Source organism: Xyrauchen texanus, chromosome 32 (assembly GCF_025860055.1).
Source record: "Xyrauchen texanus isolate HMW12.3.18 chromosome 32, RBS_HiC_50CHRs, whole genome shotgun sequence".
NCBI lineage: Eukaryota > Metazoa > Chordata > Actinopteri > Cypriniformes > Catostomidae > Xyrauchen > Xyrauchen texanus.
The window spans coordinates 22486923-22559011 of NC_068307.1; the positions used below are offsets into that span (position 1 = coordinate 22486923).

Sequence of the window (72089 nt, forward strand, 5' to 3'; positions counted from 1 at the left end):
TGCAGTATTGTTACAAATAGTTATTTCATGTGATATCACCAAAAGGGATCTGTGTCCATGTTAACACTATCTCAGTTCTCCTTGTGCATGTGCAACTGAGGAACATGCATGTGTGCATTTCTGTGGAGAATTAAGTTTATTTTATGATTCATCTAGAATCAGTCTAAATTTGAGTTGATTCAAATTCGTAAGGAGAAACCACAATATATAAATAGCAAATCTGAGTTTGGTCATCTAGTTACCTTAACTTAAATAGTTATGTTAATTCTATATGAACACAAAGTTAATTTAATTTAATTTCACAAGTTTTGGAGATCTGAAAAATAGGCATTTTTAGGCATCTAGGACTGTTTTTGTAACATTTATATTCTGCGGCCCCGATTAACAACACCTGGTGCACCTCATATTTATTACAACCAGTTTTTTTTAATTAAAGCATCTATTGGCTAAATAGAATCGGCAAATAGCAATTTTATCCAGGCTTGAGACCAGGATCCATTACAGCCATAGGTGAATCCATATAGGCTATAGCTAATCAAAATCTATAGTTGTATATTTGCATTAAGGCTTTATTTTGTAACTAACATCGGTCCTGCTGCACGGACTCCGTCAGGGCAGATCACGGTGGGTGTGTTTTATCAATGGGATTCCTCACTAGTGAACAGTCAATGGACTCCAATGCCCACAACTCTGCCCTTGATTACGCCGCCGCAGCAGCGCACAACGCGTCTCACGCAACGCTCTGTGTTTTGGAGAAGAACGGAAGATGGCGACCTCAAACAATCCGCGAAAATTCAGCGAGAAAATCGCCCTGCACAACCAGAAGCAGGCGGAGGAAACCGCGGCGTTTGAGGAGGTCATGAAAGACCTTAGCATCACGCGAGCTGCACGGGTACGTGTGTCCGCTACGGGTACGTTAGTCACGGCGCTGATGGACTATAACACAGCTGCCATGTAGGATACAGCTTGAAATATGATTTTAAGAGCACCTTTGTTGTCCGAGAACCGTGTTGTCTCGGTAATAATGTCCCAGTCGTTGAATGATCAGATGCGTGTGTGTAGGGATGCTGAGGATGCAGGGCTACAAGCATGCTCGGCCAGTGGCCGGACAGATGTCATGCACATCTGCACCGGGACTCCGCGCATGTTCTGGCCTTTACTGATAATAGGCTGTGATCGCTTTTTAGTTATTTATATATTAGTGTGTGTATCAGGCCAGAGCGCACACGTTATGAAATTTAGGAGCTAGTTGTCACGTGGAGGAATTTGTTACATCTCAGTAGCCTACTGAGTCAAAGGTCCAGTTACACAAATGCTTATTTTCTCAAGCTGTTGTTTTGTATGGTGGTTTCAGACACTTTACATTAAAGTCTTATGATATTTTTGTGTAATTTAATATTTTCGTATTTATGGAATGGTGTTTGGGTAAACTAATGAACATAAGCGGACATACATTCAGGTAGCCTAATTATAGCGCTCAAGGCTGCAGTTGTAACTATACATTAACTATTACACAAATGTTTGTTTCTAATAGTTGGGTTAACATGTGAACTCGATTAAACCACATATTTTGATCAATTTTATTACTGTTTTTTTTTTTTTAACCTTAGATATATAAATAAAGGTATTTGTCTTAGGTTATTGGTAATTTACCCCTATAGTGTGATAGCATAACCCATTATAGGAGTGATGAACTGATCTTTTTACTGCAAGAATAGTGGAAATGTTCAAAAGTTTAAAGTATACGCCTATACTGAATATGCGTTTCAAAAATAAACCTATTCTGAGAAAAATTCACATTCAACATTTTTCTATATTCCCTTTGTATTTAACATAAAGCGATAGTTCACCCAAAAATGATCTCATAATTTACTCACCCTCATGCCGTCCCAGATGTGTACGGACATTTTTTTCTGCAGAACACAAACAAAGATTTTTAGAAGAATATCTCAGCTCTGTTGGTCTTACAAAGAGAGTAAAAAGTGACCAGACCTTTGAAGCTCCAAAAATCACAGAAAGGCCAGCTAATCCATAAGACTCCAGTGGTTAAATCCACATCTTCAGAAGTGAAATTATAGATTTGGTGAGAAACAGATTAATAAACCTTCATTTGTGTTCTGCAGAAGAAAGAAAGTCATACACATCTGGAATGGCATGAGGGTAAATGAGAGAATTTTTATTTTGGGGTTAACTATCCCTTTAAATATTAGGCCTAGACGTGAGAGGCTTATGATGTTTGATACTGTAAATTGATACCAATATTCTGCTACTATTTATTACTTCATACTGGTCTGCTATTCTAAATCCTCACCTGATAAAGTGTTTTAACTCCACGGTATCAGATTTTCGTTTCATTCATGCGTTCATTACATCATTCCCTGCTGCTTTTCTGCATTGTTATTTTGCACAGCTGCAGATACAGAAGACCCAGTATTTGCAACTAGGCCAGAATCGAGCTCAGTGTTATGGAGGGTCACTGCCCAATGTCAATCAGATTGGAAATAGCAACACTGACCACACTTTTCAGGTGAGGCCTTAGACACTCTATACGTTTTCTGTGCTGTCACTTTATGGATGATTTTCCTTTGAACTGATGTAGCCACTGTTATGCAGAACCTTTTGAACTTTGCAACTTTCAAAAAAGTTATTTGCTTGTGTTTCTATTAAAAGAGTAGGCTATAGCAAATGTTCAGAAATATACTCTAGTCACATTCAGGCACTAAACTAAAAAGTTACATAAAGTATATTGTATTATATATATTAAATATAGTTTTAATATATATTAAATACTTTATATACAGTAGTGTGTAAAAGTTGTAATTACTTGTGAAAAATGTAGCATAGTGAGGATGTCTTCAAAAATAATGCCATAAATAGTTTTCATTTATCAATTAATGTCATACAATGTCCAGTAAACATAAAAAAGGTAAATCAATATTTGTTGTGGCCACCTTTGCCTTTAAAAGAGCACTAGTTCTCCTAGGTACACCTGGACACTTGGTTGTTGGCAGATATGATGTTCCAAGCTTCTTGGAGAATTCGCCACAGTTATTCTATCTGTTTAGGCTGTCTCAATTACTTCTGTCTCTTCATGTAATCTCAGACTGACACGATGTTCAGTGGGGGGCTTTGTGGGGGCAATGCTATCTCTTGCAGAGCACCCCGTTCTTCTATTCTTATCTTTTCTGCTAAAGTAATGTTGGGAGTCTAAAATGTATTTTTCCTATTGACACTTTAAAGCTGAAGATATAAAAAAAACATCGACAAATGTTTTTGTGGAACATCTTAAGTGCCTAAAACTTTTGCTCAGTACTGTATATATATATTGATAGATATATTATGGTGTATGCAATATTGACAATGGTGCCTCAGGTTCCTAGAACATCATAAAATGTATAAAATCACTAATATTTACTAATATTATTATTAGTTAAATTATTATTATTATATAACTTCCATGTAGGATTATGTTGTTAAGGAACTGAACTTTAGTTTGTTAAAGGGATATTACAAAAGACCAACAGGATGAAAAGTGATATTTAGGAAAAACTATGAATAAATATTAAAAAAACATTCATTATTTCTTAATAGATTATCATAATAATCAAAATTACTATAATAAAAAATATCAATATCCGCTCAAAAAAACATCACCCTTATGTTCATTTTATTCACCAATAGTGGTATTAAAGAAACCTTATATTATTTATATTTAAAAAATGCAAATTAAATATATTATCCAATATTTAACTAAAAAATATGTAATGGGGACAGTATATTACATAGTTTTTTTTTTGTAAAACAAAGTATTAACCAAAGAAGACTACTTTTTGGAGTGTCAGTTAACTATTAAAAAGCCAATAAAAACATGCATTTGACTTTTCCTTCTTCATTTATGAGACATTAGCATGTGGATGTACAGAATGGTTCTCATTGTTTTAAGCTTTCATACAGCCAGCCCATCTTCTGCATCCAAGCTGTATTACGCTTTTATTTGCCCAGCACTGCAGCTTCTTTTTTTAGCCTTTATCTCAGCAAACCATGTTTTGAGCTAGAAGATCTCTTAAATATATCTTCTTCTTCTTTCAGACGACAGTATTGGACACCAGTCGGACAACTCGACATCATGGCCTGGTGGACCGTGTGTATCGTGACCGGAATCGTATTGCTTCTCCGCATCGCAGACCTCTCTCTGTGGACAAGCACGGCCGGCAGATATCCTGTCTTTACCAGACACAGCTAGGTTTCTAAGATCTAAGTTAATGCTAATGCTTATGTTTCATTCTACATGTGTGACACATGTCCTTAACTCTAAATACATTGACAGCTGCCCCTATGGCTCAGTATATCTGTCACCACCCCCCGACACAAGCTGGAGGAGGTATAACAATCATCATAAACAAATCAAGCAAACATCTCAAAGGTCATTAATTATTTTCTTTAAATGTTGGCTTCTCTTTGGTTTGCTGCAGAACTAACTCTGACTCAGCTCTACATCAAAGCGCTGTGAATCCAGGTCCACAGGATGCTTTTGTTGGTGGATCTCAGGAATTGCAGTCAAAAGGAGTTAAAACATGTAAGATTCTTGGAATTTATTTATTGTTCCTTTATACAATTTGGAAAGACACTTTTATAAGTAGGATCTGCACTTTTTTAAAACTTCTGCATGGGTTGTTGGGGAAAATATGAGGAATTTTACAGAAAGGATTTATGGTAAAAAGAGAGTACTACACACTTGCTGGTAGCTAAAAGCAACATTTATTTAATATATGAATGCATAATGAGAAGACAATTGTGAATGATGGGCCTTGACCGTACAGGCCTTGTTAGTGGTGTTTGCTAAAGCAATACGTGGGGAAACCCTTTGTTTCGAAGTAATGAATGAAACAAATTGAAGTAGTCCTATTACATTAAACTTAAACACATACTGTAATTCAACCTGCACAATGCTACACAATGCTACAGAAATGAATGACAGCTCAAATTGTTATAAATAATATTGTATATGTTTACAATCTTATGATAATAGAATTTCTTTTTTTTAAATCTTTTTTTTCCTATCTTTGTAAGCATGTAATTCTGGTTCTGTTCACCCCAGCTCACACCGAAAAGTCATATTTTCTTCCACTACATGACAGCAAGTACTAGAATTTGTTTTCTCTATCACCTTCCTTCACAAAATGTTGATCTGAAATGTAGGTTGAGCTCTAATGCATTTTAGCCCCCACAGATGTGCTTGTCCATAGACATTCAGTTTAATTTTCAGTTCATGCACCACCCCCATTGTTTCATCGAATATCTCGGCCTCTGAGGGGACTAGAAGCTCAATCTAGGTGTCATTAGAAAGCTGACATCCTCCCCTCTACTATGATTTATAACATTGTATTTCCAATGATTTGTCTAGCAAGAGATTCCTGCTGGGCTGCATATTTTGTTCTGGACATCTAAAATATAACATTGGAGTATTCAAAGACTCTTCAAAGACAAAGATTCAAGCTCAAAGACAAGCAAAAAATAGATATTGTTTTTTTAGAAAACTGCATAGCATATATAAAGCTATTTGAGGCTTTCAGTAGCAGTAATTGTCCCATAAATGAGACTTTTGTATGATGTCTTGCATATATTATATTTCACTTGGTGGTATTTGGAACAAAATAAACTGTACAGTCACATTCCTGAAAACGAGAACTTTCATTTGATAAATGATTTGTCTGTTTAAGTGCTATTTGAGACTAATATTTCTACCACTTGACCTGGTGGGGCTGATTTGCCACACAAATGTTTTCAGGACATATTTTTTGTTATTTTATGTAAGATAAATTCAGAAGTTATGGTTATCTATGAAAATTTCAGATTCTAAGCTTTTAAACTATGCCCCATATGCCTCACTTATACATTCTGAGACTTGAACATTTTAAGTGTAAAGCGCCCCCTTTTTCACACGCCGGTGGGTCCGCAGAGTTGATGAAGTTAAGGCAAGCACCACTTACATTTTCTTCAGAAAATGTATACATCTATTTGTTAGATGTTGTGTGACAAGGTGTTTGTTCTTCTTTAAAGTCACCTGATTCAGAACAGTCTTCATCTTACTATATCTGTCTCTCTCCCTCCAGTGCTCTTGCTCACCCCTCCTGATACAGAGGACACTGAAACAGAGATGGATCAAGACGAGTCTAAAGCATCTCTTAACACAGATTCACAAGACATTCCTGGGATTAAGTGAGTTTAAAGGGATAGTTTTGGGGATAATTTTGTCACTCTTATGTCATTCCAAACCCATTTGACATTCTTTCTTACTCTGAACACAAAAGGAGATGTTTTAATGAATACCACAGATAAGTTTACTTCACAATGCAAGTTCTTGCGTGAACAAAAGAGCCACTTTGAACAAGCTTCTGTCATGTTGCTCATAAACGTGCAATGCACAATACAAATTTTTTTACTGTAAAATTGCTTGAATTTTGTGTTGTTTATATCGGATGCCTTCATAAGACTTTATAAAGCTTTAAAGTGAGTTGCTAACATCTGCCATTGTATTGAAAAGACAGAGGTACGAAATAGAAAATAATGGAACAGAAATAGAGTTTTGTCAGCATCTTTAGAGCCCTCACCAAGCATCAAATATAAAAATTGGCATCAGTGAGTAAATAAAAGTTACTTACCAGTAGGGTTGCATGGTAGACTGGTGCTACGGTTGTATTGTGATACTAAAGCTTCAAAATACTGCCGGTGCCCCAATGTAGATTTAGCAACTTTTCAGACCAAAAAGCACCAAGCTACAAATCTAGCAACTTTTTGGACAAACCTTAGCTACTTTCCATAGAAGAGAGTTGCCAGTACTGCCCCACTAGTGCGAGGTCTTGCTTTCCTGCCACAGGCACATCTCTCTCTCTGTCTACTCTGTTCAGGGAGTGGCAGAGAGGAGCTGCACTTTGAGTTGACCGCCAGCAGCTGGCATAGATGTGAATGAGCTGCAGTGTTGCCAAGGACCAATCACAAATCTGTATTGTTTTCTCCTCTGTTTTAATTTGATAATTTAATTTGATTTTTATCGTCAGGGGTTTAGTTCATTCCCATTTTTAACTATCTGAATTCAGATGATTATTTAGACAAGTCTGTACATTGTACTTTATTAAAACACATAATAATAAACTTGAAATTTTATTAAACTTATATACACATAATACAACACAGCCTTGCTCATTAAACACACATTCAAAAAAATAGCTAACAGGATATCATTTTACATGTAAATATAGCCAAAATCACAGCACGGCCATTGTCTTTAACTTATGTGTATGGTGATTTTGCCAGAATACTTTTTGGTTATAAAATAAAGATTTTAGCAGTCCAGAGCAGCAGCTTGGAAAAGGCTTGGAAGTGACTGCTGGTTAACATGTAGTCTTAATGGGCCGTGTTTCAGTCACTATTTTATACTCGTTCTGTTGTCTGACAACAGAAACAGAAAAATATGTAAATGAGAACAGCTTTATTGGGAATTTGGCTGTATTGAAAGCACAGAGCACAGAGACTAGGAGAGAATCAGATGTAATGGGCTGACACAAGGCAGAATGCAAATATGCCTTTTCGAGCAGGCTTTAGCTACTTTCCATTGAAAGTAGTTGTCAATAGTGGTTGCCAGAGTATTTTTAAATGGTAGTACTGTAAGTTATGTTGTATGAACGGTAGTAAATATAATTTAATTTAGCTAAAACCTTCATTTGAATCAGATTTAAGTCTGCAATAACATTAAAAATGCATCTTTTTGAGTAGTGTCCCCTTCATGCAGTGCCCTTTAATAGCTCAAAATGCTGTTTAGAATTTGCCCCTTATATGTTATTGTTAATTTTTCAATGTGCCGTTTTCCCATGCTTCAAACATACGTCGGAATCCGTGTTAATTTGGCAGTCGCGTCTCCTAATGGATAATATAGATTTAATTATAACTTTGGAGAGTGAGATGCTTTTTAAAAAACACAATTCACGTATTCAGATTTGGAATTATTTGGGGATTTGTCTGATGAGACCGGGAAAACCCATCTGCTGTGATTGTCCAAAGAGATTTCTAGTCAAAGGGGGAAGCACCAGCAACCTAATTAAACACCTTTGTTCCAGTGGGATTATACATCCCACTACTTCTGCAGAATACACATGGTTTATTGCCAATTCATTTAAACTAAATTATTTATCTTAACATTTACAGATTTACAGCTTCTCCGTTTTACCGTGAAATTGTTCTTTGTAAATAGCGACTTTCCTTTTAATATCTATCTGCATTTATAGAAAACACAGCATGTATATGACATTTTATAGGGCTTTAATTTTTAAAATGAGTCAGTCCAACTAAATGTCGAAGTTTACAGAGGATTACAGAGGACTTGCTATGTTTTGAATCATTCATGGCAGTAGCCCGATAAAACATTTATAAACCTATAGGTGTTTGTTTCTGTGTTATTCATTTAATTATTTAACATATTTGCAAATGAAGGTTTTGAGACTTAAGCTGCGTTCACACTGCCAGCGACACACAGCGACAAAACTACCTCATCTCATTCAATTTCATGGTAACGAACTGTGCGAAAGAACCTGTTCATGGAAATTAATTGGACTTCCCATCACTAATGACCAACTGTGTTAAGAATTAACACTCTTAGCCGATAGTATTGTAAGATATGACTCTGGTATTGTGACATCCCTAGTGGTGGCTCAGTGGTTGAGGCTCAGGGTTACTGACCAGAAGGTCAGGGGTTCAAGCCCCAGCACCACCAAGATGCCACTGTTGGGCCCTTGAGCAAGGCACTTAACTCCAGGTTGCTCCAGGGGGATTGTCCCTGTAATAAGTGCACTGTAAGTCGCTTTGGATAAAAGCGTCTGCCAAATGCATAAATGTAAATGTATTTGTTGTTTGGTGCCTTTAATATTTGTATTATAGGATTTTTTTTTTAAAAAGTAATACAGTAAAAAAAATTACTGAATTTTTCTAATGAACATAACCAAATTGTGAACAATGTGAATTACAAAAAACTTTAAAAGTAAAATCTTTGGACACATTACAGTGATGAGAATTTGTGTTAAATTAGGTGTCAATTTCTTAAAGGTGCGGTATTCAAAAATGTTACTACTCCCTGCAAGATATTAATGAAATGAGTGTCCTGAGAAATCTCACCAGTCTCTATAATAGCTCTAGAATCTGTAAGCCACAAAAAAATGTGTCTGCGGACAATGACGCTTTCTGCTTGTCAGTCATTTTGCGTGTTCTCATAGTATTTTAGTTGCAGCAAATCATTGAGGCATAATGCCACTTTTATGCCATGTTGCTCATAACAGTTTTGCTGCTGTTGTTTTTGACAACCGTTTCTGCTTGTGTCGGTCTCAATAAAGTTCATGTGGTATCTTTGGAGTGCGGGTTTTGGAAAAAAGGGGGCGTGGTTAATCAAACTGCTCAGTTTGTGGAAATTCTAGAACAGCTAAAATAATTTAAAGCACCTTTTTAATGCTAAATTTTTGTTTTCCCTTTGTTTTTGGGGTGAAATGTGATCTTGAGCGTTTAGATGTCTCCGCTAGCAGAGTTTTAACATATTTTAGCATTTTTGTAGCATTTGTCACTGTGTGTTCTGTTTAATTTTTCCAGCATATTTCCATCTCCTGATCAAGAAATTAATAGCTCTCTGATGCCAGCACCTCACAGCACAGACGGCTCTTTACCGGATCTGACAAACATCCAGTTCCCTCCTCCTCTTCCCACCCCACTGGATCCAGATGACCCCATTACCTTTCCCACATCAAGCTCCACTAGTACCAGCAACCTGACGCACATGGGCATCAGTACTGCCAGTCACATTCCTCCCTCTTCTCCCACCCAGCACACTGTCCCCGCCCCCTCACCCAATATTAACGCACAGCAGCCCGCCAACACCCTCCCACCTGCGGTCTCAACTCAGATACCCTTTGTACAGGTAAGCCAGCTACCCACTCCCTCCCTAAACAGCATGGCACTTATTTCAATGTAAAATATGTTTATATAAATGGGTGATTTTAACTTTTTTTTAACTTTTTTGGTTTTTATAACCAAATATTTCACTAAATGCTACTGTTTATTACTATTTTCGACTTTTTAAAAAACTTTTTTTTTATGATTATCAAAATGTTATTTTTGATCTATTCAGTCTCATGTTTAGCATTCCACAATTGACAGTTTAAGCACACACATGTGACTGGTATATTAAAGTTGCTACGTTGTTATGTTGCTTGGCAGTTAAGATAATGTTAGGCTAATGAACTACAGTATATTACTTGTTGTTATTGCTTATTCCAATGATTATTAATATGGAGTGACTATTTGCACTAGGTGTAAATAGCACCTGCCACACAGTGCGACTATTTGCAATAGTCTGGTGGAAATGCAGAAATTGAAGTCAAACTGCACCATTATTGTCGCTTCAATGGCATGAGGGGTAACGCTGGTGTGGCTGTTCTGTGGACGACCTGGGTTCGATTCTGTCTTTTCTCTCACTTTTTCCCATCCCCTTTCCTGTGTCCACTATTAATATTTCCTTTAATTCTACTTATAATAATAATAAATACAAATGAATATAAAGGTTTATTTCCTTGCAGTAATTTGGTCGCGGTAATGATTAGGGAGTTGAGAGAAAGATTTGATCCAGGTAAATTAACCATGGTTTTACTATAGTAATTTTGTAGAAATCATGTTTTTTTTTTTTTATTATTGTGGAAGCCATAGTATTAATGCAATTATCCATGGTGTTACTACAGTAATATTATTTAAATATAGTAACCATGTTACATTTTGTGGTGACTGATTTTACCACAAAATACCATGGTGATACTTTTTACTGTTTAATTTTTGTAAGGGTTAGGTGTTAGTGTGGGTAGGGTGTCTGTGGGACTTAATAAACATGCTGACATAGTATCTACCACTATTTTGCACCGGAGTGCAAATTGCATCTAGCACTATTTGCACTCAGTGCAAAGAAGATGCTTTTGGTTGCTATTTACACTTGGGGCAAATAGCCTCTACCTTATTAATAATACATTTAACTGTTTCTTTTTTTTTTTTTTTTTTTTATAAAAATCAATAAGCCACTTGAGTCTGTGCAATATTGTGAGTATTTGGTAAAGAACACCCCTTAACTGTGGTAAAATCACTGTACCTCACAAACTTGAGTACGGTAACTTATTTCTTTATTTATGGGCAGAAATGACCAATCTCTTATTCCAGAGGCCCATGTGTTTTTAAATTTTATTTTATTTGTGATCCTGCTTTAATTGGAATTTTGTCATTCATAACATTAACTTCTGATTTATTGGCGTGTCCTGTTGTCACAGCCGATCTCGTTGGACAGTCTTTCGCTGGAGCAGCAGTTATCGCAGTACTCTCTGCTGAGTTTACTGAATGACCTGCAAAAACAGCCTCACATGCTTCCTCAAAACATTCGGCTCATACCCCTCCCGCCTCTCACAGTAAGCTCCACCTCCAGCACCGCCCAGGCCTCTCTCAAAAGCTTATCACAGACCTCAACAAGCGGAAATGCCAACACAGTAAGTTTTAATTTTGGAGTACGCATACTTTAGGTTGATGTGCTTATCATTGCAATTTTGCACAAAATTAAAACAGTGACTATGGATGCAAGTTTACAGCATGTTCTCTGGAGATTTGTTTAGCATGGAGTTTTAGTTGTGTAGAGAATATGACAGAATCATTCCAACTTGAGTAATCCGTGCAGGAGAAGGCATTGTTAAAGGAATAGTTCACACAAAAATGAAAATTCACAAGGCTGTCAGACTCCAAAAGGAAAAACAGTAGTCCATATGACTTGTGCCCTATATTGCAAATCTTCAGAAGTTGGAGCACGCACAGATATCTCTGAAATTGTATTTGCGATTATGTTCAGATTAAAAAATGGTGCCTCAAAGTGTTGTGCCAGATTTGTTGCCATTGACGCCAACCATCATTTCGCTAGTTCGAATATGCTTAATATTGAGAATGAGATTTAAGAACAGAAGCAGAGGGTAAGATTATCAGATAATAATGGCCTACATACACAAAGCTATCATACAGTATGGCTTCAGAATACTTATCTTAGGATATAGTACACATGGACTACATATGGTGGGTTTTTCATCCTTTTTGGAGCTTGACAGCAGTAGTCACCATAAACTGTAATAACATATTTAAAAGTGTGAACATTCTTCAAAAGTTAGAGGAAAAAAAATACCCACAAAACATTTTGGGATGACATGACACAAATTTTCACATTTTGGTGTTATATTCTTAAAACATGTATTTTTCTCTTTAATATGCTTTCCTAAGAGATTATTCATAGTAAATGATTATTCTTGTAAACGCAGGTTATTTCATTGGTCCTATAACATCTCTGCTTCATAAATGTTCTGCCTGATGATGAGTCTCAATGTTCCTTGATTCCTGGATTTACAATGCTACTCTCAAAATGTGTTGCTCCTCTAACCATCTACCTGTATAATTACATATATGTCCTTACAGAACCCCATTGTCCAGTAATGTCATGTTGCTGCCTTTTGATGTCATTAAATGGGTAAAAAAAAAAACCTGTCAAGAAAATGGCTTAGTCCTTTTTTTACTTAAAAATCAAAAGGAACAAATACGAAATTATATTTTGCGTAAAGAAAACGAAACCTCTTTTTAGGGCCATTAAGATTTTTTACTGTTATGCTGAGCAGGAAGGCAGACGAGGGGTTTGGATCCAAATGCGGTTTTTATTGTTTTAAAAATAACTAGACAAACACTGGAACAAATCAAACTTCCACAATGGGAAAATAAAACAAAAACACGAAAGACATAAAAGAAGAACACAGGCTGGGAAACATCCACGGGTGGCAAAGAACATCTACATACACATACCATCTACAAACCTAAACGAACGACAAGGGATAGAGGAACAAACAGGGTTTAAATACACAGACACACTAATGACTAAACAACATACAGGTGAGAACAATGAAGTGCATGGGCAGTGCTGAAGGCAGGGAACTATGGGAAATGTAGTGCATGACAATAGTCAAGTCAAGTCAAGTGGTTTTTATTGTCGTTTCAACCATATACAGTTAGTACAGTACACAGCAAAATGAGACAACGTTCCTCCAGGACCATGGTGCTACATAAAAACAACAAAGGACCAACATAGGACCACATGAGACTACACAACGAAATAAAATACCTATATAAACTACCTATATATACCTATATAAAGTGCACGTGCAAACATGTGCAAAAAGTACAGGACAGTACAACAAATTACTGACAATGAACAGGACAATAGACAGTGCAGCGCCGACCAGTACTCAGTAGTGCAAAAAGATGACAGTTTCTAAAAATGTAAACATAACATACTATGAGATAATGTTCTATGCACATAGCAGTTATTGAGGTAGCAGACAGTTATAAAGTGACAGTTATTAAAGTGCAACTCAGGACACGTGTGTGTCAAACCAGTCTCTGAGTATTGAGAAGTCTGATGGCTTGGGGAAGAAGCTGTTACACAGTCTGGCCGTGAGGGCCCGAATGCTTCGGTACCTCTTGCCAGACGGGAGGAGGGTAAAGAGTTTGTGTGAGGGGTGTGTGGGGTCAGTCCACAATGCTGGTTGCTTTATGGATACAGTGTTTTTGTAAATGTCTTTGATGGAGGGAAGAGAGACCCCAATGATCTTCTCAGCTGTCCTCACTATCCTCTGCAGGGCTTTGCGGTCCGAAACGGTGCAAGTCCCAAACCAGGCAGTGATGCAGCTGCTCAGGATGCTCTCAATAGTCCCTCTATAGAATGTAGTGAGGATGGGGGTTGGGAGATGTGCTTTCCTCAGCCTTCGAAGAAAGTAGAGACGCTGCTGGGCTTTCTTGGTGATAGAGCTGGTGTTGAGGGACCAGGTGAGGTTCTCCGCCAGGTGAACACCAAGAAATTTGGTGCTCTTGACGATCTCCACAGAGGAGCCGTCGATGTTCAGCGGAGTGTGTTCACCTTGTGCTCTCCTAAAGTCAACAACGATCTCTTTTGTTTTGTCGACATTCAGGGACAGTTTGTTGGCTCTACACCAGTTCGTCAGCCGCTGCACCTCCTCTCTGTATGCTGACTCGTCGTTCTTGCTGATGAGACCCACCACGGTCGTGTCATCGGCGAACTTGATGATGTGATTCGAGCTGTGCATTGCTGCACAGTCGTGAGTCAGCAGAGTGAACAGCAGTGGACTGAGCACACAGCCCTGGGGGCCCCAGTGCTCAGTGTGGTGGTGGTGGAGATGCTGTTCCCGATCCGGACTGACTGAGGTCTCCCAGTCAGGAAGTCCAGGATCCAGTTGCAGAGGGAGGTGTCCAGGCCCAGCAGGTTCAGCTTTCCAATCAGGTGCTGGGGAATGATTGTGTTGAATGCTGAGCTGAAATCTATGAACAGCATTCGAACGTATGAGTCCTTTTTGTCTAGGTGGGTGAGGGCCAGATGGAGGGTTGTGGTGATGGCATCGTCCGTTGAACGGTTTGAACGATACGCAAACTGCAGTGGGTCTAGTGAGGGGGCAGCTGGGTCTTAATCTGCCTCATGACGAGCCTCTCGAAGCACTTCATGATGATGGGTGTAAGTGCGACGGGACGGTAGTCGCTGAGGCAGGACACTGAAGACTTCTTTGGCATGGGGATGATGGTGGTGGCCTTGAAGCACGTTGGAACAACGGCGCTGCTCAGAGAGATGTTGAAGATGTCGGTAAGAACATCTGCTAGCTGGTCTGCACATCCTCTGAGCACTCTGCCAGGAATGTTGTCTGGTCCAGCAGCCTTCCGTGGGTTGACTCTACGTAGAGTTTTCCTCACATCTGCCGTGGTAAGACAGAGCACCTGGTCGTTGGGAGGAGGGGTGGACTTCCTCGCCATCACGCCGTTCTGCACTTCAAACCGAGCGTAGAAGTCGCTCAGCGCATCTGGAAGGGAGGCATCTTTGTCACAGGCAACTGATGTTGTCCTGTAGTTGGTGATGGCCTGGATGCCCTGCCACATGCGCCGCGTGTCACCGCTGTCCTGGAAGTGACTGCGGATTCTCTGGGCGTGTGCGCGCTTTGCCTCTCTGATTGCCCGTGACAGTTTGGCCCTAGCTGTTCTTAGGGCTGCCTTATCGCCTGCTCTGAAGGCGGAGTCTCGGGACCTCAGCAGCGTGCGCACCTTCGCAGTCATCCACGGCTTCTGGTTGGAGCGTGTGGTGATGGACTTGGAGAAAGTGACATCATCAATGCACTTGCTGATGTAGCTGGTCACTGATGCTGTGTATTCCTCCAAGTTGGTAGAATCGCCATATGTTGCAGCCTCCCTGAACATGTGCCAGTCAGTACACTCAAAACAGTCCTGAAGAGCAGAGATGGCTCCTGCTGGCCAGGTTTTCACCTGCTTCTGAAGCGGTTTTGTGCGTCTGACGAGCGGTCTGTATGCTGGAATTAACATAACAGAGATGTGGTCTGAGTAGCCGAGGTGGGGGCGGGCTCCACCTGGCACGCGCCTGGGATGTTTGTGTAAACAAGATCAAGCGCGTCAGCCCTCTCGCTGCAAAGTCCACATACTGATGGAATTTAGGGAGCACTGTCTTGAGATTTGCATGGTTGAAATCTCCGGCGACAATAAACAGTCCGGTCGGGGTGAGCGTTCTGCAGTTCGCTCATAGCCCCATACAGTTCACAGAGCGCTTCCTTAGTGTTAGCGCTGGGGGAATGTAAACCCGGTTATGCAAACAGTGGTGAATTCCCGTGGTAGATAAAAAGGTCTGCATCTAACAGTCACAAGCTCCAACAGCGATGAACAGTAACTAGAGACTAGCATAGAGTTCTTGCACCATTCCGTGTTGATGTAAACACACAAGCCACCACCGCGAGTCTTACCGCGAGAGAGCTGTATTTCTGTCGGCACTAAACGAGGCGAGCCCGCTCTAGCTGAATGGCGGCATCCGAACTCTGTCGCTGAGCCACGCCTCCGTGAAAACAAAGACGCAGCAGTCTCTAAACTCACGCCGCGTAGCCTGCTGGAGTCGGATATAGTCCAGTTTATTGTCCAGGGAGCAAACATTTGAGAGCAGGATAGACGGGAGAGCCGGCCGGCTAGGGTTTGTTTTAGTCTAGCATGGACCCCGCCCTCTTTCCGGCTCGCTCGCGACACCGCTACGACGTCTTCTCCCCGCCACCGGCATCAGGCGACGCCGAGGGCTGGAGGCCTGGTCTCCGCGAGCAAGCCGAAGTACGCGTAGCGCCTCCTGCAGGTCATCATGCAGCTTGGTTTTTGCATGAGTCTTATATTTGAGTAGTGTCTGGCGATGGTAGACACGAACACTGGTTGCTCCGATGTCCATGTGTTGCAAAAGTCGGGCTTTTTTAACAAAAATAGCACCATTGTGGATCCGGAGTGGCCGCTGCGTGCTACCGCGCCGCCATCTTGGATAAAAAAAAATAAAAATAAAAAAAAAAATAGACAAGTGAAACACGGGGCGGACAACAAGGAAAACGTGACATAGAACATGATCAGTGAAACAGAAAACACGGGACAGACATCAAGGGATCGTGACATAACCCCCCCTCAAAAGGACCGGATTCCAGACGGTCCTAAAGAAAACCACAAGAACAACAAAAACAAATAAATGTCCAAGGAGTGAGGGGCTGGAACAGGGGGAAAACAGACAGTCCAAGGAGGCACAAGGGGCAATTAGGCAGTCCATGGGGGCACAAGGAGTAATTAGGCAGTCCACGGGGGCAAAAGGGGCAGACAGGCAGACCAGGGAGGCCGAGAGGGCAGACAGGCAGTCTATGGGGGTGTGAGACGGGGCCTGGGGGGCGTCCACCAGGTAGGGACAGGTTTAGGAGGCCAGGGAGGTGGCCACAAGGCAAGGACCGGTTCAGGAGGTCTGGGAGGTGGCCACAGGACAGGGACAGGTTTAGGTGGCCTAGGAGGTGGCCATAGGGCAAGGGCCGGTTCAGGGGGCCTGGGAGGAGGAGTGGCCACTGGGGGAGCTGGTGGAGCCAAGGAGGACTTGGGTGGTGGCGCCAAAGGAGGCGTAGGCAAGGCTGCAGGAGACCCTGGGGGCAGAGCAGAGGCAGGCAGAGCTGTGGGAGACACTGTGGGTGGAGCAGAGGCAGGCAGAGCCGTGGGAGACTCTGAGGGCAGAGCAGAGGCAGGCTGAGCCGTGGCAGACTCAGGTGGTAAGGCCTTGGGTGGGTCAGGAGGCGGAACCGTGGTGGGCGGAGCCAAGGAGGACTTCGGAGGCGGAGCCGTGAAAGGCGTAGGCTGTGCCGAGGGAGGCTCGGGAGGCGGAGCCGAGGGAGGTGATGGCGTAGAAGGCTCAGAAGGCGGAGCCAAAGGAGGCTCTGGAGGCAGAGCCAAGGGAGGTTCAGGAGGTGGAGCCGAAGGAGGCGAGGCTGAAGAAAGCTCTGAAGGCAGAGCCGAGGGAGGCTCGGGAGATTCCGGAGGCGGAGCCATGGTTGGCGGAGCCGTGGGAGGCTCAGGGGAATGAGCTGGGGGAGGCTCTGGAGGCAGAGCTGAGGGGGGCTCCGGAGGCTCAGGAGGCGGAGCCGAGGAAGGCTCGGGAGGCTCAGGAGGCTGAGCCAAGGGAGACTCAGGAGGAGGAGGTGGAACCATGGAAAGCTCTGGAGGCTCAGGGGGTGGAGCCGTGGGAGGCTCAGGAGGCAGAGCAGAGGGAGGCTCGGGAGGCGGAGCAGAGGGAGGCTCGGGAGGCGGAGCAGAGGGAGGCTCGGGATGCTCGGGAGGCGGAGCCATAGGAGGCTCGGGAGGCTCAGGATGCTCGGGAGGTGGAGCCCTAGGAGACTCGGGAGGCGGAGCCGTAGGAGGCTCGGGGGGCGGAGCCATAAGTGGCTCGAGAGGCTCGAGAGGTGGAGCCCTGGAAGGCTCGAGAGGCAGAGCCTTGTGTGGCTCGAGAGACGGAGCCCTGGGTGGCTCGAGAGACTGAGCCCTGAGTGGCTGGAGAGACTGAGCCCTAGGAGGATCGGGAGGCTGGAGAGGCGGAGCCCTGGAAGGCTGGAGAGGCAGGGCCCTGGAAGGCTGGAGAGGCGGGGCCCTGGGAGGCTCGAGAGGCAGGGCCCTGGGAGGCTCGAGAGACTTGAGGTGGAGCCCTGGGAGGCTCGAGAGACTTGAGGTGGAGCCCTGGGAGGCTCGGGAGGTGGAGCCCTGGGAGGCTCGAGAGACTTGAGAGGTGGAGCCCTGGGAGGCTCGAGAGGCGGATTCCTGGAAGGCTCGGGAGGCTTGAGAGGAGGAGCCCTGGGAGGCTCGAGAGACTGGAGAGGCGGAGCCCTGGGAGGCTCGGGAGGAGGAGCCCTGGAAGACTCAAGAGACTTGAGAGGCGGAGCCCTGAAAGGCTCAGGAGGAGGAGCACTGGAAGACTCGGGGGGGCGCTGGCTCTTGGACGGTCATGGCTACTGGTGCTGGCTCTTGGATGATCATGGCCACTGGCGCTGGCTCTTGGACGGTCAAGGCTACAGGCGCTGGCTCTTGGACGGTCGGGCTACAGGCGCTGGCTCAGGGACGGTCGAGGCTACAGGCGCTGGCTGGTTAACAGTGGTATGCATGAGCTTGGGTCCACTGGACACTGAGGGCAGAGCCACGGGGGGTTCTGGGGACGGAGCTGCGGGAGGCGGAGGCTGGAGGGCAGAGGACTTTCCCCTTCTCCTCTTCCTCCGGGCGGATGAGACTGGCGACGCTGGAACGCTGTGCGTGGTTGGCGTGGCATCAGGCTCGCTGACCGTGGCTGACCTGGGCTCAGGCTCGCTGACCGTGGCTGACGAGGGCTCAGGCTCGCAGGCCGGGGCAGGCGTGGGCTCAGGCTCGCAGGCCGGGGCAGGCGTTGGATGGGAGGTGGAAGCCCGTCTTCTCTTCCTCCTCCGGGCGGACGAAGTTGACCGCGCTGGCTCATGGACAACGACAGGCGTGGGAGTTAGCTCGCTGACATTTGGGACTGGCGTGACAGGAAGCGCCATGGACGACTGGAGAGTCACCACTATGGGAGGAGTGGCAGGGTCCTCCTCAACGACGGCCACAGTGAACGGCGAGCCGCAGATCCGTAAAGTCGCCTCCATGAAGTCACGGAGAGTCCAGTCGCGCGTTGCCGGTGGCAACCGCTCCTGCAGCGAACTACGTAAGTTGCCCCTGAAGAAGACCACCAGGGATGAGTCCGGGAAGTCAGAGATATTCGCCAGGTTGAGGAAGTCGCGGATGTGGTCTTCCACTGGACGGTCCTCTTGCTTTAGGCAGAGAAGTTGGTAGTTTGCCTGTTGAACCGCTAGATCCATTTGTGTTCGTTCGTTCTGTTATGCTGAGCAGGAAGGCAGACGAGGTCAGACGAGGGGTTTGGATCTAAGTGTGGTTTTTATTGTTTTAAAAATAACTAGACAAACACTGGAACAAATCAAACGTCCACAGTGGGAAAATAAAACAAAAACACGAAAGACATAAAAGAAGAACACAGGCTGGGAAACATCCACGGGTGGCAAAGAACATCTACATACACATACCATCTATAAACCTAAACGAACAACAAGGGATAGAGGAACAAACAGGGTTTAAATACACAGACACACTAATGACTAAACGACATACAGGTGAGAACAATGAAGTGCATGGGCAGTGATGAAGGCAGGGAACTATGGGAAATGTAGTGCATGACAATAAACAAGTGAAACACGTGGCGGACAACAAGGAAAACATGACGTGGAACGTGATCAGTGAAACAGAAAACACGGGACAGACAACAAGGGATCGTGACATTTACATTGTGTCATTTGTTTTTAATGACAGTTATGTGCATTTTAGACCGTAATTTTCTTTACCATAATGTGAAAATAATTCTACATTATTTAATTGTTTTTAATATCATTTTACTGCTCTCTTGGTATTGATTTTCATTTTGACAGATTTTCATTTAAAAAAAAAATAATCGAAGAAGATAATTTTTTTTAAGGCTGCGATACACTTAAAGTGAAGTTCTTTTTTGTTCTTCGCTCAGAGCTAGAAAGGTCACCGGCCACGCTGCCAGAAGGGGCATTAAGAGGAGTTTTTAAATATGATACACTGGCTGTTTGTTCTGTCAACATGCTACATGTTAAACTAACCAATGTGACTTTAAAATGTGATAAATTACCACATGCCTCATTCAACGAGTAGAATACACATAATATCAGTAACATAAGCTGTTTGAACCTCTCGATGATGATTTACAGTAATATATTTGGAATAGATAATGTGTAATTTGTCTTGTTTACATTGAGCTAAATGGAGCTAATTGCTAATACCAACTCACAGTTTAGGCAGAAGTGTATATGGTTTATGGCTGCAGAGAAAGACATGAATAAAGTAGCAAAATGTCAAACAACAGAGTGAATGGGCAGTTAAGAGTATTTTAATATATTTGGTTCCTTTTGTGACTAATCTAAAAAAATTGCATGCCATTGTCTTGGAAAATGTGTCTGTAATGTCTCTTACAGATGTAGGTTAGTTTACACAAGCTCCGCAAACCTGCGCCTCAAAGTGTTTGCGTTAACTGTTCTTGACTGAGTGACGAACTCAGTATAAACCTTCGTTTAGGCCAGATTTTATTCAAAATTATGTAACAGCCATTCATTGTTTAATTTAGCTTGAAATTGTAATACAGTAAAAAAAATTCTGTGTTAATGTAATGTAATGAATCATCATTAAATCATTAAACAATAAGAATAGTAAAAGTAAAACTTCGGGAGGCCTTTTGGTAATAAAAATTGAGGAGTAAAATGTGCTTTAAGTGTTCTGAAAATAATGTCACAATGGGAAAAAAAAATCTTAATGGTCCTATATGTAGGTTTCATTTTTTTTTAAATGCAAAATATTATTTTTTAGAGGTGTCAAAATTAACACATATTTTTTTTTTCTTAATCACAATTAACGCATTTACTGATAATACTGCATAAATCAGCATAAACACTTTGCAGAGCCTTTGCTATGTGTCCGCCCAGAGCCATTTCACATCAAACACACACAGCAGTGATTCAGTGTCAGTGATAAAGTGATGGGGAAAGGACCTCTTAACGCAATTTTTTTGTGACAGAAATCAAGTATTTTTCAGCCTAAGTAAGGTGCATTTTAATTATCACAGAAGCACACCAAGTCTTAACTATCACCAGAATGCAGAATGAGAAATTTTTGTCTGCAAGCACTTTTCATGTGGAGTTCAACCCTAACCTAACGCTTGATGCTGGCACTAATGCCCTGTCGCGAATCATGAACGTTGATAGCCACAGTCTGCTGGAAGATTAATATTGTGGTGGAGAGTTTAAGAGATTTAATGAATTTAATGCAATGAATATGCAACCTATGTGGGGACTAGTTCTTTCAATTAGACAAACTCCCACTTAGACTTTGGAAAACATTTAATGTTACTTGACTTGGTGCTATTTTAGTGCATTTCTATCTTTAAACTGTGGAAGGCTATGTTTGCAAAATGTTAATAAAGTATTATATTGTTATATATTGTTTTGTTTTCTTTACTAAGAAGGAAATACATGCATTTTAAAAGGAAATTAAGTACAGGGAGTTAGAAGTTTACTAAACTTTGATTTAACTCATTAAAACTAATTTTTTTAACCACTCCACGGATTTAATATTAGCAAACTATAGATTTGGGAAGTCGTTTAGGACAGCTACTTTGTGCATGCCATGAGTAATTCATCCAACAATTGTTTACAGACAGTTTTAATTGACTATATCACAATTCCAGTGGGTCTGAAGTTTACATATAATAATAAGTTAACTGTGCCTTTTAAGTAGTAGAAAAGTCCAGAAAATGTTGTCAAGCCTTTAGACACTATAGACAATTGGCTTCTGATAGGTGTACCTGTGGATGTATTTTAAGGCATACCTTCAAACTCAGTGCCTCTTTGCTTTACATCATGAGAAAATCAAAATAAATTATCCAAGAACTCAGGAATAAAATTGTGGACCTCCACAAGTCTGGATCATCCTTGAGAGCAATTTCCAAACATCTGAAGGTACCACGTTCATCTGTACAAACAATAGTACGCAAGTATAAACACCATGGGACCACACAGCTATCATATCGCTCTGGAAGGAGACACATTCTGTCTCATAGAGATGAACGTAGTAAAAGGACAACAGCAAAGGACCTTGTGAAGATGCTGGAGGAAACAGGTAGACAAGTATCTATATCCACAGTATAAAAAGTCCTATATCGACATAAACTGAAAGGCTGCTCCGCAAGGAAGAAGCCTCTGCTCTAAATCCACCATAAAAAAGCCAGACTACAGTTTGCATGTGTACATGAGGACAAATATCTTACTTTTTGGAGAAATGTCCTCTGGTCTAATGGAACAAAAATATAACTCTCTGACCATCATTATGTTTGGAGGAAAAAGGGTGATTTTTGCAAGCCGATGAACACCATCCAAACAGTGGGTGGCTGCATCATGTTGTGGAGGTGCTTTGCTGCCGTTGGGACTGGTGCACTTCACAAAATAGATGGCGTCATGAGGAAGGAAAATTATGTGGATAAATTAAAGCAACATCTCAAGACATCAGCCAGGAACTTAAAGCTTGGTCACAAAAGGGTCTTCCAAATGGACAATGGACCCAAACATGGAGTGGCAATCACAAAGCCCTAACTGCAGTCTGATAGAAAATTTGTGGGCAGAACTGAAAAGGCTTGTGCGAGCAAGGAGGCCTACAAACCTGACTCAGTTACACCAGTTCTGTTTGGACGAATTGGACGAAATTCCAGCAACTTGGAATATCCCATTACGAAACTTCCAGCTTCTGGAAGGCTCCCCAAAACATTTGACCCAAGTTGAACAATTTAAAGGCAATTCTACCAAATACTAACAAAGTACATGTAAACGTCTGACCCACAGGGAATGTGATGAAAGAAAAAAAACTTATATAAATCATTCTCTCTACTATTATTCTGATATTTCACATTCTTAAAATAAAGTAAGACAGGGAAAGTTTTCTAAGATTAAATGTAAGTTATTGTGAAAAATAGTATTTTTCAAGTTATTGAGTTTAAATATATATGGTTAAGGTGTATGTAAAATTCTGACTTCAACTGTATATTTTGAGTCAAATTTCAGCACTTTTAAAATCTGTGATTATTCGCAATAAACAATGCAAAATTACTTTTAATCGACTGGCAGCACTCTTTTTTGTATTATTGTTATTAGTAGTAGTAGTAGTGTAGTAGTAGAAGCAGTAGTAGTAGTATGTCAATATGACCAGGACATTTTCTTGACAATTTTCATGAGAATCAACCAAATGCTGAAATAAGAATGTCCCTTTTGGAGGCCAATGTGTCAGAGGTACTGGCCCATGTTTATATCTGTCACTTGATTCTGATAGGCTTCTTTCTCCCAACAGTATCGCAATCAGACTGGCTCTTCAGCCAATCAATCACCGACATCTCCAGTGTCCAATCAAGGCTTCTCACCCGGAGGCTCACCACAAGTAAGCACAACACCTCCACGGTTTCATCTGCAATTTGGGAATTTTATGTTGTTTAGGGTGTTTTTTGCCATTTCACTTTCTACTACTGTCTTTCTCAGTGCACAGACTTTGCTATGGTTTTATACTGTCATGAATAGTCCCTATAGCAAATTTGGGACCTCTAGGACAAATTTCATAGCACCACCACCACCAGTCCAAAATCCACTTTTCTTTTATTTGTCATAGAAACTAAATTATTTTTTGTCTAATTACTCTCCTCTTCATGATTCAAATGCACCCCCATACATTATAACTCTGACCATTCCAGTAGATACAAACTTGTTAATGATGTTTACAGTTTAAACATTTAAAGTCCTTCACTTTTTGTCCGATTTGTCCAAAAAATGGCCTCCAGACTGAGCTGCACAGAAATGTTTGCCTTCGTTTAAATGTTACAGCAGAACAAAGTTAACGAGGTCGATGTAAACTGTGAGGCTGTAGTTTTGCAATGGTTTGTCCCAGATCGGACCGTGATCTGAAGGTACATACAAAGTTTGGAGACAGTGCCACCTATGGGTTAAAAGATGTAAAAACAATGCTATTTTTGGCCATAAATTTTGATCCATATATCTGTATGAAAATCATAGGGTTGTTGTTGGTTTTTCTCCATTTTATTAAAAAGTGTTATTTCTTTTAAAAGTATTGTCAGATTTAACAGAATTGTTTTTATGCATTATTAAATCATGTCCTGAGTATACTTGAGCAGTATTGAGACAGTGCCACCTATAGTTCAAAAGATAATCCACACTTGTGTGCTGACTATAACCTTGTGATGTCTCTTTGCCATCAGCCTGACATGCCAACTGAGTGGCTCAGTGTGTTAAAGCACTGGTTTATAGTTTTAAGGATTGTGGGTTTGAAACCCCACCTAGATTGCAGTGTATAGTTACATGAATGCAAAGTTGATTATGGTGACTATGATGATGATGACTTGATATGTCCCTTTTGGTGACTGTTAATGTTGTGGCTTTGTGGTGCAGTGGACTGTGAATTGACCTGTTGAATGGAGAGTTGAAGGTTCAAATCCGTCCTGAGGCATTGAGTGTGTTTGTGTTTTATGTCATATGTGATCTTTGGGTTGTGGTTAATGCTGTGCAATGCTTGTCATTTTGGTACTTGGCCCCGTAATTTCTGCTTGCATCTCTATTATTATGTAATATTATTGTGCTCTTCATGGATGTTCTGTCTTTATAGCACATTCCAGTGGTTGGCAGTATTTTTGGAGACTCATTCTATGAACAGCAGCTTCCATCCAGGCAGACCAATGCTCTCTCTAACCAGGTACAAACCCTTAAAATAATTACAGTGATTTAAGTTTCAATGCATTTTGAAACATCCTTTCACAGAGTAAACATAACACAGTAACAGATTTCAGTTCATTTTGATTCATATATAATATCTTGCAGTTTATTGACCAAGAGAATCATCTGGGCTGATTCAGTGATGAAGTGAGTTGACTGTACAATTCAGTCCATGATTTAGACCAGTGGCTCCTGTGTTTAATTCAGACTTCTTACGGTTACAATTTATCAGTAAATGTAAATATTTCCCTACATTTACACAGTTACCTTCACAAAATGAAAAGGCTACTTACATATTAATATTATATATTACAGATTAATCAGAGTCTGCAGTAACTGAAAATTATCTGTTTAGTGAGTGAAAAAAATATTGGATTATTCAAATGCTTTTCATCACGTTGTCAGTATAGGGTTTTTGTCTTTATTGAACATTTTTGGTGGCCCCAAAGCAAATTTAATGATATTCAACTTGCGTTCTGAGTTTTATAATTGCTAAGTATGCTTCTCATCTAAACTGTGCATTTGCACAGCACGACTGAAGCCGGGTTTCACGTTAGTGTCACGCAAGCCACATGATGAGGAAAGAGATGAGATTAGGGATTTGAGGAGAGAGATGATATTGAGGAGTGTATTCAAATGTAATAATTTATGGGATATTGTTGATTAAATTGGTTAACAAGATCACAAGATTGCAGTTCTGTTGTGTTATTCGCATCACAGTGGTTTATCATTAGATGACAGTTGCGCAACCTCATTATATAATTGATTACTTAAGTAGTCGTGTCAAGATAACAAAAACATATTTGCATTTACACCTTCTTTGAATGTGGTCAGAATCTGTCCCTGACCACCTCCGAATGTGGTTTCATTGATGTGATCATGATGCATCTTGGGTGCATTTACACCTGGTATTTAATGTGCCTTTTCATAGTGATTCGATCACGAGAAGCCCATTTCAGCAAGGGTTCATTAAAAAACAAGTTGTATTATGCTTTATTAAAATGTGCGTGTCAACAAATCTTCATTCATTGAGTCAAACCAATGATAATGCTTCTACCCAGCCCTCATTTGAATGCTATTGCACAAGATATGGTCTGTCTTGACAGGCAGAAAAAGTCTGTCAAGGCTGACCAGTCTATATATATTTATATATGTATATAAACTGATCAGCCACAACATTAAAACCACTGACAGGTGAAGTAAATAACATTTATTATCTCGGTACAATGGGACCTATCAAGGACTGGGATATATTAGGCAGCAAGTGAACAGTCAGTTCTTGAATTCATGTGTTGAAAGTAGGGAAAATGGGCAAACTTAAGGATCTGAGTGACTTTGACAAGGGCCAAATTGTGATGGCTAGACGACTGGGTCAGAGCATCTCCAAAACGGCAGGTATTGTGGGGTGTTCCCGATATGCAGTGGTTAATACCTACCAAAAGTGGTCCAAGTAAGGACAACTGGTGAACCTGCGACAGGGTCATGGACGGCCAAGGCTCATTGATGCGCGTTGGGAGCAAAGGCTTGCCGTTCTGGTCCGATCCCACAGAAGAGCTTCTGTAGCACAAAGAGTGGCACTATTCAGAGTAAATTCTAGAGACTGGTGTGTGTGAAAATCCCAGGAGATCAGCAGTTACAGAAATAATCAAATCAGCCTGTCTGGCACCAACAATCATCCATGCGATTATCTAATCAGCCAATCGTGTGTCAGCAGTGCAGAGCATAAAATCATGCAGGAGCTTCAGTTAATGTTGACATAAACCAACCATCAGAATGGGGAAAAAATAGGATCTCAGTGATTTGGACTGTGGCATGATTGTTTGTGCCAGATGGGCTGGTATCCAGTTAGTGTCAGTTCTGTGGATTGAAATGCCTTGTTGATGAGAGAGGTCTGCAGAGAATGGCCAGACTGGTTCGAACTGACAAAGTCTACGGTAACTCAGATAAGCACTCTGTACAATTGTGGTGAGAAGAATATCATCTAAGATGCTGGTTGCCGCTGTTTGGTGGCAAGAAGGGGACAATATTAGGCAGGTGGTTTTAATTCTGTGGCTGATCTGTGTGTGTGTGTGTGTGTGTGTGTGTGTGTGTGTGTGTGTGTGTGTGTGTGTGTGTGTGTGAGCGTGTATTTATCACTTTGTGGGGACCAAATGTCCCCATAAGGATAGTAAAACCCGAAATTTTTGACCTTGTGGGGACATTTTGTCGGTCCCCATGAGGAAAACAGCTTATAAATCATACTAAATTATGTTTTTTGAAAATGTAAAAATGCAGAAAGTTTTCTGTGAGGGTTAGGTTTAGGGGTAGGGTTAGGTTTAGGGGATAGAATATAAAGTTTAAAACCATTTAAACAGTATAAAAACCATTATGTCTATGGAAAGTCCCCATAAAACATGGAAACACAACGTGTGTGTGTGTGTGTGTGTGTGTGTGTGTGTGTGTGTGTGTGTGTGTGTGTGTGTGTGTGTGTGTGTGTGTGTGTGTGTGTGTGTGTGTGTGTGTGTGTAAAATTGGTATCGGCCTCAAAAATCCCATTATGGTCGGGCTCTAATATATACTGATTTGACTATGCAAAGGTACTGCTGCTTTCTTAAACAAATATTTTTATCAAAGAATATTTGACATTATTATTATACATTGTCAACAAATTCTATAAATTAACACTGACAAAATAATGAATAAATAGAAATACAATAAATAGCTAAATAAACATCAGTACTGTTTAGTATCAGTCAAATGCTGACCATTAAAATAAAGAATAAATCAAAATAAATTAAATAGCTAAATAAACATCAGTAGTACTGTTTAGTATCAGTCAAATGCTGACTATTTGAATTCTGCCAGTCAGTTAGAGGCAGGTTGTAAAACAAGAAGCATTTACACCTGCCGAGTTAAGAACTAAACAGCGTCAGTGTTGCTACACCGTATTCTTTCAACAGTGGAAAAACCAGACTTTTAAATATTACATTTTATAAATGCAATGACTTGAATTTTTTTTCGATTGAAAGGGGTACCAAACTGTGAATTCTGAACAAAACAGTTTGGTGAATACATGTTAACACATTAGCTTCCACGCTGATGAGCAATGAAAGTAGCTATGTGGTTAGCTAGTTAGCTATAAGCTCGTTGTCACAGAGAGTAAAAGATGGATCGGCATTGCTTCTCACAAACTGGGTAACAGTGTAGTGTGAAATCAACACTCAACAGACACAATCCACGACCACACTGTTGTCTGCTGAGCTGCAAAAAGATGCTCTAATGCTTACCTTTCAATCTGTTACATTACTGACTGCACTGAAAAACTATAGCTGGCTAACACACAAATTGATGTGAAAAACAGGAGTGACATGGTTGTCAGGGACAGGGTTAACATTCTATTAGTTATATTGAAAAGGGAAAATGATGGGGTCATTGTTTATGAACTTTCCAGTATGTATTTCACAAACTAGTTAGCAGCTTACCGAGAAGACACCGCTTAACTCTGCACCGCTTAAATCCGCCCTGTCTGAGTCAGCTCTGTAAACAATGGAGTCGGAGCAAGCTCTGCTGGACAAACTATGTTATGACACCAATTCTAAAGCATTGATTTCTGCATTATATGTTCTGAAAAAAGTTTTCATATCTGTGCATATAGGTAAACATAAACGCTGATACTATATATCGGTGAAAGGCTAATATCGGTCGGGCACTAATATATATACTCTATATCTTACCAGATAAGATTTAATGCATAATAAGCTTTATTATTATTCATAAGATATGAAGTTGGAGACACAGTGTATGTGCTGACAGGGCACGTTTCTATATACACTTGATTATCTAATCAAAATAACAAAATGTGCATTGAAGTGAGGATAAAAAGATGGATGAATATTGTCAATGATGACAGATTGAGATATAGCAAATCCCCATGAGGTGTCAATGACTATGAAAAACAAGCCGTTCTAAATGTAATATCTGCTAGAAACAGAGGAACACGGTGGAATAAAAAAACGTATTGGCATAGATTTTGGCCGATAACCGATAGTTCCAAAAAAAGCAACTATTGGCACCAATTAATCTGTAAAACCAATATATCGGTCTACCTCTACTCACATTAAGGATGAATGGATCAAAAGCAAGACTATCAGCACCTCAAACAAGCCCCAGTCCACCACATATCACTGTCCCTCTGTCAGCATCACAGAGAAGCTGTAGATTCTCGAACACTCAGGCCCGGTGTTGTGCCGAAATCTGACTCCTCGTCATCTGATTGGTCCTTATCCCTAAAGCCCACCCCTAATCCTAACCATAGTAGGGAGTCATTGGTCACTATTTCTAAAGCCCACTCCTAAACAGAAGGAACATCCTGTGACATTGTCCCGATGTTGATCCCTAAATTAACCACTTTCCTCCTAAAATTTTAAGTAATGGAAATTAATATTGTCTTCAGCTATTTGCAACACATACAGTACAAATCTGTTAACATCTCTAAGCTTTTTGTTTGTGTCATCTTGGACTTACACTGACACTTAATGGTGTGGATGCAGCATCGTTTATAATCAAGAGTTATTATAGGTATCATTGTAGAAATTCACAAATTCACATGCTTAATTTAATCCAAATTAAAGTGTCCAATAACAATAATTGACTGGTCATGTGATTCTAACATTGCAGCCCCCATGAGGGGACCCTCTCCAGAATAAACTCTCTAGAATAAAACATCTTTTATAAGGTTACTGATGTGACTGGAGTTTTCATCTCATGTGAGTGCTCATGATTTTAGAAATATTTTTAAAATGTAAATAATTTTATTTAGGGACTAACCTTTTTTAATGAAGGAAAAATGTCTAAGTGCACCTTTATAACATACTCAAGTAAAAGTTAAAGTATGCCTTTTTAAAACTACTTAAAGTACAATTCCAGGAAAGTTATCTATAACACTAAGTATTTGTAATTTGTTACTTCACATACACCCCTGTAAAAGGCTAATTAACATGTAATATACTGTATGTCAACAAAAACTGTTATTGACATACAGTATAAAATGTTGTTGAGTGTTCAGGTGCAGTGATACCTTATGTTAGTGTTTAAATTAATCGTCTAAAACTTTCTAATGTTTATGGTGTAGCTGGAGCAGTTCACTATGAATATGATGGAGAATCCCGACAGCTCCAGTCAATGTTCAACACTGAACTACACACAGGCAGCTATGATGGGTTTAACTGGAAGCCACAGCAACCAGCAGGACTCACAGCAGCTCAGCTACAGTAGTCATGGCAACATTCCCAACATCATTCTCACAGGTATTATGCATTTTCAATAAGAACTTCTTTATGCATGTCCATTTTCAAGAAACAGAGGTACAAAATCATCTGTGTAAATATCATGCCATTAAAGTCAGCATGAATTACCATTTGCAACCTATTTTATTCCTATAATCTGAGGTATTTCCATTGATTGGATCATTAAAAGTGGGCATTGCATACCAGAATGTATCTAGGTGGTTGGAGGGGAGGGGCTGAAAAGAAGGAGGGATTCGAGACATCAGCTGAGAAAGAGTGTCGTTTTAGAAGTCAAGACAAATATTTAATTGGAATAATGTGCACTAAATGGTGAATGCATTAAGGCTACAAACACACATTAAAGGATAGTTCACCCAAAAATTAAAATTATCATCAACTCACCCCTCATGCCATCTTAGATGTGTATGACTTTCTTTCTTTGGCAAAACACAAAGAAGATTTTTAGAACAATATCTCAGCTCTTTTGGTCCTTAAAATGCAAGTGAATGGTGTCCAGACCTTTTGAAGTTCCAAAAATCACTTAAAGGCCACTTAAAGGTAATCCATATGACTTCAGTGGTTTAATCCATATCGTCAGAAGCAATATAATAGGTGTGGGTGAGAAACGGATACATTTTAAGTCCTTTTTTTGCCATAAATCTCTACTTTAACTTTCAAAATATGAAAGAAAGTGAGCCGCATATATGCGAACATGGGGGACAGTCAATATTTTACATTGGAGTATATAGATAGGTTTATTTTATAGTGTATGTGCTTTTCCCACTCTACTATGAGAAATATTGAATTATTTCTGCTTTGTTGGCTTGTTGTAGGCTCTATCCTATGAAGATAGTTATAGCACTGTTATATGTTCACGCACGTGCACGCTCCTCAAAAACCTGTTAGAATGCCGCTTATGTGTCTACATGGCTACTTTAAGCTGTGTTCTCAAGGAGAAACCTGGATTTAACCGCTTTTTCTTAATCCTTTAAAGGGCGCAAGGAATTCAGCGTTCTTGTTTACATGACATTTCAGAACATGAGCTTTCTGAAAAAACCCTTCAATAAACCTTTTTCTTAAGTGCATGCAAACGTGATCTAATGTAGACCACAACAGCTGTGATTGGTCTGCTTTGTAACCAGAGACCAGAGGTAGCATCACATTTTCTCTAAAGCTGTGTCCCAAATAACACACTATGTGCACTTACACAACACACTATGCATTCAGCTATGAAGTGTATGTATTTTTTCAAAATGTAGTAACGTCCCAAATTTAACACTACATGTTTATTTTTTTAACTACAAGGAAGCATTTGCTGTTGCACAGCTGTCAGAAGTGATGTTTCAAACACATGCCATTTGTTGATGCTACCTTTAGCACTTTAGCCAACCTCAGTTCATTACTTGTATCTCAAACAACGTACATATTAACACAGTGTGGGGTGATGGTAAAACATTTAACTTACATTTGTATGGTGCTGTCTTCACTAAAGTTTAACTAGTTGCTACATTCTTTACAATTGTTTTGTCAGATCAGCAGCAAATCAGCCAACTGCCCCTTCCGCTTCATACAGCAAACTGTGAGCGCTGAGTGCATGAAGTGTCCAACATTCCATACTCCGTTTTGGCAGTTGCAGAAGTTTATCATCTGGATACTCATAGCACACTTCATTTTGTTGTTTTTTCAGTTTTAACACTACACTACAAAATGATGTAGAATAGTGTGAGTTTTGGGATGCAGCTTATTTATTTGTGGGGGGGTCTACTAGAATAGGTTTACATGCTTTAATGTTCAAAAAACACATAATTCTTCTCATACTGTACATTGCTGCAGCAACACTTTTCACGCTCTGATTTAGCTCCTGTCTTCTTAAAGCCCCCCTTTCCGAAAAGCCCAGTCTGCTCTGATTAGTCAGCTAGCCCAGTCTATTGTGATTGGTCAACCACGTAGAGCGTGTGTCGGAACTGTAACGCCCTTACTATAACCTAGTTACAGGCTTCCTGAGCAGTTGAAAACACTATTGTAACTACGGAAACAGTGGCGTCGGTTTTTGCCGTACCAGTTCGAGCCCCAAGTCCGATAATGAACGTCTGGAGGAACAAGCTGATCAACCCGAACCACCTTCGCAAGCACAACTTGAGCAGGACATTTCACAGTGGTAAGTTTTAATTTTGTAGCTTTCTTACAATTACACTGTTGATTAATATGAACTTAACAAAGCTTCAAGTAAAAGACACATAGTGCAAGGTAGTCATCTTTTGCTGGAATGGGTGTTACCCAATTTTTTTCACCAGAGCTATGAACGGAGGCTTACTCCCGGTTGGACATTGCCAGCAGTATTAGAGAGTTAGTGAGTAAGTTGGCCGTGGACTACCATGGATAGCAGCCATAACATTACAGCTTGTGATATTTATATAATTATATAAGACTCTTGAGATCGACCATTTTGTTACACAGTTTTAGGTAAAAGCCAGCCCATAGCTGAATAGTAAACCCATACCAAAACAATAAATTACATACTGTAGCAGGTTAGCCGAGCACTACTGTGGACTGCAGACGTAGAAATACCGTTTGTAAAAATAAATTCATCTCCACACTTGATCAATATTTATGATAGTAAGAATGACAAACAATCTGCATAATTCTACACAGTTGTAGGTAAAAGTGAACCCGCAGCTGATTAGCAAATCTACTTAAACATGATAACATTAGCTAGAAGGTTAGCAGAATCCTACAGCTGTGCACTGGGTGTACACCGTAGCAACAACACAAAACACTGCATTTTAACTCTTGGTAGCAGATAAAACCACAAATAATCAAGCATACTTGCAGGTTGTGATCGTGAAGAGCCAGATTGTCCCAACAAAGTGGGAACTGCGCCATCTTTCAGGTGTAACTTTCTTGAAAATCTGGCATTGGTTCTGGTTGTACTGCTGTGGAATAGTAGTAAAAATACATTTTAACCACTGATTCTTCAATTCGTCTGCCTTTGGAAGTCCAAGCAAAGAGGTTTTGCTTTCGCAGTGAAGAAAACAGCATCTTCTCGACATGGTGACAACACTAACCCAACTCATACTGGAGTGCGGGCCAAGGTAGCCTCTAGACGGTCATTATGCAAATGTGTTACATAGTGACGTAGATACTTTACGGAAGAAATGACTGGACTACAAACCAGGCGTTATATGTACTTCAGTAGCAGTGTTGTCTGTGGGAGAGAATAACTTCCTTTTGCGTGGACTATGCGCTTTGTAACTTTGCAGACCTTTTACATGCACAAACAGCTATATTACACACTAAAGGAAAGGTAAAATCCCCAAAAGTATAATAGGGCCTCTTTAAGATCTATGCATCCTATCCACTGATCAGTGATCAGTCACATTGTATTTTTGGACATTGGAGTTTTTTGGGAGTATTTGCTGTTTTTATATTCTGTTTATTTTTCATGATGTGAAAATGCACATCGGTTTACAACTTCTAAACTCTGTGCTTTTTTTCTTGGGGGTTTCATTATAAATACTTGGTATGTGTGCGTAATATTTGTTGTATTCTACTCGAGACCTTAACGATCTGTTTGATGTTTTGACCGTATGTTTGACAGTATGGTGCACAGTCAAGAATCATATTTCATAAGTAATGAAAACAGTTTGCAGCAAATTAAAAAAAAACTATTAAGAGTTGGTTATATTGTCTATATGCATTGTAAAGTCCAGCTACTAAGTTTAAAATGACACCCATTTTGTGTTGGTCAAGCGAGTAGTTTTTTAAAATACATTTTAATAGTTATAACGAGGGGAGGAAGAGGGGAGAGGGAAAGAGAGTGGAAGAGAGAAAGAGAGGAGAGAGAGTGAGAGAGAAAAGAAAATGCTTTTCTTTGGCTCCCGCGGGCATGCCGCCCACCCGGACCTCAGCTGCTCTTCTACCCCCTGGCAGATGACAGCGGGCTCCTCCACCTCCCGGCAGACAGCAGCAGCTCCTACGTCTCGCAGACCACACAGAACACAGAGCGGCCACGTGCATCTCTCTCCCTCTCTCTCTCTCTCTGGTGTCCCGTCTCCTCCTTTATCACTCTCCTGCTGATTTGGCAACTCAGGGCCAGACGTGCCCGTGCTCAGCCCGGCCACACCGCCACCTCGTCACAAAGTATTGAATCCACAAACATTACATTGCCTTTGTTTATGTATAGTTATTTCAGAAAGTAAGGCATTTCTTTAAATACACTAGCATTTTGGTTGTGTACTCACAGAACGTTGCAGACTGTGTACTGTATTTGATGAAGGATGCACTTCTCGTCCGGTAAAACAGTAGGTTCTTTAGGTATGCATCCATGTAGTAAGAATATATTCCGGACATATATCATCGAGCGACGTGGGTATTGACCTGTGACCTGAATATACTGTATAACATAATAACAATAACAACAACTTGTTAACCAAGCACTATTTAAGCACAAGAAACACCTTTCCTGGTATATATAGCAGTTGAAAAGAGCCATCAGACTCGCAGTTCACCGGCAATCTTTTCAACACAGCAATTTGAATTAAGGTATTATGGGATTGTAAAGTGTCCATTTGATCCGCACTTCAGAGTCTCACCGAAAATAGTCGGTCATCCAGGTATTTCTCCTTACTGTTTATTAATACTGAGGATTCGGATATACTACTCCATTGAAATACTCTTTTTGCCATTTTATATAGTAGGGAAGTATGGATATTTGGATGCAGCGCAAGTCTTTTGAAGGCATATGATAATTTTATATGATGAACAGACCATAATTAAAGTTAATATTCACTCTCATTTAAAATCAATTCCATAAACCGGGTAGAAATCCAATATGGCAGCATATTGCAAGTACCAGTGAGGTTGCGACATGACATTTGGTCATGAGATATGCAAGAATCAATTTAGGTTTGATGTTGTCAATGTAGACGGCATATTGGATTTTAGCACTGTTGAAATCAGTTTAGCTTTTCATTATTACACTTTTGCATTAAAGTCTCTATGTACAGCCATTGTATGTGTATATCATAATGACTGAATTTCCATTTTTGGGTGAACTAATGCTTTAAATTCTCCATCTTGCCTAAACTCGACTACAGCAGGGGTATTCAACTGCCGGCCCGTGGGCCAAATCCGGCCTGAAATCTTCAGTGGCCCACATGAGGTTGACAGTTGTCTTAGGAGCTGTTCACACTTAATGCATTTTGTGTCTGTTCATGCTGTTTTTCAATTGTGTTCCTATGTATATTTGCACTAGATTGACTTTGTGCCATGTCTCAATGTTTATGCAGTGTCTCGTTCAAGAGCACTGTGTTTTTTAAGAGTCTTCGTGGGTCTCATAGGTTGTGCTACGAATGATCATTATCTGTCATTTCCATTGGACACAGAAAAGTTGTGTTCATTATTTTGGTCAATGAAGCATTCGATTTTAAAACTCAAAACTTTAATTATTACATATACTGAATAACAAACTTAGATTTGTGTAACATCTGATTCAACTTCACCAACAAACAAGGTGCATAGAGAGAGCAATTTTATCCATATATAACAAACTTTACTGTTGTTGTTTTATAAAACATTTATTATCAGTCTTAATTACTCTCTCTCATAAACAGATATTTTATTTACATAGTAAACAAATATTATAGACCTACTATAACATGTTATTCTTGGCACATATGCCCCAAAGATTTTTCTAAATGGCCTACTTATCAACCAAGTTGAATAGCCTTGGACTACAGTATCTCACTGGAGATAGATAACATTTGCTTCAATGTCTTTACGCCTATCAATCATTCTGTTGAGTTGCTGCTGATTTGCCAAAAGTTGAGCTTTCCCAATTTTGTCACATCGCAATGGAACACTGTATCAACAGTATCGACAATGTATCGATAATGCATCACTCACGTCACTGGAAATCACTTGCATTGAAAACAAATTGCTGCAAATCGCCACTTTAATTGTCTTGAGCATTGTTAACATTCATGGCTTTATTTATCTTACATTAGTGACCGGGGAATCTCCGCCCAGTCTCTCCAAGGACCTCACCAGCTCATTGGCAAGTGTCGGTGATGTCAGCTTTGATGCAGACTCTCAATTTCCATTGGACGACTTAAAGATTGACCCCTTGACCCTGGATGGACTGCACATGCTTAACGACCCAGACATGGTTCTCGCTGACTCGGCCACTGAGGACACGTTCCGCATGGACCGACTTTGAACCTGTGAATGCAGTTTTAAGCGAGATGTTCAGCTGCATGGCCTCTCTGTTCACCATCTGGTCATTGACCATCCCCCCACAGCATGCTGCCAAACCGTTCATAGCTGGAGGCCGAGGGGTTGCGGGGGTTTGCGTAGGGTGGAGGTGGAATTGCCAAATCCACACTGGAGAATTTCTAATGCGCAATAACGTCCAACATCGAACATCCACTTTCTTCATGTATTCATGTTTTGTTTTGCATTATGTTGTCGTGGTTGTCGTCCAACATGTCATTTTTGTTTGTCTTGCTACGTGTTTTTTGGCCAGGTTTTTATTCTATTTTTATTTCTATTTTAATGTTGTTTATCCTTTTGTCTCTGGAGGCACATAGCTTTAATTTGATACCATTTGGGTTTTTTGTGATAGTTTATTAATTAATCTTTGCTTCAGTTTGTTTAATTGTTTTTGTCAAATTGAGTGAATGGCTACATTTACATAATTATGCCATATGTCCTTGAAGAATTATCAGTCTGTGTAATTATGTATTTTAAATCTACATATTCATTTAATATTCTGTATTATATATATATATATATATATATATATATATATATATATATATATATATATATATATATATATATATGTGTGTATATAATTATTTCTTATTCATTTATATATATATTTTCATATTTTTCATGTTAAGGAGCACTACTCTCTCATATTGTTTATCAAGGGTTTAAGGAGCGTTGCTTTTACAAAATGGCTTCCATTTCATAAAATCCAAACATCTCAAAATGCCATAATTGGCCTTTTGATATCATTTGAATTTTTTTTAATATTTGCCATTGACGATATGTATTAATTTCCTTGCCAAAAGACAGCAGTCTCAAAATGTAACCCATAGTTTAACGATTGTGGATAGGTGACTTGGACATCCTGTATGTTTTTTGTATGTTACTGATTCTAATTGAAGATTGGCTGTTATTGCTGTTATGTATGCTCCAAAGGTGGTCAGTAAATGTGAGCCAAGAGCTGCTGCAGAAAACTACTGAATACTTCACTGTGAGAGGACCTGATTTTGCCTTATATGAACAAAATGCTGTTTTTAACTGTCAATGTGACAATGTATTTTTCTAGATGTCCCAGTGTCTGGTTCTAGTTTGGCTTCTGTGTTCTTGTTTTAACAATGCCCCTTTGTTCAGTATTAAATGCTGTATATTTTGTACTTGTTCTGCCAAACATAACTCAAGGCTTTGGGAGAGTAATGCTCCTTATTCTTTATGCTGTTCACTGGAGTTTGTGTTTGTCATTCTCATGTGTATGTTCGAGTAAACCCTGTCACACCTTGTTCAAAAGATGTTTTTTTTTCCCCTTGTGTGTGATTAGAAAGGTATTAAGGAATCACTAATTCACTTGAAAAACATAAGGACAAAGCTATGATCTCTGTATAGATTGGGGTCCAAAAGTCTGAGACCACATTGAAAATCTGGGATTTTTTACCTGGAAATGAACAGCAGGTTTTAGTATTTTGAATAAAGTAATAACGAGAGCAGTTTTCTTTCTTGTGTTGGTGTAGTTCTTATTGAAACAGTAAGTTTGAGCAGGACATATCAAATGGTTAATTTACAGCCATGAACAATCATTTGTTACTTGCATAGTCAGTTGCATTCTTATTCTAAAGAGCTTTTGAACAGATACAAACATGTAGTGCAATAGTCGTTCATATTTTTGGTTCGTTAAGACTGTAAATGTAGATGTGTACATCTACCACTAATTCATTTTGTCAGCTTTTAGGTTTACTAGCATACAGTTGAATTTAGAAGATTACATACACCTTAGCCAAATACATTTAAACTCAGTTTTTCACAATTCCTGACATTTAATCGTAGAAAATATTCCCTGTCTTAGGTCAGTTAGGATCACTATTTTATTTTAAGAATGTGAAATGTCAGAATAATAGTAGAGAGAATTATTTATTTCAGCTTTTATTTCTTTTATCACATTCCCGGTGGGTCAGAAGTTTACATACACTTTGTTGGTATTTGGTAGTGTGGCGAGCAGGGCGGGGCAGAGAGGCGTCTAGGCAGAGCAAGGACGGGAAGATAAGTGGTGAATGAGTTCCAGCTGTGTGCTACACCGGTCTCGCATTCCAGTGAGGGGCAGTGGAAGTATTTTAGGACACAGTGGTAGACTGGCTGAAAACCAGTGTGTGTTTTAAATTTGTTATAGCTGTCAACATAAAGATTTAATGACACAAATGAAAACCAACATGACATAAAAGACACACACAAATATAACTCTGTGTGTTGCTCTCTCACTGGCATCTCAGACTCCCCTTTATCTCTCTCTCCTGCTGATTAGATGAAGTGGTGCCAGCCGTGCACCCTCTTATCCCAGCCACGCCCTCCTCCTCACACTCCTCCACCACCCGATTCAGGCTGGGGAAACCTCCGGCTTGAAGTACACCCTTCCTGGAGGGAAGGTGTTGCTCTTCCATCCATCCTTCTGCCGGCAGGTCTTCCCCGCCTCCTTGGACCCTGGGAGAGATGAGGGGAGGAAGAGGAGAGAGGGAAAACGTGGGGGGGTGACTGGCTCATCTGCCCCGAACATGTCGTCCACTGGTCCTCAGCTGTTCCGCCCCCTGGCAACGGCTCCTCCGCTTCCTGATGGACAGCAGGGAGCTCCCCTGCTCCCCTGCATTGGAATGAGAGACTGGTGTGGCACACAGGTGGACCTCATTCGCCACTTATCTTCCCGGTCTCGCTCTGCACAGATGCCGCTCGGCCTGCCCTGCTTGCCACAGGTAGCATTGCCTTTAAATTGTTTAACTTGGGTCAAACATTTTGCGTAGCCTTCCACAAGCTTCTCACAATAAGTTGCTGGAATTTTAGTCCATTCCTCCAGACAAAACTGATCTGCTCACATGCTTTTTCAGTTCTACCCACAAATTTGATATCATATTGAGGTCAGGGCTTTGTGATAGCCACTCCAGTACCTTGAATTTGTTGTCCTTAAGCCATTTTTCTTCACAACTTTGGAGGTATGCTTGGGGTAATTGTCCATTTGGAAGACCCATTTGCGACCAACCTTCCTAGCTGATGTCTTGAGATGTTGCTTCAATATGTCCACATAAATTTTCTTCCTCATGATGCCATCTATTTTGTGAAGTGCATCAGTTACTCCAGCAGCAAAGCACCCCCACAACATGATGCTGCCACCCCATACTTCACGGTTGGGATGGTGTTCTTCAGCATGCAAGCCTCGCCCTTTTTCCTCCATACATAGCAATGGTCATTATGGCCAAACAGTTACATTTTTGTTTCATCAGACCAGAGGACAAGAGTTTTGTCCCCATGTGCATTTGCAAACTGTAGTCTGGCTTTATAATGGCGATTTTGGAGCAGTGGTTTCTTCCTTGCTGAGTAGCCTTTCAGCTTATGTCGATATAGGACTTGTTTTACTGTGGATATAGATACTTGATCACAAGGTCCTTTGCTGTTGTTCTGGGATTGATTTGCACTTTTTGCACCAAACTACATTCATCTCTAGAAGACAGAATGCATCTCCTCCTGAGCGGTATGATGGCTGCATGGTCCCATGGTGTTTATACTTGCGTACTATTGTTTGTAAAGATGAATGTGGTACCTTCAGGCATTTGGAAAATGCTCCCAAGGATGAACCAGTCTTGTGGATTTCCACAATTGATTTTCTGAGGTCTTGGCTGATTTCGTTTGATTTTCTCATGATGTCAAGCAAAGAGACACTGAGTTTGAAGGTAGGCCTTAAAATACATCCACAGATACACCTCCAATTATCAGAAATTAATTGCCTAATTGCCTAAAGGCTTGACATCATGTTCTAGAATTTTCCAAGCTGCTTAAAGGCACAGTTAACTTAGTGTATGTAAACTTCTGACCTACTGGAAATGTGATATAGTCAATTAAAATTGAAATTATCTTAAACTGTTGTTGGAAAACAATACTCATGTCATGCTCAAAGTAGCTGTCCTAAAAGACTTGCCAAATCTATAGTTTTTCTAATATGAAATCTGTGGAGTGGTTAAAAAAATTAGTTTAATGACGTCAACCTAAGTGTATGTAAACTTCTGACTTCAAATGTAGATGAATTCAAAGCTAATTGACATGGACTAAAAGCCACAAAATGTCATTATATTGCATCTTTAAGATTTTACACTACTTCTAGTCCTTATGAAATGTAAGCAAAATTTGTGACATGGACAAGAGCTTCTTTGACAGAAGTTCATGCTCTTTGGAACATTCTCATATCATGCTTGTTGAGTCCATGCCAGCTCGAGTGCATACCAGATAGTAAGAAATTCTGAAATACTATCTAAAGTTTCACACAACATTTTTATTCTAATTGTAATTTGCAATGAAAAAGTTTTGAATTAAATTGGAGAATGCAAAATAGAATGTAAAAATATCATTTTGACTGGCTCTCAGACTCTTGGATCCCATTATATAAGTTGAAAAACATAACATTAAAGGTTTATGCCACTGGAGATAGCCAAGTGAAGTTTAGCACTTTTTAGCATTTTAATCAAATGTTTCTGTTAAAATTTCAGTCAATCTGATTAGGTTCAGGCATCTTGGTCATAGAAGTTCATTTAGGTCCTTTAAAGGAATATCTGCCAAATATAATTTGCAAAACTGATTTGTGATTCCTATGCAAACTAAAAGCATCACTCAACCAACAATCTGGATATTTCTGGTTGAATGATTTGTGTACTTTAAGACATTAGGCATTGGTCAGATTGTGGATCTAGTTAATTAGACATAAACTGCAATACTCATTTAGGGTTTTATTCTTAAAACTATGGCATTTGGAATATTTCTAGTTGTTTTTGTTTTCTTAAACACCTATCCTGAAAATAGTGTACATAAAGCTTATCAAAGAATTAAGATGACTGCATGTCAAAACGATAAAATATCTTTAGAACAAGGTCTTGGCTGATTCCAGTACAAAAACATTCACTGCACATAAAACAATATAGACCCCCCTAGTGCATGTATTAGTTAATGCTAATGGTGTCATTTTACTGGTCTATCACTGATAACCGCGTCTCTAGTCATGTTTAGAAACAGAATGTATATGCAGAGCTCCGTGTTATGATGTGCATTACACCAAATGACCTGCTTGCTGGACCAAAGCACTTTGTTTTATGTTATGTTGCTGTTTATTAGGTTACAGTAGCATTTTTCAATTTTTCACAATTGTAGCATGTTTGATATCTTCAGTTGGGTCATTCCCTTGCCCTGTCGATTTGATCAGGCCTTGCACCTTGAGTTTCCTTATGAAATCCTGTCAGAAATCTCTTAAGATATTGCAGCTTTCATACTGACGCATGCGCATTTCTTCAAAAATCCTCTGGCAGTTGCTTCTCATGGCTTTGCTCATGAAACTACAGACTGTTTAACCTTCTGAGAATGCAGACTGTTCAAGCCTGTACATGCATTACTTTCCCCCAATTTGTTGTAGAGGTATTCTTACTGAACTGTTATCTATATTGCATTGATAATTCAGGGGAAAAAACATTTTGGAAGCGTACATGTGACTTCCCATTGCAAACTGAAAAAAGGGCTTAGCCTGTTTGTTGCTTTAACATGTAAAACATTTGGAGATGTAGACAAACTGCATGTGTTTATTGGTCGAATAATCTGTTATGGATGCTTAGCATCTTGCTAACACATTGCAGCATGCGGCCAAACTGTTTGTCTGGGACTATTTTAGGGCAGTAGCAAGTTATTCTGGGCCCCATGACTGTATTTTGCTCTGGGCCTCTTTCCTATTAAAAAAAAATTGTCCTGGGCCCCCCTGAACCTGTGGGTCCCTAGAATCTTTTCCACATTTCACCATACTAGCTTCGGCCCTGGACATTTTACAGGACTGGTTTTAGCTTACAGCACTTATGTGTATGATGGAATTGTTCATTTATGTCCTGATTGTTTGTGAAAGCAAACCCCCTTTAGTGTAAACTCTCCTTTAAGCCTTAATAGAACTGCTAAGCTGTTAGTTATCATGAATCATCACCATTAAGACTAATAAAGATGTAGTTGTCTAGATTTGTGAGCAGTATTGATTCTTGCTCTTTATTGGAATTAACGACAGATTGGGACATATAATTTGTGGTCATCTATAGCTTTAATTGGGTTGGTTCTATCCAGATGCCCAGTTCTATAGTTGCTGTGCTAGTGTGGTCATCTTTTTCTGTGTCTCCTATTTATGGTAACTGATTGTAGAAGGAAATGATTGCGTCTCTGTTGTCTAGCTGGTCCTGTTCCTTCCTCAGAAAATATGCTAAATATGGATGTGCATGATGTCTCAGATGCATATATCAGAACCTTCTTGTTTTATCATTCATATTTTGTAACCTGTATTTCAGTACGTGTTTTTAAAATACATATATGTTTAAATTGTGGTGTTTGTGACTTCAGTGCTGATGCAATATCATTTTTGTCTGCTTTTCATTTGGGGTAATGAAAAAGTAAATCATGAAGACTTTCCGGCTGTAAAAAAAAAAAGAAAAGAAAAATAATAATGACACATGTCAGAAATATACAACTCATAACACACACACACATGGTGTGGCTATCCTTTAGAGGACTCTCCTGATTTTTATACTGTACAAACTATAGATTCTCTACCCTAACCCTACCATTAAAAACCTAACCCTCACAAAAAACATTCTGCATATTTGATGCTATTTGAATTATGGGGACACTAGAAATATCCTCATAAGCCACATTTATAGCATAATACCCTTTTAATTACCAAAAGATTTCCTCGTAAACCACCCAAAACCCACCCACACACACACACACATTCATTCATTCTGTATAAAAGAAATGTGATGTTTTGCCATCACATAAATGTTGAGTTTGGGTTTAAAAAAGTTGGATCTGCTGGGTAATAAATGTCTCATAGTCTTCAGGGATGGTATCTGCAGAGAAGAAGAAAGACATAAATAGTGACACAATGAGCTGTGTTTGGTAAAGTTTACGCAACAAGAACATAGAGTGAAACCAAACACACCATCTTAATGCAAACAATGGTTACTCGACCCAGCTAAAAAGGCCAGCTTAGCAAGCATGCAATTCTCTAGCTGGTCTAGGCTGGTTATTCTGGTTAACAATGGCTTGGTGCTGGTCTAGTTGGTGCACCAGCATAGCCATGTTTTTCTCCAGTAAAACCTGGTGAAGCTGGTTGACCAGCATTGAGACACCAGCATCACATGCTAGAGGATCAGCACCCAAAAAACAACATAAGCTGGTAATCAGCAATGCTGGTCTTTTCAGCAGGGTCAATTTCCACCTCAGATCCGACTGCACCCTTGTGTTTTATTTATTTACTTTTTCAAACATCTTGCTGTTTCCCATAGTGTTCATCAGTGTATAATAATACAATATGTGGAATCCACTTACACTATATATTGTTTTAATGGTTTTAATGGATTAAAATGATCTTTTCTTAAACCAACTAACCATTGCATCGGTAGCGCAGGTTGGCCCAAATTATGTTCTCCTGAGAGAAGCAGAAAACTCCCAGTCTGCCTCCTCTCATGGTTGTGTCGATGATAATTCCTGTGTCTGCCACCATCTGCGGACCTTCATAGAACCGGACCCTGCATGAATGACACACAGAGCACTAACTCAACATGCACGGGACAAAATTGCTGATGAATGACAGGTTGATTTACTTTGTTATTCCTACCATGCAGTACATTTTCATGACCCATATTGTATATCTTAATATATTAAACTCACATTCCAGATGGAAATCATATTAGTTAACACATTGTTGTCATGTTGTCATTTTAACCATGTCCTGGAGTGTTTTGCACTACCTTCTAAAATAGAAAACTTGTGATTTATTAATATGTTCAAGAAGTATTCCAGGCATTTATTATTATTATTATTATTTTTTATGTTTTGTGGTATTAGTTGGTTTGTCTCACTCTAAAACCTTTCAATCCTGTTTCACTGGAATGATCATTTCAAAATGTCAAAAGATAGCTGTAACAGGGTAAAAGGGAAAGGAGGAGGTGAGAACCAGTCAAAGTAATATTAAATTAAACAAAAAGACACAAAAATAAACACATTCTCTCTCTCTCTCTCCCGAACTGCCACCTCCGGCCGCCTTTATGCCTCTCGTGGGCTTGATTAGCCTGATTAGGGGCCGGGCGTGCATCATCACAGCCCACCCCGCCCTCCATAATAGTTAAAAAGTATCAAATTTAACAAGTTGAAAGGCACCCTCATGTACTGTAGGCTTTACCTCCTGATTTCCATCTTGTTAATTTTAAAAAATGTTGTCATTGAGTACATAATACATTTTAAATAATCTTAAAGGAATATTTCACTCACAAATAAAAATTCTCTCATCATTTATTCATGCATCCCAGATGTGTAGGACTTTCTTTCTTCTGCGGGAAGAAAGCAAGTTCAATGCAAGTGAATGATTACCAAAATCTTGAAACTCCAAAAAGCACATAAAAGAAATCCATGCGACTCCAGTGTATTAATGAATGACTCAGAACCATAAAGCTAGGTGTGTGTCAGAAAACTATAAATCCTCGCTTCTGTTCAGCTGTCGTACGCACATTTACGAGAGGGTTGAGTTCATGCTGCCTCTCGTGTGACGTATAAGCCTGTTGGCATGTCGATATCATCTGGAATGTCGCTGGTCTGAAATCGGCAGGGGAAAAATGTTCACTGCACACCCGACTCAGTGGGTGTTTTGATAAACCAGTGAACAGCGAGCAGCCATAGCTTCAGTCGCTTGGGATCATTGATAGGGAATCTGTGAAAAGTTAGTCTTTCCTCTTGCGATGATGCCCAACCAGTCATATGGATTACTTTTATGATGGCTGTATGAGCTTTTTGGAGCTTCAAGATATTGGTACCCATTCACTTGCATTGTATGGACCTACAGAGCTGAGATATTCATCTAAAAATCTTCATTTGTTTTCTGCAGAAAAAAAGTCACACATCTGAGTATATGACGAGAGAATTTTCATTTTTGGGTGAACTATTCCTTTTAGTGTCTGAGCTTGACCAGAACATATTACTGAAAAAAAAGGTAAACTGTTTTATAGAAATACTTACATAATATGCAACACCAGCAAGTGTATTCAAGTAGTTGAATGGCCCATTTCTGATTTTACCTGATATATCCTTCCTGGGGTCTGTGCTGTAGGAACCAACGGTAGGAGGTCTTGTCTTTCCAGCCAACATTTCTGGCATCTTTCCACAAGAGTTTCACCTGGTTGGTTGAGTCACCTGTGTGCCAGAGTGAGTTGCGCAGGTTCTCTCCAGGACCTGTGTCTGATTTCACTGCCTACCATACAAATAAAGACACCAATAACATATTTAATCTGATCAATAAAAGAAGCTGTCACTCATAAATCATAGAAGCCAGATCACACCTTAAGCTGGATTCCAGGCTCAGCTACGGCTCTGAAAGGATTGGCTTGCCAGTAGATCTGCTCGACCTGCTTCCACATTACCACATAGAAGCTAGAGCTGTCCTGATAGCCAAAAATGAAGCCTGCATAGTCATCATCCGTCTCAGTATTCACATGAAATGTCCCTTCAAAGTCCACACCATTGAATGCTGTGTAGCCTGTGAGAGTTACCAGAAGGGAATGTGATCAGATGTTGGACAGCATCTCCAATACGGTTGATTATCTTTGTCATAGTCACCTTACCTACAGCCAGTCCAGGGTCACTGTTCATGGTTTGAACAATCTCTCTTCCCTGTTCAAAAGAATGTAAAGTTTACACAGCGAGAAAATCAAGTGAAACCATACACACCATCTCAACTCAGAAAAAAGTACACAGACCTGATTGAGCACCACCCAGTTCGGATCGATCTGTGCATCGCCCTCTGGATCCAGAACCACAGTCTGGTAGGTTCTGAAGTCAGTGAGAGTAACCTCAGCATTCTCAGGGCAAACATCAATGATGTCGCTAACCGTGTCATTGTCAAAGTCTTTCTCGCAAACGTTGCCAATGCCATCACCTGCAAATAAATAGTCCAGATTAATAAAAAGTCTGAAGATCCATGGTGTGTAGTAACCCTGCTGAAAAGACCAGCCTAGACAAGCATGAATTGCTATGCTGATCCAGGCCAGTTTATGCTGGTAAGTGTTGGTCAGGCTTTCTAGTGAAGCTGGTTGACCAAGGAAGTCTTGTTGATTAAGCTAGTGAAGAAGCTTAGTGGGCACGGCGACCAGCATCCAAAATTATGTTGGTGACCAGAAATGCCAGTCTTTTCAACAGGGAAATAATGATTTACTCTTTAACTTAAAGCAATGGCATAAGTATTAACAGCCTGATGTAAAGTAAGGCCTCCAAGCCTTAAAGCTTGACCATCAAAGTCCTCCTGGAGTGGGTTTGGGATCAGACGGCAGTTATCTGGTCCAGGTGGAAGGAGATCTGGAATGCCATCGTTGTCATCATCATCATCACATTCATCTCCAATGCCATCCTTGTCTGTGTCCAGCTGGGAGCTGTTAATAACTGCAGGACAGTTGTCTCGAGAATCCTGATGTCCATCTCCATCACTAAGGAGAGAAAACATGTGACTGGACATACTGATGAGGGATGTGACCAAAGGAATCAACAATGGCAGGTTTGTGATACCTGTCTTTGTTGGTGTCACAAGGATCGCCAATCAAGTCATTGTCCACATCCAGCTGTGGCAGAAAGAAGGAAAATTAGGGTGGTTCTTTGTTCTTACTTAATTACTGACTGTTTACTTGTCTTGAATTATTACTTTATAACTTTTAACAATGTTTGCTCAAATTAGTTAGTATTTTGTTGTGGTATCTAAACTGGTAGGAAACTGGAAAACCTGCCCCCACACACACCCAAACACCCACCCCCCCACACACACATCCTTCTTTCAAACTAAGAGAATGTAGAATCAAACCTGATCAGGGTTCCGAATGTAGGGACAGCTGTCACAAGCATCACCTACATTATCACCATCTCGATCTTTCTGATCACGGTTTGGCACCTTTTTGCAGTTATCCTTATCATTTTTTATTCCTGAGAAGCAAAATACAATTCACATTTGCATATTTTCCAAAGCGACTTACAGTGTATTCAAGGTATACATTTTCTCAGTTTGTGTGTTCCCCAAGATTCAAACTAATGACCTAGGCATTGCTAACATCATGCTCTACCAGTTGAGCTTCTGATCATCTCAAGTCTTACCATCCCCATCAATGTCGTCATCACATTCGTCACCCTGACCATCACCATCCGTGTCCTTCTGGTCATTATTTTTGACCAGACGGCAGTTATCACAAGCGTCTCCATACTCATCCTGGTCAATATTCTTCTGATTTAAATTAGGGACGAGCACACAGTTGTCCTATTAGAGAAGAGAGCAGTATAAAAGTCATGTGAAGAAGTAGATGGTTATAATAAGGTGTCTGGTGATATTACACAGCATGTGGTGCAGTGACTTCTAACCTCTGTGTTTAGGATCCCATCTCCATCAGCATCATCATCACATGCATCACCGATGTTATCATAATCTGCATCCTCTTGGCCGGAGTTTGGAACAGTGAGGCAATTGTCCTAACAAATCATTGTTATTGAGATCTCACCATTTTTTGAAATATGATGTTGCATGCAATGCATTTCAATTTTTTAAATTATTTTTTTTTTATTGTTTTACCTTTGCGCAGTTTCTCTCTACGCATTCCAGTTTTTCATCAGGGAAGCCATCAATATCAGTGTCTGGTCCACATAAGTATCCATTCCCAGCCCAGCCAACTCCACACTAAAACAGATCAGATCAGTGGGACTGGTCATGCCCTTATAGCGGTTAGCAGAAAGGTGTTATGAAGTTGTTCCCATTGACTTACCGCACATTCTATTTGTTCATCGCGGTGAATGATGCATTCTGCGCTGGCATGGCATGGATTGGGCTGCCCATTGCCACACGACCGCTCAGGTTTACAGCCTTGCACCTGATCCCCTACAAAACCAGGCTTACAGCGGCCACATCGAAAAGAGCCCTGAACAAGCAATGATTCACAAAAACAGATGTAACCATTTCCCAAACATTTTAGGCTAGTGGTTCTCAACTGGTTTGTTCAGCACACAGATTTTAATTTGGACATCAAGTTGTGATATGAAAACTGTAACCCATATTTAATGTAGTCTGGGTTTTATTTTCTTTCCTTGTACTGTATAGTTATGTAGGGCATGTCACACAACATGCCCTTGTTGACGTCTCCCTAGTTTGGCTAATTTCTACCAAGTGACATAAATTTACACCAAAATGTTGTAGAGTTAAAATCGACACACATATAATACTTGGATGTTGACAGCAATGACATTTTAAAATCCCTTTTAAAAGTTACCCTTATTATGCTCGGTTATATGGTTAGTTACCATTTTTGTTTGCATTTAAAACAGTCTTTTCCCTCCTGTGACAGACAGAACAGACCTGCGACCCATTTTTGGGTTGTGACCCACTAGTTGAGAACCACTGGTTTAGACCATTTATGTGCATAAGATAGGGCTGTGGTACTGTGGTACTGTGATTGACAGATGATAATGCATCACTCACCGGCGTGTTGATACAGTTGGAGTTCTCTATGCAGCCACCGTTTGAGTTCTCACACTCATTGATGTCTGTGCAGACCTGCATATAAGAGTTTCCTTTCCATTTCAATCATTTATCCATTATCTGTCTGCATTTAAATAACTGAAAAAATTCTCATATACAAAAAACAATACCTGTTTATTGGCAGATGCATAGGCAAGTCCGATCCCCTGCACCTGAGGGCCCATGTACCCAGCAGGACAGGGGCCACAGCGGAAACCAGGTGATGTGTTAATGCATCTCACCCCCATGTGACATGGCAATACAGCACACTATATGCAACAAAACAACAGTAGAAAACAAAAAACTGTACGTTCCTATAATGTAGAATTAAACAGGGTTCTTTACAAAAAAAATATTTTGCAGAATTTTTACACAATTTCAACTGAATTAGCCACAACCCAAATCATGTTGTATTGGTATGACAGGAGGAGGAGATTACTGAACGGCAATTCTAAGAAACTGAAAGAAAAGTCAACCAACAGAGGTATATAACTAGTAATAAAGTTTTGCGGCAAAAATGAAATAAATGTATCATCTTTATACAGTAGGTGTATCTGGTCATCCTACATGCTGTCTAGTTAGAAGACTTTGGGTCATGTCCAAGTCTGGACTGGGAAGAGTAATCGGCCCAGGATTTTACATGGCAACTGGCCCAAAACTTGTTGAGGGGGGGGTCACTGTCATTTTTTGGTGTGGTCTGCATTATGCGGCAGCTCATTTGAATTTATCGCGGCCCTTTCAGCACATTTTGCAGCAGACCCACCGGCCCTCTCAGTTCTCCCGATGGACAGTCCGCCCCTGATTGGCCCCAAAGTGCGTCGGCCCACCGGGAAAATGCCCGGTATGCCAGATTACCAGTCCAGCCCTGGTCATGTCTAAAAAGTTACACCCCAGTTTCCCAAAGTCTTGTGAGAGTCGCATGTGATGTTTATTGTGTTTATTTCATATCCCACAGAAACCAAACACCTACCTCTAAACCTAACCTTATCCCTACCACTAAATCTAACCTTAGTAACAGTGAATGTGACTCTTGCGAGACTCTGTCTGTTGGAGGATTACCTTCTAAACACAGCCAAAACTTTGTGGTAAATCAAAGCATTCTGGGAAATGAAGTCTCCTTCAACCACGGTCTATTACATGGTCATTTACAAGCAAGGGTTCCCCCCCCCCAACCCCAATAATCAAAACAAGCAATTAGCCCGCCCAAAGAATTACTATTATAAAGCTTAGCATTTGCTAATGGAACATTGTGACAGGGCAGAGGGCCGGGCCGGGTTGTGATTATACACACCCGGTCCCTTATCAGGCTAATTAAGCCTCCGAGAGGGATAAAGGCCGATTGCGGATGGTGGTGCAGGGGAGAGAGATCGTTTACGGACATGTACGTCATGTGTGTGTGTTTGTCTTTTGTTTAAGTTAATCATTAATATATTGTTTATATCGCCAGGCCAGTGCTCGCCTCCTCCTTTCCATTGAACTGCTTTACAAACATGAAAGGCATTATCAATTCAGTTCTGAATGTTGCACAACCCTGTACTTTACAAAAACCATTTAGAGACCATCCAAGATTGCCACTAAAAACCTGTATGCTAATCAGCAAAATGTTAATCAAACAAGGTCAGGCAGTCTGCCTTGCTTTGGCTTACCTCATCAATATCTGTGCAGTGAGTTCCATTTCCTTTCATGCCCTCAGGGCACCGGCCACACCTTATGCCACCAGTTGTCATAATGCATTCAACACCAGTGTGGCAGGGGTTGGGCACACATGAGGGCTGTGGAGCTGCTGGTCTCATACCTGCAGAGGGACACCGCAAGATAAAGAATTTCAAACAGATCTCTTTGGTTCATGAATCTGATACAGCGATAAGCTTAGAATTCCTCACCACAGGCTTCACACTCCGCAACTGTATTCTTCAGGAAAACCATTTCCTGTATCTAACAACCAAAGAGGAGTTCATTATGAATGTGGCCTTTTGTAAATGCCAGCACAAGTATGTGATTTAAAGCTGATTTAATTTGTAAGTATCATTTTCAATGTTAAAATACAACCAGTGGAAGATGGTTGAGTTTCAGAAAAGCTGTTTGAAAGCACTCCTACTTTTTACAATTTTGTGTGGTGATGTTAGTGGTGCAGAAATTACACACTTAATTTATAAAAGAGAAGTGAGGAGAGGTTGTTTGATTTGAAAATGTCAGCTAATTTACCTGTTGTTTCAGTAGTTCCTTGATCTCGGCGAGCTCCATGTTTGTGCCTTTAATTTGTTTGATAATCTCTCCATCTGTAGTAAAGAATGTGAAATCAGAAGGATTATTTTGCTGCATATGGTTTTATTTAAAGAAAAGTTAATCCCAAAATGTAATTTCTTTCATCATTTAATGAATAAATGAATGTGGAAAGATGTCTAACTCACAAAATAGCAAAAAAGCACCATAAAATGTGTCAATTTGACTCGTGCAACATATTTTTCCACATACTTCAAGCACTAGGAAGTGTAATTGATCTTGAAATCATGATCAATTTGATGTTTGATGTTCTTCTGTTCTCACCCAAAACCAACTGGATAGCTTCACAAAACGTGGATTAAACCACTGAAGTATTATGGGTTACGTTTATGCTACCTTCATGTGCTTTTTGGAGCTTCAAAGTTTTGGTCACCATTCACATGCTCTGTATGGACCTACAGAGTGGAGATATTTTTCAAAAAATTTTCATTTGTGTTCTGAAGAAGAAAGAAAGTCATTCACATCTTCGATGGCATGAGGGTGAGCAAATGATGAGAGTGCTTTTATTCCTTTAAATGTAGAAAAACTTTCAAGACACTCATATGCGGAATATAAAATCATGTGCAGTATATAAAATTAAAAACAATAACTGATGCTAAAAAGTATTCATCATGGTGTTTGTGGCATGGGGGGCGTGGTCATGTGTCGGTCTGCGGGAGAGAGAGAGAGCGGTAAGGCTTGTCACCTGGTTTGTAATTACCTCTAACACCTGTGTCTTGTTATAGTGATACGGAGAGAGACATTTAAGGGACGCCAAATGTCGAGAGGGAGAGAGAGAATTGCCAGAAAGCACGGCAGATGGGAGTGTGCGTCTCGATCGTGCTCTATAAATTTATATACACTCATATATCTGTGTGGGAAAGCACGATCAATAAAAGGTCTAAACTTGAACCTGCCTCGTTGTCTCCTGACTCCTCCATCGCTCCAATCAGACCAGTTCACAGTAGTGCCAAGAACCCGGGTTTGGAGGAGAGCGCCGCAATGGAGCCTTCACCGCTGGCCGAAGTCATCAACGCCCTCACCAGCATCCAGCAGACACAACACCATGCCCTCTTGGAGGTTCGCCGGGAGCAAGAACAACACTTCCAAGCCTTGCTCCAGGCACAAGCCGAGGACCGGCAAGCGATGCGGAGCCTGATCGCCGGAGAGGGGGCTGGTGCTGCGTCCTCCTCGGTTCCCACCTCACCGCTTGCCCTCGCGAAAATGGGGCCAAGCGGTGATCCGGAGGCCTTCCTCAACCTGTTCGAGAAAACGGCAGAGGTATGGAGGTGGCCTCCCAAGCAGTGGGCGGCCCGCCTATTGCCCCTACTTTCCGGGGAGGCGCAGCTGGCGGCACAACAACTTCCCGCCGCCAGCCTCCTGGACTATAGCCACTTGAAGAAAGCCATCCAGCAACGGGTTGGTCGCACCCCGGAGCAGAGTCGACAGTTATTCCACTCGTTAAGCTTCGGGAAGGACGGCCGCCCGTTCGCGTTTGCGCAACAGCTCCGTGACGCCTGCCGGAAATGGCTGCTGGTGGGGGGAGCCCGCGACATCGTGGAAGTGGTCGACATGGTGGTGCTGGAGCAGTTCGTCTCTCAGCTTCCCCGAGGCATGTCGGAGTGGGTCCAGTGCCACCGCCCGGCGTCGTTGGATGGAGCCGTCCAGCTGGCAGAGGACTACATGGCAGCGTTCCCAGGAGTTGGCGAGGCAGTATCCTCTCTCTCTCTCTCTCTCTCTCTCTCTCTCTCTCTCCACCCCCTGTGCCTGCTGTTCCCTCCCCTTCTCCCCGTTCCCCTCACTCCCGCCCAGTTCCGGCTCCTCGTAGGTGGGGAGGCCCGCCCAGACCCCGACCCCGGTCCAGAGGACCCTTCCCCTTTTCTGCCCCTTCAAACCCCCCTGTCTCTCTCCGTTATTCTACCCAGGTTGGCGAGCCCGCCCCACGAGTCGTGGAAGGAAGACCTGGGCCGGTCTGCTGGAGCTGCGGGGAAGCCGGACATAGCCAGGAGCGGTGTCCAGTGATGGAGGTGGGGACACTGGTTCGGAACCCCGACGCTCCACAGGCCGCCCCCGATCGGGCAGGAATGTATTGCATACCGGTAAGGGTGAAGGGGGATACACATCAAGCTTTGGTGGATACAGGTTGTTCTCAAACCTCGATCCACCAACGCTTGGTGCAAGGCGGGGCATTGGATAAAGATAAATTGGTGAGGGTGAGGTGTGTGCATGGGGACATTCACAAATATCCAGTGGTTACCGTTGAGATACGATTCAGGGGGAAAAGGCATAGAGAGTCGAGGCCGCGGTTAATTCCCGCCTCACCCATCCACTAATCTTGGGAACCAATTGGCCCGGCTTTAAAAATTTACTGAGGGTAATGTGTGTGGATGGGTCCTGCAGAGTGGTGGTGCAGGGTGTGGCCTGTGATACTATGGCTGGGGAGGCGGTGCCAGGGCCGTCAACGTCGGCGCCGCGTCAAGATGACGCAGACGAGGGTGTTTCCGCCCTCAGGGGCTTCCCTGAGGGGAATTTCCCTCTGGAGCAGTCGCGTGACGAGTCCCTTAGGCACGCCTTCGACCAAGTGAAAGTAATTGATGGTCAACAGCTCCAGCCCGGTGTTCCGATCACGTCCCTCTGCAGTGGGTCCAACGCATGAAGGATACTAACGCGCGGATCACCCGTTGGTATCTGGCCCTCCAGCCCTTTAAGTTCAAGGTGGTCCACAGGCCGGGGGCGCAGATGGTTGTGGCTGACTTTCTCTCCAGAAATGGGGGGGAGTGGGCAGGCCGGATGTTGCCCCGGCCTGAGTCAGCGGTGGGGGCATGTGGCATGGGGGGCGTGGTCATGTGTCGGTCTGCGGGAGAGAGAGAGAGCGGTAAGGCTTGTCACCTGGTTTGTAATTACCTCTAACACCTGTGTCTTGTTATAGTAATACGGAGAGAGACATTTAAGGGACGCCAAATGTCGAGAGGGAGAGAGAGAATTGCCAGAAAGCACGACAGACGGGAGTGTGCGTCTCGATCGTGCTCTATAAATTTATATACACTCATATATCTGTGTGGGAAAGCACGATCAATAAAAGGTCTAAACTTGAACCTGCCTCGTTGTCTCCTGACTCCTCCATCGCTCCAATCAGACCAGTTCACAGTGTTGAAGTTCCCCCATAGGGAACACACAACTTAAACAGGTATTGTATTAATGTGTTCTATTAATATTACAATTAATATTAATATTCTATTAACAGGTTAACATGTGACATTTTGGCCACACCCTACTGAATATTTTCTCCTCTTGTGTTCCAAGGAAGAAAAAAGTCATAAAGTTTTGGAACGGCAAGTAATTTTTCTCTTTTTGGTGAACTATCCCTTTAAGAATGTGAACAGTAGTAAACTACATAAGTAAAACCAACAGGAGAGTTTCATGATTAATGTGTATAAATCTCAGCTCAAAATATAATGACTTTTCCTGCAGGTACTCTGGACACTGAAGGATTTTCAGCATCTGACAGTCCACAGTTAGATCTGTGTTACAATATATCACCAGACACTTCATGTATCTCCTGCTGGAATCACATGCTACTAGAACATTTATCAGCCAAACTGCTTTTTACCTTTGTCTGATCTTATTAGTATTGCTTACTTTGAGTGCTGAATTATTTATTTTTTTAATTGCAATGCACAGCCCTTGTCTGATGCCCTGACCAGAGCTAATTGTAAATTCTGATTTCTGTTTAAACATGAACATAACATGTAACCTGATGAATGCTTGGTCTTGATTAATCTCATGGGTGGTGTTATGACAACACCTGGGTCAACTGTTGCTGGTGTAATTACCCTCCCCAGGGGGCAGTTCAGGCAGACAGAAGGCAAATGGGAAGTGTGCTCTTTCCATTAGCTGCATCAATGTTTTCCATATGCTGTTTATGACCATAATGTTGTAAATAAGTCTCAGTGAAGGCTGAGGGTTATCTCCTTGTTTTTTCAACTGTACAAATAAACTTGGATTGTATAAATCTGAATTATATATGCAAGTCAACTTGTTAATCCGAATAAATAACTGACTGCATTCTTCTTAAAAACTTTAATGGTAGTATTTGGGAAGGTGATATACAACACTTATAAAAGCTGAAATGTCCTTCAGTTTGACATGCCATACTCCTTAAATATTTTAAACAGTATGTTGCTTATTTTTTCATAATTATTATGCATGCAGCTTTTATGACCCCACATTGAGAGAATACTTGGAATATGTGTTCCTTGAAAAGTTCATTTGTCACACCGCAGGGCCATTTAAAATGAACTAGTGAAGGCAGAAAGGGGATTTCATGGAAAACCTTGAAATAACAGGTGATTTTAGGCCTGGAAACTCGTGGAAATGTATTAAATCTTACAAATGTCATTAAAACATTCCTATAGTAAATTAACATTTTCTAGTTATGCTTCGCTCTAAAATATTATATCGGCTTGAGATTGTTCCTTTTAAATCCTTGTAAATTCTTTCAAATGATTTTAAAATACAAATAACTGGAAAAGTCATAGAAGTTCATTGGTCAAAAGACATTGGAACCCTTTACATATTTATTTGTTAATCTTTCTATAAATCTTCACTGAAATATGAATAAGTCGACTCACCTCTGGATATTCCTTGAGAAGAAACCAGCGTGCTGTGCAGATATAAGCTGCAGCTGAACAAGAGTGTGCACAGCATGTTCAGTGTCTGTGTCCAGAGTGAGGGGAGAAGGGCTCTGTGTGCCTCCAGTCTCCTCTGTTTTATACAGCATCTCTGACATCATGTGCAGTCTGGATGCTCACAGTTCACACATTCCATTCCAAGGTTCCTGTGTAAAATTCTTGGATTTGACTCTCTGTACAAAGTATTAAAATACTTTCTTTCTAAAACATGCATCTTAAATATTTTTTACAAATATCATGAATTTTTGTGTTAAGAATATAGAATAAAATGTACCTTTTATATAAAACAAATTCAAAATATTAATGACAAAACCTTTTTTTTTTTTTTTTTTATCACAAACAGTCTTGAGGGCGTAAAGGGGTCCTCTCTGTTTTATGATTTGTTTTTCTCCCAAAATGGCTTCCTACTTACATCACATGATTTGGTGAACAACAGAGTTTTTTATATATTAATCATATTTTAAAATAAAATTGTTTCACTGCTTTTAAAAAATATATATTTATTATAATAATAAGATAATTCTGAACTACCAATTTTAACAATGTAGTGCCCTAAAATGAAACATAAATACAATAGTGTGTTTAAGTTCATAATTAGGATAAGTTTAATTACTATATCCATGCAGAGTCTTTGTTATTTCACCCAGTATTAAAAACACCTACTGTTTCCCAAAAAGATTTTGTTTTGTTTGATTCCATTGTAACAAGTCACATTAATTTAATCTACAAATTGTTATTTAATCTGGACCAATTTTAAAAGATACATCATCATTAGTTTATTTTAAGGCTTCAGCACTGGTTTGTAGAATTATGTATATTTTAATTATTTAAAATGTCAAAATTTTAACAGTTGCATCTGTGTGAAACAAAGAGGCCATAAACAACCATCAAAGGAGAACCATTGTAACAGTTGAATCTGGGACCTTTCATAGAGGTCTGAACACTAATATTCTTTAGGCCCTGATATACTTCTGGAGAATTTCTTCTTCATTCTTTGTTTGGGGTTAATAAGAAATTTGAAACAGTCGAGCAACAGTACACGGTTTCTGAACATTCAGACACATGCCAGACCGATGTTAAAGTTTATTATATGAGGACGTTCTGTAAAACCTTAACTAATGTGACATTAAGATGTGTTATCAATTACTTTATGTCTCATTATATGAGTAGAATTCACACTACATCAGAAAAAGATGATTTTTTAAACCTCTCGAAGATGATTTAAAGTAACATATGCAATTTGTCTTTGTTTACATTCTGAATTCATGGTGCTAATATGCTTACACACTATACGTGACCATAATATGCACCTATTACTCTCTGTTATTGTAATTTATGATGACACTGATACAAATGCAAGGATTGGTTCCAGACAAGGTCACGGCAATTGCTACAAAACATATATACAAGATCAAAACATATATACGTATGTATATATATATATATATATATATATATATATATATATATATATATATATGGAATCAACATTTAAATCCCACAACCACAACCACCCCTCCCAATACCCAACCCAGCCATAAAATCCATGTTTTTCACTTGTTTTGACTATAAAAACTCTGTCAGTACAGTAAGACAAAATACACATGTTAAAAATACATTCTCTGAAAAACCTAAATATATTATGCACAGGATTGGGGAGTAATGGAATACATGTAACAGGATTACGTATTTAAAACACAAAATATAAGTGACTGTATTCCACTACAGTTACAATTTAAATAATTGGTATTTAGAATACAATTACATTCAAAAAGTATTTGCTAACTGTAGAGATTACTTTGCATTTTATTGTCATTTGTTTCATTTAATATTTATTCCTTTCAGATGGAAAAAATGTATGCATATAAATGATGCGATTCAAAGTGCATTTGAACAGCAGTGAAACACTTTCTTAAGATGTGTTACATTCATATGAGCAGACAGAGAAAGAATTTTAAAGTAAGTTTGGAGCAGAGGAAATATAAATAAACCTTGTGTAAAAAGTCAGCGTTGCGCTTAGCTAAAATGCTATTTCTAGCCATTTTAAATGCACATGTTACCAAGCACGATCATATTTTTTTAACAAATATGACAAAATATCATAATTAATTTTTTCTAGTAAGACCTTTTGATATTAGGGCAAAGATCACCAGCAGGTAGGTGTTTTTTCAAGAACAAAACTATACAATCTAGAGGGGGTCCAATAAAATCAATGTAAAATCTTGAACTGCATAAGGCACACCCTTGTATCTCTAGATGCAGACTTAATGTTTTTTTTTTAATCCTAGCCCACTCTCCCTCCTTTCTCCCATAATCTCTTGAGAGAAGTTGAAACTCTGTCCCCCAGTCTCTTAATTAGCAGGGAGTAATACACTGATGCCCCATGACCTTTTCCAAAAGCAGTAATCAACACTCCCAGAGTATCTGCCGCTTTAGGGGGGTGTATACTACTCCCAAAAATAGTACAGAGCAGGTGGCGCAGCTGTAAATATCTAAAGAACTGAGATCTGGGAATCCCAAAATGTTCAACCAAATTTTCAAAGAATCTCAACACTCCACTCTCATATAGGTCACCGAGTGTATTAACCTCCCTCACAATCCACTCTGGCCAGTTGAAAGGGGACTTATTAATACATCATTTGGGGTTAAGCCATAAGCTCAAGGCAAAATTTAAATAAATGTCTGAATTAAACACTCTGGACACTTTTGTCCATACCTAGTACAAATGTGAGATAATGGGGTGTAATTTAACTTCTCTGGTTAGTTTGATAGAAAGTCTTTGCAATGGCGAAATAGGGGCAACAACTTCCTGTTTAATACAAAACCAGGGAGGGGCTTTCTCAGGTGAAAGCGACCAATGAGACAAATATCTGAGATCAAACGCATAATAATAAAACAAAATCTTGTGTAGGTCTAGCCACCTTTATCCCCCACCAGCAATCACCAAAAGCTGGGCGAAATAATTAGTTCCAAGTGTCCATCCCGGCCTCGCTATGCACAATCGCCGCTTGGCCCGCCCCGCTCTCCACATATCTCAACACAGGTTGGGGAGCTTTATAGCCTGTGCCTTACTCCCCCCCTCATTTCTGGAGAGGAGCCACTGCCCTTTCGGCCCAGTGCTGGATGGTTTTCCCTGCCTCCGTGAAACAGGAACAGCTATTGGGGAAGGTGAAGGGGAGGGAGGAGTGAGAGAAAGAGAGAGCGAGAGAAAGCCTGTGAGTGAGAGTAAGTGAGCGAGTGAAAGAAAGAGATGCAACATGCATTGTTGATTTCAAAAAAAGCATTTGATTCTATTTGGCATGAAGGACTATATTACAAATTATTACAAAGTGGCAACAAACAAACAGAGTTCTTCAACCAGAAAAGAGGAGTGTTGCAGGGCTCCAACACTCCAACACTCTTCAACATTTACATTAATGAATTAGCGGTGCAGTTGGAACAGTCTACAGCCCCTGGACTCACTCTGCAAGACAAAAACATCACGTTTTTGCTCTATGCAGATGACCTGGTGCTGCTGTCACCCACCCCACAGGGACAACAGCAACATCTGGACCTGCTGGAGAACTACTGCCAGAACTGGGCCCTGGCAGTCAACCTGAAGAAGACAAACATTATGATCTTTCAGAAAAAGCCCAGATGTCAGGAACACAGATACCGGTTCTCTTTAGGCAGCACCGTCCTAGAGCACACTATGCAGTATACTTACCTTGGGCTGATTATCACTGCATCAAGTTTCAGTAAGGCGGTGAATGCACTTAAAGTAAAAGCTCGAAGAGCCCTATACGCTATTAAGAAAAGGTTCTATAATATTGAATTACCAATTTCAATCTGGTGTAAATCATTGATAGTGTCATACAGCCCATTGCGCTGTATGGAAGTGAGGTATGGGGTCCACTCAGTGATCAGAACTACACTAGATGGGACAAACATCCAACAGAAGCCCTACACACAGAATTCTGCTAATTCATTTTGAAATTACAAAGGAAAACACCCAATAATGCATGTAGGGCAGAATTAGGACAATTCCAATTGATTATTAACATACAAAAAAAGATCTCAAAATTTTTGGATGCATTTAAAATCAAGTCCCACAGAGTCCCTTCATTATAAAGCGCTACAAACCCAAGAACTGAACCCTGAAAAAAGTCCTCTCAGTCAGCTGGTTCTGAGACTCACCAACCCAGTTAACACTACTAAGACTAACCAGCCTCAGACCAGCACTGCTTTACAACCAAACATCAGAATAAATCATATCATCAAACAATCTCAAATCACCTATTTGGAACACTGGGATGAAGAAACTAAAACACAAAGCAAATTACAATTCTATCAGACTCTAAAATCAAAGTGTGAATTGGAAGAGTATCTCCTGACTGTCAGAGATACAAAGCAGGGACAGATCCTGAGCAAGTACAGGCTCAGTGAGCACAGTCTCGCCACCGAGAGAGGTAGACACAGAAAAACATGGTTACCCAGAGAAGAAAGGGTGTGTGCTCTCTGTATGACAGGTGAGGTCGAGACAGAGGTGCACTTTCTCCTTAACTGCCCAAAATTGAAAGATACAAGGGACATTTATATAGATAAATTAACAAACAGCCCAGACAAATTTATGACCATGACAGAACAAGAAAAAATGAATATAATACTTGGAGAGGGACACACAGCAGCACTGACTGCAAGATACTTTTTAATGTGTCACAGCCTGAGAGACAGTGGGTGAATGTTTTATGTGTTTTACCCCGTGTGTCACCCAATGTTCACCACAGTGACCCTCAGTGTATGTGTGCATATTAATTTATGTGTAAGTATATGTCAGTTCTCTTCAGCTATTTTAACACTGTGGTCTTCACCAGTTCTGATCTTGTTTTTGTATTTATTTTTATTATTTATTATTTTTATATTTGTTAAATTGTTCGACTAAATTTAATTGTAGATGTAGTTCTGTCTTTATACAGCCTCTGCTTTGGCAATACTGTATTATTTACATTCATGCCAATAAAACCCCTTTGAATTGAATTGAGAGAGAGAGAGAGAGAGAGAGAGAGAGAGAGAGAGAGAGAGAGAGAGAGGGGCTTAACACGTCTTTATTATAACATTAACTTTTTCCAAATACCAGATTTCTCATCTAATCATATAATCCAAAAATTCAATAAATACAATAAAAAAATATACACATATAACATTTATACTTCAAACATGTCATCCAAAACCTCACACAAAACTCCTTTCACAGACCATATTTCGGCGAACCTTTGAATATCATTAATCAATTGAAAATATGTGTATTCAATTTTAATTCTAGCAGTCACCATGCCTTTAAAAGCATTTTCTGCATCTACTGTACCTATACACAATAACGTATTTTTTAGAGTCTTCCAAATTGCCATTTTGGCCATACCCAACAATTTTTTTGCATATTTTTCTTCTCTCATGAGATTTATATTTGGGACCACTTATAAAATACTGATTGGAAAAATCTTCACCACAACCTTCAAACAAACTTTTTAAAACAATAAAAAGACTGCCTAACCTCACACAATAAATAAATAAGTGGTCAACTGTCTCATCAATTCCACAAAAAGGTAGCTATAGCACCATGAATAAGTCTCCACTGAAGGTCTGCTGTACGCTTCTCAATGGGAGGTTTGTACAGAGACCTCCAGGATCCTTTAAAGTCTGGTCCAAACACTTCTGTCCACCTCCCTGCTCGTACTCGTTTTAAAACAGTCTGATGGGCAACTTTAACACAAGCAAAGTAGACTGCTTTTTTACTAGCTTCACGAAAACTGTCCCATCTCCGAGGTCTTAAAAGTTAATAATGTGTCAGCATCTTCATAGTTTTCCTTTGCAGCTGCAGATACACTGATACATTTACATTTACATTTATTCATTTGGCAGACGCTTTTATCCAAAGCGACTTACAAAAGAGGAAAAAACATCAGCGAATCATCTTAGGGAGACAGTGGTACAAAAAGTGCCATATTACAAAGTTTCACTATCATCAGAATAGTATACAAAACAGATTTAAGTGCAACAAGAAATGTAAATAGTTTTTTTTTTTTTTTTAGTGACCGGTTAAGTGCTTTTGGAAAAGATGTGTTTTTAGCCGTTTTTTGAAGATAGAGAGTGAGTTAGCTTCCCGGATTGAGTTAGGAAGGTCATTCCACCACCGTGGTATGATGAAACTGAAAGCCCGGGAAAGTGTTTTGGTGCCTCTTTGTTTTGGTACGACAAGGCGACGTTCCTTAGCCGACCACAGGCTTCTGGTGGGAACGTAGCTCTGCATAAATGTTTTTAGGTATGCTGGAGCAGACCCAGTGACTGTTTTGTATGCCAGCATTAGGGCCTTGAATTTAATACGTGCATGAACCGGCAGCCAGTGGAGAGAGACAAAGAGTGGTGTAACGTGCTCTCTTAGGCTCATTAAAGACCAGACGTGCTGCTGCATTCTGGATCATTTGCAGAGGTCTAATAGCACATGCAGGAAGGCCTGCAATGAGAGCGTTACAGTAGTCCAGTCTAGTTATGACAAGGGACTGAACGAGCAGTTGTGTGGCATGTACAGAGAGGAAGGGTCTTATCTTCCTGATATTGTAGAGTGTAAATCTACATGATCTTGCAGTTTTTGAAATGTGGTCTGTGAAATTTAGCTCATCATCAATGGTTACCCCTAGATTTCTGACCGTTTTGGAAGGCGAAACTGTAGTTGGACCCAGCTGCACGGTGATGTTGTGTTCAACAGCAGTGTTGGCTGGAAAGACAAGGAGTTCGGTCTTGGCTGGGTTGAGTTGAAGGTGGTGTTCCTTCATCCAGGCTGAGATGTCTGCCAGACAGGCAGTGATTCGAGCGGTCACTGTGGTGTCGTTGGGCTGGAAAGACAAGTAGAGTTGCGTGTCATCAGCGTAGCAGTGATAAGAGAAACCATGTGACTGGATGATGGGTCCCAGTGATGTTGTGTATATGGAGAAGAGAAGTGGCCCAAGCACTGATCCCTGAGGTACCCCAGTAAGTAACTGGTGTGGCTTGGATACTTCCCCTCTCCAGGCTACCTCAAAGGACCTTTCTGAGAGATAAGAGTTGAACCAGTCAAGCACAGTTCCAGTGATGCCCAGTTTAGAGAGGGTGGAGAGTAGGATCTGATGGTTGACTGTGTCAAAGGCAGCAGAAAGGTCCAGCAGAATCAGAACGGATGATTTTGATTCAGCTTTCGCCTGTCTCAGCGACTCGATGACAGACAGCAGGGCAGTCTCAGTGGAGTGTCCACTTTTGAAGCCTGACTGATTGTCATCCAGCAGCTTGTTCTGTGAGAGATAGGCGGAGATCTGATTGAAAACTGCCCTTTCAAGTGTTTTTGCCATGAATGGGATGAGAGAGACTGGTCTGTAGTGTTCTATCTGTGTGGGGTTAAGTGCAGGTTTTTTCAGCAGTGGGGTTACTCGAGCCTGCTTAAATGTAGTGGGAAAAGTGCCTGCAAGAAGGGATTTGTTAATTATGTGTGTAAGTGCCGGTAGGATGGACGGAGAGATGGCCTGGAGAAGGTGTGATGGAATAGGGTCAAGGGAACAGGTTGTGGGGTGGTTGGAGAGGAGGAGTTTAGAGACCTCAGTGTCAGTTAAAGGAGAGAACATAGGGAAAGAAGGGTTGCATACAGGAGCCAGGTGTTTGACAGGGTGTGGTGCAGTGAATGTATTGCTGATGGCTGTAACCTTATCAGTAAAAAATGTGGCGATTATATCTGCTGTCAGTGATGTGTCAGGTGGTGGAGGGGGAGGGCAGAGAAGAGTGTTAAATGTTCTAAACAAGCCACGAGTGTCTGTGGTGCTGTTGAACTTGGTCTGGTAATATGAAGTTTTTGCAGTTTTAACGTTATTTGAAAAAGTTGCAAGCAGAAGCTGATATTTACCTAGATCAGCTGGATCTTTAGATTTCCGCCATCTCCTCTCAGCTGCCCTGAGATCAGTCCGATGTTCACGAAGGACGTCAGACAGGCAGGGGCTGGGTGGTGTAGTCCGTGCTGGTCTAGAGGAGAGAGGACAGATGTTGTCTAGACAGGTTGTTAAAGTAGAGCTAAGTGTGTCTGTGGCAGTGTTTACATCAAGCATGGAAAATACATTTATTGTGGGAAGAGAGGCGGAGACATTAGTGGAAAGGCGAGAGGGTGAGAGGGAACGGAGGTTACGGCGAAAGGAAACCAAAGGTGGGGTCAGTTTTACAATGGATGGGAGAATCATGTTGAATTGAACAAAGTAGTGATCAGAGACATGTAAAGGTGTAACAAGAATATTAGAGGTGGTACAGTTACCTAGAGCAGCCTTTCTCAAAGTGTGTGCCGCGGCACACTGTGGTGCCCCCTGACTGTGTCAGGGGTGCCGCCAAAAAATTACGTAGGTTAAAAAAAAAAATAAAAAAATCTGACATTTCATATATAAATATATTTGAATTTACATAAATACATTCTTCTTCTTTTTAAATATATGAACGTATTAATAAAATTGTAAATTAATTTTATATATATATATATATACAGTGAGGAAAATAAGTATTTGAACACCCTGCTATTTTGCAAGTTCTCCCACTTGGAAATCATGGAGGGTCTGAAATTGTCATCATAGGTGCATGTCCACTGTGAGAGACATAATCTAAAAAAAATCCAGAAATCACAATGTATGATTTTTTAACTATTTATTTGTATGATACAGCTGCAAATAAGTATTTGAACACCTGTCTATCAGCTAGAATTCTGACCCTCAAAGACCTGTTAGTCTGCCTTTAAAATGTCCACCTCCACTCCATTTATTATCCTAAATTACATGCACCTGTTTGAGGTCGTTAGCTGCATAAAGACACCTGTCCACCCCATACAATCAGTAAGAATCCAACTACTAACATGGCCAAGACCAAAGAGCTGTCCAAAGACACTAGAGACAAAATTGTACACCTCCACAAGGCTGGAAAGGGCTACGGGAAATTGCCAAGCAGCTTGGTGAAAAAAGGTCCACTGTTGGAGCAATCATTAGAAAATGGAAGAAGCTAAACATGACTGTCAATCTCCCTCGGACTGGGGCTCCATGCAAGATCTCACCTCGTGGGGTCTCAATGATCCTAAGAAAGGTGAGAAATCAGCCCAGAACTACACGGGAGGAGCTGGTCAATGACCTGAAAAGAGCTGGACCACCGTTTCCAAGGTTACTGTTGGTAATACACTAAGACGTCATGGTTTGAAATCATGTATGGCACGGGAGGTTCCCCTGCTTAAACCAGCACATGTCAAGGCCCGTCTTAAGTTTGCCAATGACCATTTGGATGATCCAGAGGAGTCATGGGAGAAAGTCATGTGGTCAGATGAGACCAAAATAGAACTTTTTGGTCATAATTCCACTAACCGTGTTTGGAGGAAGAAGAATGATGAGTACCATCCCAAGAACACCATCCCTACTGTGAAGCATGGGGGTGGTAGCATCATGCTTTGGGGGTGTTTTTCTGCACATGGGACAGGGCGACTGCACTGTATTAAGGAGAGGATGACCGGGGCCATGTATTGCGAGATGTTGGGGAACAACCTCCTTCCCTCAGTTAGAGCATTGAAGATGGGTCGAGGCTGGGTCTTCCAACATTTTTCCAACAGAGAATCTTTGGAGGGAGCTCAAACTCCGTGTTTCTCAGCGACAGCCCAGAAACCTGACTGATCTAGAGAAGATCTGTGTGGAGGAGTGGGCCAAAATCCCTCCTGCAGTGTGTGCAAACCTGGTGAAAAACTACAGGAAACGTTTAATTGCAAACAAAGGCTACTGTACCAAATATTAACACTGATTTTCTCAGGTGTTCAAATACTTATTTGCAGCTGTATCATACAAATAAATAGTTAAAAAATCATACATTGTGATTTCTGGATTTTTTTTAGATTATGTCTCTCAGAGTGGACATGTACCTACGATGCCAATTTCAGACCCTCCATGATTTCCAAGTGGGAGAACTTGCAAAATAGCAGGGTGTTCAAATACTTATTTTCCTCACTGTATATATATATATATATATATATATATATATATATATATATATATATATATATAATTAACCATAAAAATCTGTCTCACAAGACCGAAGCAAGACACACACACAACTTGACGCTAAGTGACGCAACCCATAGCAACGCGTTATAGCAACAACACCTCAGACTGACAGAAACGTAAAAATAAACGTGAATTTAGGCCACTTTTAGTATCTCTGGTGCATTTTTTAACATGCATCTTTTTCTTATCGTAATGTATATATATTTTTTTCATGTCTGCCCTTTTTTATTTTATTTTAACTGCATCCTGCACTTCATTTTAGTTCTCCTGGTCTGGATTTGTTGTTGGGTTCTTGTATTGGGCGGTCCACCTCTTACGGTTTTATAGCATTTGTGTCTCTGATTAATTATTTTGTGAATTACTTTGCAAACCTGTGTTTTTAAAGGTGCTATAAAGTTGTTATTATTATTGTTATTGTTATTTACAGTTCGTATTATGCTCTGTTCATTACTGTTCTGTCTAAATAAACAGGACATTTGCATTTACATTTGGGTTATGCAGTGTTTTTAAATTATATTTTACACTGGGGTGCCTTGAGATTTTATGCACTTTTGAAAGGTGCCCTGACTGAAAAAAGTTTGAGAAAGGCTGACCTAGAGGTCCATTAGAGGTCCAGCTGGTTGCCCGACCTGTGAGTTGCTGTGGTGTGTAGTCTTACCAAGTCAAATGAGGCCAGAAGAATATTCAGTTAAATGGCCTGGGGTTTGTCTTGGTGTATGTTGAAATCACCAAGAACCACAAGTGGCCTGCCATCCTCTGGCAAGGAGGACAGGAGGACATCCAATTCCTCAAGAAAGCTTGTCAGCTGACCTGGGGGGCGATAGATGACAACAACATGTAATTTTGTGGGTTGCATTGTAGTAATGGCATGGAATTCAAAAGATGTATTGTTACATAGTGAAGCCTGTGGTGAAAAAGTCCAGTTATTATGAATGAGCAAACCTGTTCCCCCACCCCTACCAGTATGTCGAGGGGTGTGGGAGAAGGAGAAGTTGTTGGAGAGGGCAGCAGGTGTTGCTGTATCCTCAGGATGTATCCATGTCTCCGTCAGTGCCAGGATGCTGAGGGTGAACTGTGTGGCGAAAGCTGGGATGAAGGCAGCTTTGATCACAGCAGACTGGCAGTTCCAGAGTCCAACTGAGAACGAGAGTGGAACAGGTGTTGAAGTGCAAAGCGGCTGTAGGTTGTGTGGGTTGCGTTTTGTCTTGCATCTGTATCTTGTGAACGGTCTACAACTGATAACAGGGATGTGCTTGAAGGCATGTGTTATTAGTGAACTACACATTTTAGTATGTATGTATAAGTAAAATAATAAAAGAGATAGAATAGAAAAATACTTAAGTGCTTTGGTGAGTGGAGCCTTGTCAGTGTACTTGCTCGGTGGACTCGCACAGGTAGACTCACTGGTCTTTACCCAAGTAGGTCTTAGCTAGTCACGTGGTCACCCGAAACCGAAAATCAAGGTTGCGTGAGAACAAACGCAACTTCTGTACAGCGCAAATAAATTATGCTGCACTTTAGCAATAAATAATACTCTAAAACAAGTGAAGCACTGTTTGCAGACACTAAAACGACGATAGTTTTACCCGCACATAGGATAACCAACCCGAATTCTAAGCAAATCTAACAACGAATCCTACAAGTTTAAACAAATCTAGCAATTAATATTACGTGACAAGCCTAACAATTCTATCAGCGAATACTATGGGACAAGTCAACAAGAATATAGCGCACACACACCAAACACACGTCTAAGCGACCCGCGTTCAAGACAGTAAACAAACAGCACCTGATCTAGTAATGAATACCACTATAACAACGTTAAAACAATGAAATAAACACACTTACATACAACTGCAGACTCCTGTAGATAGATCACTTCTCCCACTGATAGATGGGAAATGTTAATTTCCAGTGCCTCCCTACAGGTTCCAGGCAATGCTCTCTGCACCTCCCCCAACACCTGCTGCAGACGACGCAGAGATCGAATCCCGGTTCTCTCGTATTGCGTAAGGTAGCTTACGCTACGGGAAAGATTCATCTTTTCTGAGATATTGAAGCCAAAAAATTATCCTTAATTTTTGTATCCATTGTCAACGCAGTGCGGCAGCTGCAGACCTTGAGCGGGCTAGCTAGCGAGCTCATAGGTTGCTCTGCGGCAACTGCTGCAGCCTATAGGCGAGCTTGGGCGAACTACGCATCCAATGAGAGGCGTCCGCGCTCACTGCAACAAAGCCCGCCAAAATGGGCGTGACTAGAGTGCATATAAGCGTAGTTCGTAGGCTGGAACCCTGATTTTCATCTCTTCAGCGAAGCTCTTCGCATCTCTGAACTGGAAGCCGCGTCGCCGTTCGAGGGGCATCAAGCAAGCATGGACAGCGCTCGAAGAAGCCGGCCGTCTTCGCCACCTTCAGCCGTCCTGCGAGCTACGCCATCCGGCGACGTATCCTTTTTAAAGCAAGCTAGTTCTTATGAACTTCACAAAAGAGTACGAGCGTCTTTTTAAAGATGCCTCGCTCCACTTGCGCCTCATGCGCGCCCCTCTCAGCACCGGAGACCGCCACGTCATCTGCGCTCTCTGCCTGGGTCAGGGGCATGCAGAGCTCGCCCTCGCTGAAGGCGGATGAGATCTCTGCGAGGAGCTTCCGATGTCGACCCTGCGGGCTCGACTCGAAGCGCTCAGGACCGAAGCCACCGCGCCGCCTTCCATTCAGCCGCGCAGTAAAAAGCGCCGCTCTCAAAGGCTGCCGGAACCAGTGGTAGGAGCGATTGCCTCGCCGGAGCCCCTCCCTCGAGCATCGCCTTCACCCTCCCCGCCCACTCGGGACGCCAGCAGTTGCCGCCGGCGGCTGCTCTGCTGCCATCTCGGACGAAGAAGCGGAGGATAAGGGCTGTTCCATCATGGCTTCGGAGAGCGAGGAGTGGTCAGGCTCACACGCCTCCTCCTCCGCCCAGGAATCCAGCAGGACCCGCGCCGGAGTCGAAGGGGAACTAACGCTAGCCGACTTGGGAGAAGCTGAACGCACTTCGCGCCGCTCTCTCTGTCCGGTCTCTTCTGTTCCGCGGTGAGTGGCATTGTTGACCGTTTCTCGAAGCCCAAGCCATGAATCTCTTTCTGCCTCGTCGCGCTAGCTCCTCTGCAGGCCGCCCACGTGACCAGCCTCCTGCACGAGCCTCTTCACAGCGCCCAGCTCAACAAGCCAGACTTCTCAGCGTCAACAGGGCGGCCGCCCTCGATCGCGCTCAGACAGCCGCCCCCTGCGGGCCTCGGCCTAAGATTGTACTGAAACCTGAGCAACCGAAGTCCTCCTAGCGTTGTTGAGAAAACGACGGCTCAGTCCCGCCACGGCCGGACCACCGTCAAAGCTTCAGCCCCTGTCAGTCCCCTTCTCTCAGGCTACTGCAGTGGTGGATTCAGCAGCCAACAAGCCGGTGATACTACCCGTTTGCTCTGCACTCAAACGCCGTTTCACGGCGACCCAAAGAAATCTTGTAAAGAGTAAACATGCCTTATGTGTAGAAAATGTGCCCACAATCCAGTGCTCACCCCTACACACAAGCATTACACATCCTGTGTCCCTATCAGAGCACACTCACATAAGCGGTTCACGACCCTCTCGAGTGTTAGAGTTAATAAGCGCCCACGAGCCCGTCGCGCTGCCCTCCTCTGCCCGCTCTGTCACACGGCCAGCTGTATGTAAGTCCCGTACGCCCCTGTCAGTCCCCTTCTCTCAGGCTACTGCAGTGGTGGATTCAGCAGCCAACAAGCCGGTGATATTACCCGCTTGCCTGCACTCAAACGCCGTTTCCACGGCGCCCAAAATAAAGCCTTATGTGTAGAAAATGTGCCCACGATTCAGTGTTCACCCCTACACACAAGCATTACACGCCCCTGTCCCTATCAGAGCACACTCACATAAAGCGGTTACGACCGGCTCGAGTGTTAGGGTTAATAAACGCACCCACGAATCCGTCTGGCGCCCATTCTCTGGCCGCTCTGTCACACGACCAGCCTTATGTGTAGAAAATGTGCCCACGATCTAGTGTTCACCTCTACACACAAGCATTACACGTTCCGTGTCCCCATCAGAGCACACTCAAAAGCGGTTACTGAACCACTCGAGTGTTAGAGTCAATAAATGCGCTCACGAATATGTGCGTCGCCCATTCTCTGCCCGCTCTGTCACACGGCCAGCAAACACTTCTCTGTATGTAAGTCCCGTGCCCGTGGCTATGCTTACGCATCACTTAACAGACGTGACTCTTTCCCCATTCACCTCAATCGGAAGTCACTCACAGAACAGCCTGTCCATGCTGTCTCGCGAGCAGTCCAGCATAAGCACAGTAAGCGGCTCACACATTCTGTTCAGCTGCTGTGTGCGGCAATCAGAGCGATTTGGCCATTCACCCTCTAACATTACGCTTCAAAGCGTGGGAAGATATTCCAGGGATATCCGAATGGGTGTTAAGCACAATAAAACAGGGCTATTTGCTACAGTTGGATCGCCGTCCTCCTTGCTTCAGAGCGCGGCTCGAAACTACTTTGAACACGGAAGCAGCGTGCATGCTTCGTTCAGAAATAGCAAACCTTCTGTGCAAAAGGGCCATAGAGAGAGTGCCGCCTCCCTGAGCGAGTCGGGGTTTTACAGCCGTTATTTTCTTGTCCCCAAGAAAGACGGCGGCCTCAGACCAATATTAGATCTCAGGGTTTTGAACAAAGCGCTTGCAAAAGACAGTTCAAAATGCTTACAACCAGCAAACTCCTCGCGCATGTGCGCCAGGGGACTGGTTTATTTCTCTCGATCTGAAAAATGCATACTTTCAGATTCAGATAAATCCCGTCACAGGCCATTCTTGAGATTTGCCTTCGACGGCCAGGTTTATCAATACACCGTCCTTCCGTTCGGCCTGTCCTTAGCACCCGTACTTTCACGAAGTGCATGGACCTGGCGCTCGCACCCCTGCGTGAGTCAGGGTTTGCGAATTCTGAACTATTTGGACGATTGGCTGATTTTGGCACAATCACATACGGAGCTTCTGTCTCACAGGACAGTTCTCCTCAGTCATCTGAACAGTTTGGGCCTTGCAGTCAATTGGACCAAGAGCTCACTACAGCCCAGTCAGGCAATTTCCTTCCTTGGAATAGAACTGGACTCAGTGGCAATGACGGCTCGCTTATCTACACAGCGGCGCCGTGTGCAGAGACTAGCAGCGTCATTCCAGATGAACAGCCTCACACCTCTGAAGAAATTTCAGAGAGTGCTAGGCTACATGGCCTCAGCCGCAAAAGTACTTCAGCTGGGTTTACTGCACATCGCTCGCTTCAGCATTGGCTAAACACCAGCGTCTCGCCGGGCTTGGGCCACAGGCCGCCAGCCCATCAAGGTGACTCAGACCTGTATTTCAGCTCTGCAGCCCTGGACAGTGGCCGAATGGTATCAGCGGGGAGTGACAATGGGAGCTGTATCTCGCTGAAAAGTCATCTCGACAGACGGCGTCCAACACGGGTTGGGGCGCGGTCTCGCGAGGGCTCTCCGGTTTTCGGCCTATGGTCAGTTCAGGAAAAGCTCCTTCACATAAATTGTCTGGAAATGATAGCGGTCGAGTACGCGCTCGTGCGCTTTCTCCCGGTCATTCAGGGTCACCACGTCCTGGTCCGTTCGGACAACAGATCTGTGGTATCCTACCTAAACCGTCAGGGCGGTGTCAGATCCAGGAACCTCTTCCATCTGACGAAACGCATACTGAGTTGGTCCCAGTGCCACCTGCGCTCGCTGAGGGCGACGCACGTGCCAGGCCACCTGAACGACGGCCCGGACAGACTGTCCAGAGACAATATTCCCCAGGGGAATGGTCCCTGCACGCTCAAACAGTCCAGGCGTTATGGCACCTATTCGGCAGAGCGGAGATAGACCTCTTTAGCGTCCAAAGAGAACTCTCACTGCCCAATATTTTTCTCGAGCGAGGGCAGCTGGCCCAGGACTGGCCCAGACGCCCGCTTACGCCTTCCCTCCCGTCTCGCTATTGCCACAGGTAATGCAGAGGATCAGGAAGCAGCGTCACTCGGTGCTCCTCATAGCCCCGCGTTGGGAGAATCAGACATGGTTCCC

At 41.5% G+C, this 72089-nt stretch overlaps 2 protein-coding genes across 5 annotated transcripts; one reads left to right on the forward strand and one right to left on the reverse strand.

The window, feature by feature from the left end:
- The first annotated feature begins 760 nt into the window (after window positions 1-760).
- Window positions 761-36786, forward strand: LOC127626020 (CREB-regulated transcription coactivator 1-like). The gene is made up of 12 exons (XM_052101524.1): window positions 761-892; window positions 2411-2527; window positions 4090-4215; window positions 4320-4381; window positions 4473-4576; window positions 6114-6219; window positions 9631-9955; window positions 11346-11558; window positions 23419-23505; window positions 24739-24825; window positions 29956-30130; window positions 36115-36786. Exons 1-12 carry the CDS (start codon window positions 767-769, stop codon window positions 36324-36326), a joined length of 1740 nt encoding a protein of 579 aa, XP_051957484.1. The 5' UTR covers window positions 761-766; the 3' UTR covers window positions 36327-36786.
- A 5903-nt stretch (window positions 36787-42689) lies between these two features.
- On the reverse strand, window positions 42690-55925 carry LOC127626017 (thrombospondin-4-like). 4 transcript variants are annotated; one of them, XM_052101520.1, is made up of 19 exons: window positions 55850-55925; window positions 51162-51235; window positions 50843-50891; window positions 50603-50751; window positions 49088-49225; window positions 48918-48992; window positions 48208-48360; window positions 48018-48122; window positions 47810-47917; window positions 47549-47708; window positions 47262-47380; window positions 46973-47025; window positions 46700-46893; window positions 46171-46349; window positions 46036-46084; window positions 45754-45950; window positions 45493-45665; window positions 43811-43950; window positions 42690-43269 (listed from the first exon to the last, which is right to left on the reverse strand). In XM_052101520.1, the coding sequence occupies exons 1-19, from the start codon at window positions 55923-55925 to the stop codon at window positions 43214-43216; spliced, it is 2247 nt and encodes a 748-aa protein (XP_051957480.1). In that variant the 3' UTR covers window positions 42690-43213. The 4 variants fall into 4 exon arrangements, with proteins under 4 accessions (XP_051957480.1, XP_051957479.1, XP_051957478.1 ...); XM_052101519.1 differs by having other exon boundaries at window positions 50840-50891; XM_052101518.1 differs by lacking the exon at window positions 55850-55925 and having other exon boundaries at window positions 50603-50787; window positions 50840-50891; window positions 51162-51301.
- Window positions 55926-72089: the final 16164 nt, after the last annotated feature.

What these genes read in the sequence shown, in the direction of transcription:
- LOC127626020 (XM_052101524.1), top strand. Translation starts at nt 767, where the DNA reads ATGGCGACCTCAAACAATCCGCGAAAATTCAGCGAGAAAATCGCCCTG. An exon ending in ACACTGACCACACTTTTCAG is followed by an intron (nt 2,528 to 4,089) that starts GTGAGGCCTTAG and finishes TTCTTCTTTCAG; the next exon opens with ACGACAGTATTGGACACCAG. An exon ending in CCAATGCTCTCTCTAACCAG is followed by an intron (nt 24,826 to 29,955) that starts GTACAAACCCTT and finishes TTTATGGTGTAG; the next exon opens with CTGGAGCAGTTCACTATGAA.
- LOC127626017 (XM_052101517.1), bottom strand. Translation starts at nt 51,278, where the DNA reads ATGCAGCAAAATAATCCTTCTGATTTCACATTCTTTACTACAGATGGA. An exon ending in TGACCCTGGACTGGCTGTAG is followed by an intron (nt 45,951 to 46,035) that starts GTAAGGTGACTA and finishes TAACTCTCACAG; the next exon opens with GCTACACAGCATTCAATGGT. An exon ending in AGCCTGGAATCCAGCTTAAG is followed by an intron (nt 45,666 to 45,753) that starts GTGTGATCTGGC and finishes TTTGTATGGTAG; the next exon opens with GCAGTGAAATCAGACACAGG.